This window comes from Gymnodraco acuticeps, unplaced genomic scaffold (assembly GCF_902827175.1).
Source record: "Gymnodraco acuticeps unplaced genomic scaffold, fGymAcu1.1, whole genome shotgun sequence".
Lineage (NCBI taxonomy): Eukaryota > Metazoa > Chordata > Actinopteri > Perciformes > Bathydraconidae > Gymnodraco > Gymnodraco acuticeps.
In genome coordinates, this window is record NW_022992130.1 from 1,030,925 (window position 1) to 1,092,549 (window position 61,625).

At 41.5% G+C, this 61,625-nt stretch overlaps 3 protein-coding genes across 6 annotated transcripts; 2 read left to right on the forward strand and 1 right to left on the reverse strand.

Annotated features, from left to right (window-relative positions):
* The first annotated feature begins 5,785 nt into the window (after positions 1 to 5,785).
* On the forward strand, positions 5,786 to 6,415 carry LOC117538158 (zinc finger protein 862-like). The gene is made up of 2 exons (XM_034203708.1): positions 5,786 to 5,935; positions 6,169 to 6,415. Exons 1-2 carry the CDS (start codon positions 5,804 to 5,806, stop codon positions 6,343 to 6,345), a joined length of 309 nt encoding a protein of 102 aa, XP_034059599.1. The 5' UTR covers positions 5,786 to 5,803; the 3' UTR covers positions 6,346 to 6,415.
* A 16,195-nt stretch (positions 6,416 to 22,610) lies between these two features.
* Positions 22,611 to 48,773, forward strand: stox1 (storkhead box 1). Its single transcript, XM_034203715.1, is given in 6 exon segments — positions 22,611 to 23,134; positions 43,730 to 43,882; positions 44,544 to 46,615; positions 46,617 to 46,845; positions 46,848 to 47,208; positions 48,166 to 48,773. Coding segments are annotated over 6 exon segments (3,300 nt in total). The 5' UTR covers positions 22,611 to 22,803; the 3' UTR covers positions 48,320 to 48,773.
* A 3,808-nt stretch (positions 48,774 to 52,581) lies between these two features.
* On the reverse strand, positions 52,582 to 59,027 carry si:ch211-198a12.6 (uncharacterized protein LOC563253 homolog). Of its 4 annotated transcripts, XM_034203775.1 has the most exons (3): positions 58,828 to 59,019; positions 58,012 to 58,054; positions 52,582 to 56,202 (listed from the first exon to the last, which is right to left on the reverse strand). In XM_034203775.1, exon 3 carries the CDS (start codon positions 56,075 to 56,077, stop codon positions 54,413 to 54,415), a length of 1,665 nt encoding a protein of 554 aa, XP_034059666.1. In that variant the 5' UTR covers positions 56,078 to 56,202; positions 58,012 to 58,054; positions 58,828 to 59,019; the 3' UTR covers positions 52,582 to 54,412. The 4 variants fall into 4 exon arrangements, with proteins under 4 accessions (XP_034059666.1, XP_034059665.1, XP_034059667.1 ...); XM_034203774.1 differs by lacking the exon at positions 58,012 to 58,054 and having other exon boundaries at positions 58,828 to 59,027; XM_034203776.1 differs by lacking the exons at positions 58,012 to 58,054; positions 58,828 to 59,019 and adding an exon at positions 57,805 to 57,999.
* Between the last annotated feature and the right edge of the window lie 2,598 nt (positions 59,028 to 61,625).

Sequence of the window (61,625 nt, forward strand, 5' to 3'; positions counted from 1 at the left end):
TGGCCAAACATGCTGGATGGAAAGCAGTGGTGTCTCACTTGCTTTGGCCCTGTATCTGCAGTCCCTAAATCAGTCATGTTACTCATTGACTCTTGTCTGTTCTGGTGTTCCTGTTCATTGTTGTCTCCATTGTCGTTCTTGTCTGTTGTATCTCCTTCTTGTGTGTCCCTTTCTCCTGTTCTCCTTTCTTCATCCTCTACTCTGTTTGGCTCATCTGTGATGACTGTAGGTAAACACAAACAAGTACGTATCAGTTTCCAGCTCTGTCAAATAAATGAATTTCAAGATACACACATTTGTCTTCATTAAAATGAGTGTCACAAAATGTAATACTAACCAATTGAAAATAGTTACATTTACATCTCTTGTAGATATCACTGTTATAGTAGTTATCTGCCAATAGGACAGAATCATTCCTATACAAATGCAGTTTGAGTAATTCACTTAATATATTTACTTAAAACTTTAATATAGTCATTTTCACTTAATACTCGAATATAGTCATCTTTCTGCATTCAACACTAAGGAAAGCTGTACAATTTGACATGATAATGAGGAAAAAAGGCCTCCGACAATGCAGATCATTTTTTGATCATATCAATTTTAAGATGCGGGTCAAGGCTTAATATTTGGGAGCATAGTGTCCCTTGCTCCCTTTCCCTTTGATCTGAAATATTTGTATAAAAAGCTTGTTAGCTGGCTGTCCATCTCATAATGTTCACATAGAAACTAGCTGTCAATAGGAAATATAAATCAGAAGAATTATATTTTCATGCAAAATCTGTCACAAAAAGAGGTTGCACATTTAAATGCAGGTGTTGTTATGGCAACGTCAGTGGCCAGACAGCCACATTTACTGCTGCAAATACGTTCAAACATGCTGTCGACACGTAAAGCAGTGGCAACTATGCCACCATTTCAGCTGACTTTTTCCCAGAAATACTGTCACATAACATCCATATATATATTTCAGTGCTAGGTTGATGCTTAGCTAAGCTAACTATGAAACACTTTAACTGACAGGACTCAGGAATCAGGATCAACTGTGTACTACTGTAAGGTAGCTTCTAGCTTCATGTCGAACACAGACAGTAAGTCAACATTTCCCAGAGAGCTTTCTTTGAAATCACCAAGTAACGCTAAAAAACACAACATTTAGATTGTATGACAAAGTGTTTATTTAATATATCTGGCTAGCTATAGCTACTTGCTAACGGTTTAGCTTACCCGCGCGATTCAAAGTAACGTCAACGTAGCTATAATGTATGCTTTGCTTACATGTTCGCATAACTTGTAAGTTTACTGACAGCTACATACCTTGTTCATCTGGCTCAGGTGGTGGCTCTGGGGTTGTTGTGTGAGCCACCACTTGAGAATTGCCGTCTTTTTTATTAAATAAATGTCTAATCTTCAGAATCTCCGCGTCCGGGGCTGACAGTTTAAAGTTTAAACATTGTCACAGAGGAGAGGTACGTACCTGTCAGCCAATAAAACACGTTTATTTCCATGCAACTCTCTGATTGGTCTGGTGGCGTCGTCTTGCCTCTGTGTTGCATTCACTGAACATGGGAAATTACATTCCTGCCGTCTGTCCTATAGGTAAAGTAGGTTAATGTATTATATTATTGAGGGAGAATTTGTCCGGGGCTAAAGAAAAAACATCCGGGGCTAAAGCCCCGGATGCCTACCCCAGGCGACGCCCCTGGTTAGCTCTATTATGGCATTGTGCATGTCGTGAGAGGCAGGCCCGGACTGGCCATCGGGAGGACCGGGAGGTTTCCCGATGGCTTGGCCTGTTAAGTGGCCTGCTCGCCTGAGATTTTTTTTAAAAATGTCTTTTGAACGCAACGCTGGCATAATATGATCTGGCCTGCTGCTGACATAGCCTGTAATAAACACACAAGACTAAAATAATACGTGTTTAATTAAGCCCAGATGCAGTGACTGCAGGCCAAATCCATGAATGCGGCAGGCAGGTGTCCAAAATAAAGTTGCACCGGTATGAGGCGCAGTGAGAACCACGCACCTGTCAGACTAGCGATTCGGCACATTTACATTTCAGGAGAATAATGAAGATGTGACGTTTCTCACGAGACCCGTGTGCGCTGCCATTTGATTTAGTGTGGACTGGAACGACTGAACTGACGCCGGTGGCAAGCTTAATTATTGTGGAAGGATGGACCCCCATCCTGCGAAAAAAAGGAGGAAAGGTGGTGCAGAGAGGGAAAGGGAGAAAAAGAAAAAAGCTCGCGAGGAGGAGGCAGCGAAATGTGCTAAAATCACAGATTTATTCAGAACCCCCCGTATGGTACAGAATGACGAAGCCGAAAGTAAGTTAGCCAACATTATGAGCAACATTTCTTTCTATATTGTAGCCTGATGTGCACATCGACTGACTGTCAACAAAACAGTTTCTCAGTCCAATGTCATGTTAGTGGCAGACCCTGTGTGACTGAGACTGTGAGGCTACAAAAAACCCAAACATGTCCTTAATGTTACTCAAGGCAAATATATAGGCTAATATAACCGTTAGACTGCAGCTAACTGGGGCTACATACCCCATACTGTGAGTGAATAACTGTGCAACAAAGGGGGAGACAATAAGTATGTTATTAGGCCATGCAAATACAGGGTCAACTAACTTGAACTAAGTGATACAAATAAGTGTTGTATAATTAATTATAGTACTGGATCTCCTTCAAAACCACCAACATTGGCATTGGCCTACGTGAAGTAAACTCGAATAGGCCATTATACAGTTATAATGTACTCTGACACGTGTGTCAATTGAAAATAAGTTGGGGTCCTCATTATTTTTCCTTTGCAAAGGTGGAGATAATAGCAGTGTCGGTCCTTCACAGGGAGAACCAAGCACCAGCACAGAGGAACTGGCAGGTACAGGGCAAACAGTCCACAGTGGAACATGTTAGATATTAGTGAGATTTAAACTACAGTATGAACAATTGAAAACAACATAAATGATGACAAAAATATTCCTGAAACATGTTCTTGAACAATGTTATTTCATAAATAATTGTTAATGTGATTACATGTTCTCCTTATTCAGTAACACGATCAGATGACGCTGATGGTGATGGCCTTGAGGGAGAGATGCAGGCAGAGCTCAGTGCTAGGACAGAACTGGCAGGTACAGAGGAAACTGTTTCAATAGGCTATGACTATGAAAACACTGAACAAAACCAAAGGAAATGTAATGACAACAGTATAAGCAAGCTATGTTCATGTTCTCTCAATAAGTTACTGTTACATATAGTTATTGATACAAGTTTAATCCTTATGCTGGCTCTTATTCAGTACCAGCAGACGCTGAGGAGGTCGAAAAGACAAGTGAAGATTCAGGGTCCAGCAGGGAAATTGCAACTGAGGAGAAAGACAGGGAACGACAGGAAGTACAGGAAGTTGACACAGAGAGGCCTTTCGATTATTTTGCTCGCCCTCAGCCAAAAGATTTTGACTTATTTTTTTCTTACCACCCACAACAAACTTCCAAGAAAGCCATTCCTAAAATAAACCACAGCAAGGATGAAACAAATAGGAAATGGTTAACTTACTGTGAATCATCGCACTCTCTGTATTGCTCGCTGTGTCTCATGTTTGCCAGGCCTGCCAGTGACAATGCTTTTGTGAAAGGAGGCATGCAGGCATGGAAGCACGTTCACCAGAGAATTGAAGAGCATGAAAGAAGCGGGTTGCATCGAGATAGTGCAAATGCATATTTCCTGAGAGCAAGCAGAGCTGATATCAGTAGCCTACTGAGAGACAAACAAATGTCAGCCCACCGAGAGGAAGTGAGGAAGAAAAGACAAGTTATGGAGCGTGTGGTTAATGTCATAAAATTAATTGGTAAGCGTGGACTCAGCTACAGGGGTGGTAGTCATGAAGCAGCGTATAGCCTTGAAAATGTGGCCTTGGATCATGGGAACTTCTTGGAAATGATTATGCTGCTGAGCAAATATGATACCACCCTTCAAGAACACGTCAATGACTGCATTAAGAAGAGCAAGAGGTTGCATGAGGCTGGAGGTGCAGGAAGGGGGTCGTTACTAACTCTGCTCTCAAAGCAAACAGTGAACAAAATCATTGATGTCATTCGTATTTTAATCCAACATACTGTTGCAAGTGAAGTTAAAAAGGCAAAGTGTTTTCGATCCAACTTGACACAACACAAGATCTGACATCCAAGGACCAGTGTGCAGTAGTCCTGAGGTATGTGACTGATGTCATCCATGAGAGGCTTATAGCTGTCATTGATTGTGAGTCTTCAACAGGAGCATTCTTTGTGGAGCTGGTGAAAACAACTCTGGAGAAAGTTGACATTGACATCAAGACATGTGTTGGTAACTCGACTGATGGAGCTGCTAACATGCAGGGGCAATACAAGGGATTCTCTACATTGATCACCAGAGTCTCCCAACCAAGTCCACATATGGTGTTATGCACATGTTTTGAACCTTGTTTTAACAGACACTACTGGAGTCGTCGTTTCAAGTGCATCCCTCTTCTCGTTGCTAAATGATTTAGCAGTTTTCATCAGGGAGTCTTACAAACGGATGAACCTGTGGGACGAAGTCAATAAGGACAGCAGACACAGACGGCTTGCTCCGATAGGAGAAACTCGCTGGTGGTCAAAGGACCAAGCCTTACACAAAGTATTTGGCTGTTTTGGAAATCCTGGCCATGCCCTTTATATCGACTTAGTGATCACCATGACAAGAATAGAGCTTGATGACACTATGAAGCCTACTGTGAGAGTCAAAGCCAGAGGATACATTGAGGCACTTCTGAGGTACGAAACCATACTTACAGCACAGGTTTTTCTCCGGATATTTGAACAGACTTCCCCCCTATCAAAATATCTGCAGACCAGTGGTATGGACATTCTTACTGCTCAACACTTGGTGAAGGGAACTGAAGACAGCCTGAGAAAGTGTTCCAGGGACTTTGATGGTGTTAAGAAAGCTGCAGATGAGTTTGTGGCATGGGCAAATGGCATTCTACAGGAACAGGATGAGTGTGATTTGGAAGTTCAGACTGCCCTCCCAGAGAAACGAGTTAGAAAAAAGAAATTCATGCCAGGTGAAGTGGCACAAGATGAGCCTGTTTCAGATGCTGAGAGAAACTACAAGATCAAAGCACATAATGTCATCCTCGACACTGTCGACATGTTAGAACTGTCCCATATGCTGCAGTGATTCCCACAGCATGTTAATACTTTGGGGGGCCCCCAAAGTATAATGGCTCCCCCCAAAGTATAATTTGTGTGTTTTTTTTACTCAGTGAGCACTCATTTGCATTTGCATTGGTGGCAATGAGTGCTCAGTGAGTAAAAAAAACTTAAAAAACCATAAATTATACTTTGGGGGGAGCCACCCATAAATTATACTTTGGGGGGAGCCATTATACTGGTAAACAGCCTCTATGGGCGCGAGTCCAGACCCACTTTTGGAATCAAATGATGACGTCAGTGGGATTATCTCCTTTATCAACTCCTAAGCATCCCCGGGACAACATCACTAGCCCCGCCCCTAAAAAGGTGTGAACTTGAGCCAATCAAGGACTACTACTACTAGGTCGTCCTTAGACGAGTTTGCCAACGGGTTCGCCAATCCTCACGGTCCTCCATACACCCGGCCAGCTCAAACCCCACCTCACAGGAGCTTTCAAGGTAAGTAAACTTGCCTGTTTTTGTTTACCAGAATTGATTCATCTTGTCTTGCGTATGGTTAATTTTATTGTATGCTCTTTTTCCAAACTTCTGAAGGACAACAGTCAAGCTGAGATCATGCAGATGCTGGCAAGCGAGAACGATGAGTGGGCCGAACTCTATCCTCTACTCGGCAAGCTTTCTGCGGCTGGGCTGGTGATCCCGGTCTCAAGTGTGAACTGTGAGCGAGACTTCTCGACGATGAACCGGGTACGGAAAATACATACATCCAAATTATTTCACAGGTGCAGCCTGGATATGAAAAAAAAACTTTGGAGTATAAAAGCTGTATAAAGAAAGCCCAAGTGTCTGATGGTGGCCTCTGCTGGCTACTTCTGAACTGCAGCTCAATGATTGTACAGTCATCTTTTTTATTTTCTAGCACTTGTTTTGATTTCTGCATGGTTATTTTAATGCTTGGTGCCTGTTTTCATGCTTTTCAGGTGAAAACTGACCTGCGAAATAGACTTCAGGGGGAGCACCTGGCAGCATGCCTCCGAATATCCATAGATGGACCGGAATCGGAACACTTTCCATACCAGAAAGCCCTGGAGAGGTTTTTTGACAAGCCGCGACGGATCCACTGCTCAAACAGGCTGTGCCGTCTGTGCAACCATTAAGATTGTTGCTCATTTCATTCACCAGTTTGTATATAGTTAAAATAAAGTTATCCGGTGATTGACGATCAGATACCAGTGTGGAGTTTTCTGTCTTAAATTTGATATAGATCATGTTCTTTGTTGGTTTGTGAGGATGTTCATACACACTTGGTAAGATGTGTGTGTGAAAGAAGACCACAAAAAACAGCAGTGACTGCTCTCAGCTGTTTAACACTTAAAGACCTAGACACCATCACCAGTTGTAGGTTGTCTGAAGTGCAGTGTTACTATGAAAATTCACTAGAATGCAGGAATTGAGAAAAAAAATCTCAACATTTTTCACGGGGACGACGACGACGACTTTTTTGCTGATGTCAACAGAGAAGGAAATCCTTATGGGACTTGACAGTGACAATGTCATTGACAAGGTCGCAGAGACCAGTGAGTTGATGTGCCGCCAGCTTACCTTCTAAGGTAAGACAGCATCTCCAAAGGTGCATTATGTAGTTTCAGGGGAGGGGGATTTGCAGATTTGCAGAGCCTGCAGTTAGTTTAAAAACATATTTGCTGGACATGTGATTCTTAGTATTGATTATTTGATCTTAAATAAAAACAAATATTTTAACATTTAAATCTGTTTGTTCAGATTTCAGAACTTTTATTTGTTTCTTATGCCTACTGTAGCAGTTTGGGATTGATTTTAGCAATGAAAGGTGCTTCATAAATACAATTTATTATTATTATTATTAGATGATAAAATACGTACAAAAAATGTTCACTGCTCTGATCAGAGAAAACCAGATTCAGACTTCTGTTAAGTTTAAGTTGCTGCTAACCTGAAGTAACTGAATTGTAATGTTGCTGCATTGAATAGATGGGCTGAAGCTGGCATCTAAATCATTTGCAGACAAATAATATAATCGTGTTTTTTAGGTAGCATAATATCATAGCATTCTTATATGAATCCTTTTGTGACTTGTATTGAGGGGCAAATGTTGATGAGAAGATTAAATGGTATGTAGGAAAGAGTGTTCAAATAGGACTGCATTGAGGGCTGTGGTTGTGTTTAACAAAGTGGTGCTGTGTGACTGTCAGTCAATATGGAATGAGCTTTGGTGATTATTTTGCCAATATGTGGAATACACTAGCGGATATGGATAGCTCCTGTTACCTTTTTCGTTGAATTGAGTGCTGTAGTTAACTAAATGGGATTTAATATTATTTCGTTTTTCAGAATGAACAAAAACAACACTGCAGCTTGAACAGATATCACTATAGGTAGATATTAATAAGAATGAAATTATACATTTACATTTCTTTAAATGTACAGTTCTGTTTCATATGGGTGTTTCCATAGATCTAGTCTCTTTATTTTCCCCTCAAAATGGACCAGATTGATGCATTTCACTCAAAATAAATTTAAATTGTTTCCCCGGGGGAGCATAACAGTAACCTATGTCCATATGTTTCTATTTGGGTGGTAGATTTAAGGGCTATCACTACGGGCAGCAACGCTGTAAATATTGATGATACATCCAGCAAAACGCCCCCAACAAAAACTGGTAGTGGCCTGGCTGGGTGTATAATTCCCGGCCTGACTTATTGTCCCAGTCCGGCCCTGGTGAGAGGTGTATGTTGCTGTGTGGGGAATGCTTTCCATTATTTTGGCCAACTCTGCATCTTTGTACTGCAGCGTATAGTCAAACAGCGATAGGAAGAGCCCACTGCCTGACTCGGACATGCTGTGGAGTGAACCGTGGTCACCTCTGAGAGGGAGTTGGTTGACAGCTAGAAAAGCTATAATATCAACGACAGCTGACACGTAATAACGGTTCCGTGCCAGCTGATCTGCACCAAAGTACTAATTTCCTTATTTGTTTCCTCGCTTATCTGTCTCTCTTTCCACACACTCTCACATGAAATGTGTTCTTTTGATGCGGCATGCCTTAGCAGTCCTTTATCAGTCTGTAATGCGTGTTTCCAGTCGCAAAAACCTTTGACAGTAAAAGCCGCATCAGATGAAGATGTATTGACTTTAAACTGTCTACAGGGGAAACAAAAGGCTGCGTCTGCTTTTAACGAATCTTCAAGCCATGGTCTGTTGTTGTACCATGCGCTTCTTTCCTGAAAACAATCTCCCTGGAAAACGATCCAGTTTCACCTGTTGGGTGTCTTTGAGCGGTTGCTGGCCCAATAGGCCTACCTGTTGATGTGCTGCAAGGTAGCGTCTGTAGTGGAGGCACCGGCACGGAGCAGGAGGAGGATGCTGGCGGGTGTGGTACAGGGTGGCAACGCAGGTGGTGATGGTAGGGGCACAAGGAGCTGTGCCTCGGAGGACAGCGTTGGTGGCGGCCGCCTTGATGAGTCAAGGCTTGGGCTCGCTAACTCAGCCCCGGGGTTTGCCGAGGTCAAGCTTGTGACATTAAGGCGTGCTGCTGCAATGGCAGGTGCAGGGTCGCCAGCAGCTGCATCGGCTGCAGCTCTTTCATCGCTATTTCGTTTTAATAAATCCTTAGACCTTTTGAGCCAATTTCTGATGTCCATTTTGTAATTCAAACAGATATGGGAGTCTACTGAATGCACAATAAACAAATCCAGAATAGGCGGCAGAGTGTGACGCTGTGATTGGTCTAAATGTGGACGAATCACAAATCACAACAGACACATGAATTTATTTGACGTAGCCTGCGATTTATTTATTTTAGTTACTATCTGACATCACATACGTCGTAGCATAAAAGTTCACAGTTTATTTATAACAAAAAAAATAAAAAAAGATTTATTTTTATTTTTATAAATAATAAAAATCGTGTTTATTGGGGGAGGGCAAGAATGTCAAATGGGAGCGCCTGGCCCTCCCTGGCCTTCCCACGGCGCCGGGCATAGCATAGCGGTCCGTCTCCGGCGTCTCCGGCGTAGCCAGCGCCAGCCAATCAAATCCCGTTTCTGAAAATAGTCCTCAAGCCCTAGCCAATCAAACCGCGTCTAAGCTGGGAGAGATATCCCGCCGTTCATTCTATATTTCCAAAAAAAGATGGAGGAGAAACTAATTATCGCCGTAGCAATCACCCGGTTTTGTATGACCAGACCCAGAGCCATATAATAGAAGACTATTCTATTATATGGCTCTGACCAGACCCTCTTCACCTACCGGGATACAAACCGGAAGAACCAGTCATGGAGGGAGGTGGCAGAGACAGTGGGTGAAACTGGTAGGTTTTCGCCTGTTTGGGGAGTGTATATATATATATATATTGCTCGCATAAAATCCCCGGGGTTTTTGGCTTTGTATGTCGGGGGCGGGAGATTCATGTGATTGGTTGTTGGTCGCGTTCAATTAAATTAAATTCAAAACCTTTATTTATCCAGGTAAAATCCCATTGAGATCAATGATCTCTTTTTCAAGGGAGACCTGCAGCAGTAGGTTCCACAAGAAGACATACAAACATAAACAACAGAACAACAAAAGGACATCATACAGCAAAATGTACAGGGATTACAATTTACATATTTAACCACATGTACAGGTACCAACAGCATCTGATTTTGTAGCATCCAACCGAGCTTTAAAAACATGTAGTGGTACTAGCTTGGTAATTTTCCATTCTTTTTGCAGACTGTTCCATGTTAGTGGAGCTGCACATCTAAAAGCTTTCTTCCCTAAGACAGTCCTAGCACTTGGCACATTTAATAAAACCACAGCATGCGATCTCAGGCAATAAGTACTTTCAATTCGCAGAGAGATCAGAGAGCAGAGATATAAGATGGTAGTTTATCCAACATGGCTTTGTAAATGAAAAAGTACCAGTGACTGAGCCTCCGTACAGTAGGCTAACGGCCCGTCTACACTACAGGCATAAACAAATCTTGAAGCTGGGCGTGTCTGAAGCTTGGCGATTTTTTGCGAGCAACGCGACCAACATCCAATCACATGAATCTCCCGCCCCCGACATACAAAGCAATAGCAATGTTAAAACGAAGTAAACTGGATATAAACTCCCCAAACAGGCGAAAACCTACCAGTTTCACCCACTGTCTCTGCCACCTCCCTCCATGCCTGGTTCCTGGTATCCCGGTAAATAGTTCTGGTTGTAAAGAACCGGGTGATTTGCTACCGTAATTTCTCGTTTGGAATATGAGGAAATGAACTACGGTCTGGCTCTCCCAGCTTGCACGCGGTTTGATTGGCTAGCGCTTGTACTGGCGGGATTTGCATACACAGGATTTGATTGGCTGATGCCAGCTTCGAAAGTATCGGGAGCATCAAAAGTTGAACATTGCTCAACTTTTGATGCTCACGATGCTTGCAAAGCCATGCTCCGCTCCCCACAATGCAGTTCGGTGAAGATTCAAAATCTTCTACGTCACCCCATTCAAATGAATGGGCGAAGCGTTGAAAGCATTTTTCGATGCCTGTAGTGTAGACGGGCCGTTAGTGATGGCATAACCGCCTTGGTATATACAGGGTACAGTGATGCGTAAGTGCTTTACAATTTGTCAAAAATCTCAGTGCACTGTGATACGCATTGCTCGAATACAGCGACGTGCAGTCAGGGGAGGCAGAGCCTCACCTGTCATACTCATAGACTGGCCATACTACAATGTAACGGAAAAACAACTAAAGAAAAACTAAATTGTAAATGTGATTTATGTATGATTCCAATCGCTTTTTATAGTCAAAATCAGCAAATTTGCCGAGCTCCGCTACAACTACATGGGAGCGATGAGGAGTGAGGCAGGGACGAGCTCTGCCTCACGTAAACCCACAGTAACTGGCTGGAGCGCGGGCACTAATTTAGCGCGGGCACTTATTTTGTGAGCGCGCTCAAGCCAGTACTGTGTGGTGAGGTGAGGCACAGATGAGCTCTGCCTCACCTCACAGAAACTGGCTGGAAAGCGGGCACTAAGCGCATGCCTGTTACCATCTCACTGTAGGTCACTAATGTAATGTTTGTAGATCCCTTTATTACATTTATCCTCGCCATCCATAGTCTCTAAATAACTTATTTCACGTATATATGATATTTAGGCTCGCCGTACAACGGCAATGAAAAAAGCACCAGGGGAGGCAGCCATAACCTCTGCCGCACTGAAGGGGGCGCACGTGAGCCCACAGGTCCTTGTTGCTACTGTTATTCTACGCAGAGACGGTATAGACGCGAACAACAAACTAGACTTTTGAAACTAGAGGAAGATAAGGAGGACTTTTACAAAAAAGTAATAGAGATTGTTGTCCAGAAGGATAGCATGGACTTCATCTTCAAGTCAAGGTAAGACCACATTGGTAATGAAAATTGGTTCTTACTTAGAAAGAACAATCCAATATTTAGATTGTGGGTATCCTTTTGTTGAACGGTCTGTTTAAAATGAATCGAAACATCAGACCAAAAAAGCTTTTTAAAATAACAGAATATTTCGATTAAGGTCAGAATATAATATTTGTAAATCTGACCCTGAAAGAGTCAGTGCCTCACCAGCCATGAACCTCACCGCACGTCACTGCTCGAATAAATCCCCAAGCTTCAGACACGCCCAGCTCCAAGCTTTTTTTGAAGCTGTAGTGTGGACGGGCCGTCAGCCCAAATGTAGCCAGGGTTAATTATGTATTATAAATATTTTTGTTGTTGTTGTTGTTGTATATAACCTCAGACTTCAAATGTATTTAACTGATGACTGTCCTTTATCTTCACAGCAGCACCAAATATTAGCTGAACTCTCTTTTACCTTAAAAACAACAAGATAATTATTATTCTTTGCATATTATTGTCTGGCCATATTTTGCAGCATAGAGTTGCATTTCCAAGCGGATTATTTCTGATAGAGTCATTCAGATGACAAATTACCCGGCTTCCCTCCCACATCCTCTGGGGTAAACACACTTTTTCTCTCTATTTGCACATCTCTGAGATTTGCCAGAAATCTTTCTGACCACCAAAGTCAAACAAACAAGTCAACCGCCCTCTTACGTGTTGTTTGATATTTCAGGTAATTGATACATGAGAGGCTCTATTGAGCATTTGTTTGTCTCCCCAGCAGCCTGCACAGGCCCCGGGTGGAGCAGACAGAGAGGGGGGGGGCTGTTCAGCTGGAGCTGCTTCCTCTGGAGAGGCGCAGCAAAGTGGTAGTTGTTGAGGAAACGATCCTCCTCTCAAAGGCCTTTCCCTGGGAATACTGGGTTACAGTGTGAGAAAGTTCCACGGTTGTTTTTGACAGCGTGTCTCTGGGGCGTCTCCAATGGGAACGCCCCAGCTCTGAGCAGAGTGGACCCTCACCCAAACACCATGAGGACCAGCAGAGCAACCACAGTCCACTACAGTATCCTCCTTAAGTGTAGAGTAGAATATTCCATTAGACATGGCTGCAAAATAATGTGGCCCTTTAATGCAACTTTACTCTGCTTCACATCAATTTGAAGCAAGTTTCACATTTCATCAGTTAACAATAGATACACAAAGCATGGCATTCATCCGGGCTTAGCATTTACACTTTAGGGGAAAAGCAGACCTTCCCTAATTGCCATTGCACGCTGCCCTAAAGGAAAGTATGTCACTCAATAAGATAATCATACAGTGGGAACCCCAGATTGCCAGTACCAGCTTGCTATTCAGAAATACACACACTTCCATTGTACAATTGCAAATCTGTCTCTGACACGGTGCAAACATGGGTCAAAATATCTACGGAGCAACAATGTGTGTGTGTGTGTGTGTGTGTGTGTGTGTGTGTGTGTGTGTGTGTGTGTGTGTGTGTGTGTGTGTGTGTGTGTGTGTGTGTGTGTGTGTGTGTGTGTGTGTGTGTGTGTGTGTGTGTGTGTGTATCGAACACAGGAAACATTTCCATTCAGGCCAGCTGGTACGCTAAGTAGCAGTCCGTGGAAAGGCTGCAGGTGTGCAGTCAGCAGGCCATGAACCAATTTAAATATCAGTAACAAATGTGAAATATCTGAATCTATGCTTGATTTGTATTTCAGTTGTTTCCCCTCTGTCTTAGATTAGTGGTAATTTGTCTGATTACAACATGCTCTGATCTGATTAAAAGCCTGATCTGAGATGTTTACAGTGTTCTCCTTAGATGAGAGGATTATTTGGAATAAAAAAAACTCTAGAGCATTTTTGTCTGATGAACATGCTAAAACCTACACATACAGTATGTTGAATACACATCTCTGCATATTGTGCAACTCTGAAATATCCTACTTGACTAACAGTAAACCGATCCTAAGCAAATCCTAATATATCTTATTGTTCTGTGCCTTAGACCTCTATTGTCCAGAATGAATCAATAACTAATCAATCCAATCCAATCCACTTTATTTATATAGCACAGTTTAAAAACAGAGGGTTTGCCAAAGTGCTTCACAATGAACATAACATTATAATAAAATATAATATTACACGAATAGATAAAAAGCACACATAAGAATAAATACAAAGCACATAAAGGCTATGGACAGACAGTAAAGGCATACAAATAGGTATGACATAGCTCAGACTGACTGGTAAGCGAGGGAAAAGAGGTGGGTCTTTAGGCGGGACTTAAAAGCTTCAAGAGTGGGCGACAATTTTACATGAGGGGGCAGGTCGTTCCAGAGCCTGGGGGCTACCGATGAGAACGCTCGGTCTCCCCTGGTCTTTTTCTTTGTTTTTGGGACTATCAGCAGCAGCTGATCAGCCGACCTCAAAGCCCTTGAGGGGGTGTACATCTGTAAGAGGTCGGAGATGTACTCTGGGGCCAGCCCATTAAGAGATTTAAAAACAAACAATAAAATCTTAAAATGGACTCTAAAATGGACAGGAAGCCAGTGGAGCGAAGCCAGAACTGGTGTGATGTGGTCAAACTTGCGGGTTCCTGTAAGCAGCCGCGCCGCAGCGTTTTGTACAAGCTGCAGGCGGGCCAGCAAAGTCTTATTTAGGCCGGCATAAAGTGCATTACAATAATCTAAACGAGTTGAAACAAAGGCATGAATTACACGCTCAAAGTTTAAAAAGGATAAAACCGGTTTAATTTTGGACAGGAGCCTCAAGTGATAAAAACTGGATTTAACCACAGAGTTTATCTGTTTATCTAATTTAAAAGCACTGTCGATTTTGACACCCAGATTTGTGACCATGGGTTTTGCATACTGTTGCAGGTCAATGGAAGGGACATCACCATTTGGTCCAAACACAATTACCTCCGTTTTGCTCTCATTTATATTTAAAAAGTTTAGCGCCATCTAGGCCTTTATGTCAACCAATCACTCAGCCACCCTGCTGTCCCTTCATCATGATGAACACAAACACTGTAATTCATTTTGTAGTCAACCCCAGCCACACACCGTTCTTCTGTAAATACTCACTAACATGCTACATGTGTGTTACTCTGCTTCTGAAAACTGACCCTGTTTAAGTAGAGTTTGCTAAAAACTACAGTGCCCAACACTTTAAACATTTCCTAGCCCCCTTTTTAATATGACGGAATATATTTTCAACCGGTGTTCATCTTCAGTAGGAACAGTTGGGCTTGGGGATGAGAGCCACAGAAAGGGTAGTGTGGTCTTTTCATGATTTGCTGAAGGTAAAACATTTAGTCTAATGGCAGCCTCGTTATTTAAGGTGGAATTCTAAAAGGTCTCTCTTTACAAATTGACCTAGAGATTTGCTGACGTCAACAAGTCAACAAGTAGTATACTTTATAAAAACTTCAATAACTAATTTTCCTTCCATGCAGGGGTGGCAGAAACATTTTGTGACAACCTGACAACGTCTTATATTCAGTCTTTTAACTCAGATGTTGGTCTCCACCATCTTCTGACATCTAGTACTTTAACGATCAAACAACATGTCCCAAGTTTTGAAAGCAAGTAACTGTCTTCGACATACCCCCTTTCCCTCCTTCCTGAACGTCTTCTTTTCTCAAAGCTCTAAAACAGGCCAGGAAGTCACCATGAGGCATTTCCTGCATGCTTTGCCTCACCTTTAGTAGAGGTCGCTGGGAACATAGAGGCGGGCTCTTAACAGTGTCCTCTGTGTGTTCCCGCATGTATGTTTATCTCTGTGTAAGAGCAGTAACAGCATGTGTTACTCAGTGTATCTTTCTCTGGCTCAACATTAATAGATATTTCTTGTTCCTCCTCTAACGAAGCTCATATGCTGCACACATTTGCTGTCTTTGATGTCACATTAGCGCTTTCAGGCTCTGCTTTTTTAGTTCAAAGCTCCGGTCATTTAGATCCTGGTCTAATGTAGCAGCCTGGATGTTAATTTGGTGACAGATGACACATCACAGACCGCAATAAGCCTTGAAGTCTGCCAATCAGAAGAAGTCGTCTGATGTGCATTTAGAGGATAGGTCCAAAGAACCTGCTGACCGTAAACTGAGTAAAAGACATTTTCTTTAAATTGGTACGCAGAATTAAATGAATTCATGGAAAAGCCAAATATATTAAACTAAATGTGAAATGTCAATAAACTGAATCAAGTTATTTATATTTGAAAAAACTATCTTTGACCTGGAAACAGTTTCAAAACTAGGTCCAGTAATCATTCAATAACCATTTTTTATAAAATGTCAGACAATAATTAAAAAAATGTAATTTCAAGGTCACCTCATCAAATTGCTTGGTTTACTGACAAACAGTCAATAACCTCATGAAATTCAATTTCCAATAATATATATATATATATATAAGAAAACTGCAAATACTCACATAAGGATACTCCAAGAGTCAAACCCGATACGTTTTAGCATTTAGGGAGCATTTCTTTGGACGACAAATTCCAGAAATATTGGTTCGATTGCCACATCCATGCACACACAGCACATCTTTATTCTTTGGTGATTCAAAACCTTTATTTATCCAGGTAAAATCCCATTGAGATCAATGATCTCTTTTTCAAGGGAGACCTGCAGCAGTAGGTTCCACAAGAAGACATAAAAACATAAACAACAGAACAACAAAAGGACATCATACAGCAAAATGTACAGGGATTACAATTTACATATTTAATCACATGTACAGGTACCAACAGCATCTGATTTTGTAGCATCCAACCGAGCTTTAAAAACATGTAGTGGTACTAGCTTGGTAATTTTCCATTCTTTTTGCAGACTGTTCCATGTTAGTGGAGCTGCACATCTAAAAGCTTTCTTCCCTAAGACAGTCCTAGCACTTGGCACATTTAATAAAACCACAGCATGCGATCTCAGGCAATAAGTACTTTCAATTCGCAGAGAGATCAGAGAGCAGAGATATAAGATGGTAGTTTATCCAACATGGCTTTGTAAATGAAAATGTACCAGTGACTGAGCCTCCGTACAGTAAGTGATGGCATAACCGCCTTGGTATACAGGGTACAGTGATGTGTAAGTGCTTTACAATTTGTCAAAAATCTCAGAGCACTGTGATACGCAGCATCTAACTTGCTCAGGCAATGGGCAGGTGCATTCATATATAACAAATCACCATAGTCCAGCACAGGTAAAAAGGTCACAGTGACTAGCCTTTTCCTGGCCTCAAGCGAGAAACAGGACTTATTTCTGTAAAAGAAACCTAGTCTAACCCTCAGCTTTTTAAGCAGGTTATTTACATGACATTTAAAAGTGAGACAATCATCAAGCCAGATACCCAAGTATTTGTAAAAGGTAACCACTTCAAGTTGTATTCCTTGCGTAGTTACAATATCCAAAGCAGTCTCTGGTGTATTTTTAGCTTTAGCTTTAGAAAAGAGCATCACCTTGGTTTTATCCACATTTAAAAGAAGCTTAAGCTCAGCAAGCTGAGTCTGAATAATGTTAAAAACAGCCTGTAATTTAACAACAGCCTCGTTAATCGAGGGACCTGCACAGTACATAACGGTATCATCCGCATAAAAATGTAAGGTTGCTCCTTCGACATTTTCACCTAAACTATTAATATAGATAGAGAATAATAGTGGACCTAAAACTGAACCTTGTGGTACACCATTAGTGATGTTTAACCACTCAGAAGACAGCCCATCAAACTGAACACTGATGATCATTTAACTTTCATATGATGCCACCATCAGGTTACAATTAGTCAAATACTTTGGTTTCAGACCAAAGACCTGCAGATAAATGACATTCCCATCAGCCTCAGCTGTACTTTGTGGTATCAACTGTTAGCATGCTGGCACCTGCTAACAAGGCGTGTTGAGTTGTGTAAGGACAACTTCTCCTTTTCCTACATTGTATCTGCTAAAATCAAACAAAACTGTTTTTTTTCAGAAGATTTAGAAAACAAACTTCTTATTTTGCCTGTTCGCCCACCACCTAATTCTGTGAGAAACTCCAATGGGAACACAAAAACACCCTGTTATGGCTTTACGGAGGTCAGTGTTTGATGAGAGTCGTTGCACCTGTGAACTTGGCTGGGCACAAACTGGAAGAAAGAGGAGATTAAATCACCCGACCCTCCTGACTCTCACACAACCTCAAAGTGCAGCTGCAGACATCTCTCACATGGCTGTGATCTGCAGCATATCCACAGGGGCTTTTGTGTGTGTGAGTGTGAGTGTGAGTGTGAGTGTGAGTGTGAGTGTGAGTGTGAGTGTGTGTGTGTGTGTGTGTGTGTGTGTGTGTGTGTGTGTGTGTGTGTGTGTGTGTGTGTGTGTGTGTGTGTGTGTGTGTGTGTGTGTGTGTGTGTGTGTGTGTGTGTGTGTGTGTGTGTGTGTGTGTGTGTGTGTGTCTGTGGGTGTCAACCATCACTCAGCACCTAATACACTACACAGTGCTCAAAGTAACTGTAAATCTCTTTCTTTTCTCTTTGGTAAAAATCTTTTAAAATGCTGAAAAGCAACCCCCCTCTGAGAACTAAGTGCTTTGCTGGATTCACTCTCAGCCCTAGACTTATTAAAACAACATGACTCAATTATAACCCAGACTTAAGTAATCATGTTTTATGGCAAAACCACTATCATTATGTTTGTCTGGCTCCCTTCTGACTCTAAAGTGGGTGGCTCCTGCAGGTTTCACTTAAGATGTGCATTGATTTGTGCTCTTAAGCGCTGGAGCGTGCATATACATTACTGTCTTAAATGTCAATACGCTCTGCAGAGGCTGAACGAAAACCAGCCTGGTCTCCCTTTGATCTCCCCCGTGGTGGCAAAGTGCTGAAATAATGAAACGGTAATAACAGAGTACCTGGACAGATGCCGGGGCATGTTCACTGACTTAAAGATTTTCAAAATCTCTGTCATTGATATAAAAAAAAAAGATCTTAACAAGCAGGGTGATGACAGAATTATATTTTGGATCCAAGAAAATATACATCAGATACCTTGGCTGTGTTTAACCGGTTTTTTGAAAGTCAACTCTTTGTTTCCTAAAGATAGGGTAACCCCCAAAATCAAATATCCTTCTAAACTCACAACAGCAATCCCTGATAGGCGTGTAGCCTCATTTGTCTTACAAAATGTAAATCCTTTTATACTTTCTGGAGATTTTGACAGGTTACTGAGCAAATGGCCAACACCTGACCCTCTAATGACCTCTGACCCCCGCCCTATGAGGCAGCACTGGCCTCTCTGTTAGACCTCAGATTTAAATTCCTCAGCGCCATCCTAAGCCTAACAAATAGGTGAAATGCTACTCCCTCTATAACACATGTACGTCTTGTAAAAGTGAAGGTTTTATTAAAGCATTTTATCCTGCTGGCTCTCGGGCAGGAACTCTGCTGAGGTTTAGGGATGATTCGGGTCATATTCTTGGCATGCAGGTGAAGAGGAAGCCTTCTGGGGGATGTTTTAGTCAGAAGGAGTCCCCAGGGCCAAGATCTTATAGCATGACCAGATGTTTTAGTTTGTATGTAGAGACTCAAAATTCAGGTTCAGGATTCATTGAAATTATCATTTTCAAAATATACACTGTGATCACGTCAAGGTCGTTGGCCCTTCAGAGACACCTGATACTACTCTGGAATTGCTTCATGCACAGCAAGAGGGAGAGATATATGGTAATTGGAAATAAGGGGCTGCAGTGCAGGATTTCATGTAATTATGGTGACTTGCTGAACTTGATAATCAGTCCCACCAGCAGACTAAACATTCTGAAGAAAGAGCTCTTAGATTTGGAATCCGGGTCGGACCACTGGGTCAAGTCCCATTGTCCGTGTTCAGATAAAACAAAAGTGTGTGCCAATATTTTTTATCGGGAGGAAGTTAACAGTATCAAACAATGAGAGCATTTCTGCAAACAGTGCTAAAAATGCCTTTGTGTGTTTGTCCGTGTGTTATATCACACATACCACAAGTTACTGTATGTTTTGAAAATAAATATTCAAAACCCTTCCCTAAGTCTATTTCTCTTATGCACAGGGACTTTTTTCTTTCCCCCTATTTCCTGCTAACTCTCTTCTAGCTACTCTCTTAAAACGCATGAAATACTACAAAAATAAATAATGTATTTGTTCAACTTTGAATCAGTAAGCATCTATATGGCCAGTGAACTCTAGGATCTTTGTCACAGCTATGCGCAAGAGTCAATTAGCTGAACAGGGAGAGAAACAGAGCCAATAAAACTGATGAATAATGAATGAGTGTGCTCATGGGCATGCAAGATAAACAAAATGAGGAAAATAGTTCACCTTAATTCAGACTGTCTAGTATCACTCTGTATCAGCTTGAATCTACTGTGTGTGTTCACAATGAATGATGATCATAGAGTTAAAAAATGTATTGAGGCATTGCACCATTCCACGAAACAGAAACAAATGTATACAAATGTCCCCAAATTAAGCTGCCAGATATATATCTTTGGAAGCGCCCTAAAAATTTAAAGTTACGTGTGTTTGAACAAAGTTTATATTCTGTTTGTAAAGGTTGGGAAGGTTTAAAATGATTATCAAAAGCTCCAAAAATATTATTCACAAAGAATCTCTTCAACTCAAAAGCCAGAAATCTAGGTGTAGTCATGGACTCTGACCTGAGTTTCAACAGTCACATTAAAACAGTTACTAAATCAGCCTACTATCACCTAAAGAATATATCTAGGATTAAAAGACTAATGTCACAGCATGATTTGGAAAAACGTGTCCATGCTTTTATCCTCAGTAGACTCGACTACTGTAATGGTGTCTTTACAGGTCTCACTAAAAAATCTATTAGGAAGCTGCAGCTAATTCAGAACGCTGCTGCTCGAGTCCTCACTAACACTAAGAAAGTGGATCACATCACTCCTGTTCTGAAGTCTTTACACTGGCTTCCTGTGTGTCAAAGAATAGATTTCAAAATACTGCTGCTGGTTTATAAAGCACTGAATGGTTTGGGCCCAAAATACATTTCTGACCTCCTGCTAAATTATGAACCATCCAGATCTCTCAGGTCTTCAGGGACTGGTCAGCTTTCTGTCCCCAGAGTCAGAACTAAACATGGAGAAGCAGCGTTCAGTTATTATGCTCCAAATATCTGGAACAAACTCCCAGAAACCTGCAGGTCCGCTGCAACTCTGACTACTTTTAAATCCAGGCTGAAGACTTTTGTCGCTGCTTTTAATTGAACTATTCATATCTTAGACTGCACTGTAACTTTTATCCATGTACTTTTTCTTTTAATGTTTAATTGAACTATTCATATCTTAGACTGCACTGTAACTTTTATCCATGTATTTTTTCTTTTAATGTTTATTTTATTAGCTTTTCTTTTTAATGACTGATTTTAAATGCCATTTTCTTAATGTCTTTCATTTTTTGTAAAGCACTTTGAATTGCCTTGTGTTGAAAAGTGCTATATAAATAAACTTGCCTTGCCTTGCCTTGAATATTTATTCGACACTGAAACTTTGCAAGTTCTCTCTTCTGCCCTCCAGCTTCATTCGGCTCTGCTTCTACCAGGACGAACTGCACATAATTCATCCTGTGTAGGCTGAGGTGATGTATTCTTTTCACGTACAGAGGAAACGCAATATCCTGTTCCCGCACCGCCTCTAATACCACACTGAGGCAGACTGGCCCCGGGCCTCCCAGGGGCCTGAGTGCTCCTGAAACTCAAGCCACAGGCTCTCAGACTGTGATATATGAGGTGTCTGTGCTTCAGACTGCCTGTTACAGTGTCCGTAAAAGCAGGGATTAATGGGGTCCCTCTTTTGAGAGCGCTGGGGGGGGGGGGGGGGCTGGTTCTCATTTGAATGTGGCATATATTTTCCCTGAGGATCAAGCACTTTTATCAACCAGCATTTTCGCTAGTCATTGTTTTGAAATGCAATATAGGCTTCCATGGGAATACATTTTTCCTGGTTACAACGCAGAACAATTGGCTCTGGCATCAAAATGTAATGATTTATGGCAGCGACTTTCCATGAGGAGAATAGTGAAGAAAACAATCAGATATTTATGAATTAACTCCCAATCACTCAACAAAAGTTACTTTAAATCTATGTTGGAATCTCATGTATCTTGGGTCTCCTTTGATGGTGATTCATGTATGTAACAATTTATGTGCAGGAAGTACTTCACAAGCCCTCCATGTTGCTGGTCCTAATTTGGACCTTTCCGTCTTTATGGACAAGATTTGTTGTTGTGTTGCAACTTGCAGGCCACTTACCTGGAGACTTTAATCCTTAAATTATCTTACACATCACCTTACATTTGTTAAAATGTAACTGAGATTTTAAATGAACAACTGCAACACTTTTTTCTTCACACTACTGTACATTTATATTTAATTTAATATGCCCTTCCTTGCACGCATATTAAATTATATCGTACTATAACAATCTTTTTAGCTGTTTTTTGCCCTTCTAGTGTTAATTTGAAAGTCTACAGATTTGTGTCTTTCACGATCAACTTGTATATATTTTACTTTTTAGTTTTGTTCGGCTTTTTAATTTTGAGATGTTTCTATTCTATGTTTGTTTATTGTATACTCTTATTTCCCCCTTATACAATGCCTTGTTTTAACATGCTGCTATGACGTAAAAAATGTCCAAGGCAATTTAGGATCAATAAAGTAAATCTTACCTTATCTTAGATTAAAACACTTAACAGATAGTAGAGCAAACAAAAAAACCCTAACCCTAACATAACAATAAATGTAATTACTACAATCAAAATCATGAGTGAACCAACACCTGTCCGGCAGATATCTACAGAAGAGAAGCAACACACACACACACACACACACACACACACACACACACACACACACACACACACACACACACACACACACACACACACACACACACACACACACACACACACACACACACTGGAAGCAACAGTCAGTGGGAGGTCTACCTGTGTGTAAGCCCTCCCCCTCCTCCCCTCTGCAGCGTCACTGGTTTCCCTGGGAGCCGACAGACAGCAGCCGGACGACGTCCAGAGTCTGCGCTTCACTCGCTCCAGGATTCAGACGCGGACTGGAGGAATGCGTGGCAAAACACGGCGTTTATTTTGATTTTTCAGACAGGAGATCTCTCTCCTAACAAGTGCATTGAGATTTCTAGCATGAAAGCTCCGTCCTGGAGCCAGTAGAGGCGTTAGAAATGTCTCAGCAGCCGCGGTTTGTGCAGCTCTCCGCCGCTTCGATTGCCGTAGTCTTCGGCCCGGACGAGGAGAGTTTGGGCGCCGGAGGAGTGAAACTTAATGGCAACACTACCAGCGGCCAGGAGATTTTTGCGGACTTTAAGGCGCAGAATTTGCGTAGTTCATGGAATAAGAGACTCGTCAAAGCTGTAGCTGAAGTGTACTTTCAGGGATGGATGGAAAACTTGGTGCTTTTCATTCAGGGGAACGCCAACAACTTGGAGGTGCTGAGAGAAGCGTGGATGCGCAGAGCTCTGAGGTCACCAAAGGGATTTATCATCAAAGCTGTCGGTATGTAACATCAATCCTCTTTTCATAGCTTTTCATATCTAAAGTCAAAGAACTTACCAAATACAACCATGTATTACAGTGTGTAAGCCTACAATGCATCCACATGCAGACAAAGTTATCACAGGTGTGAGAGATGGCACAAACAACATTTGTTTACCACTGAGAGAAAAGTGTGAAAGCAATACACTTTCAACACTGGGATGCCAGAGGTTAAAACCCTTCCTCCTCCTCTGAAGAAGAATGAGTACTAAATTCTGTTCCATGTGTTTTAAAATCTTTTCATCTTAAAGTTGTTGGGAACAGAAGTTTATTTTATTATGTTCTCCATATCTTTAACTCTAGATTTAGACAATTATGACCACTATGTTGTCACTCAGTCATTTTTTTGTGCAGAGGCATATAACACCTGTTCAAAACAAAAATTGAAAATGTGATCACTTTGGTTTTTCACCTGATTTTTCTTCTTATGTGAAACACCTTAAAGAAAGTGCTATCATTTGAAAAAAGAATACCTTTTTTTGCTATGATCATTTAAATGTTATCTCAAACTAACACTACAAGTGTTTGTTGCCTCAGACATAATGTTCCTTGAATCTCTGTTCCCATGTATAAGGTCTGGTGCATTATAGGACTACATCACCAATCAGCCTCCCATTGTTGTCGACACATTGATATGTTTACCCTAGCTTGTAAACAAAGCTCTGTATACCATGTAATTACCTTTTAATTACTCTCCTTCTCTGGCTCTGTTCTGATGTTTTAAAGCAGGATATATGTGCACGGAAACCGAATGGAAACCTTTATGTAGCTCACTATAGCATGATCTCATTGGCTGTAAATGCCCGACAGCACCGGCTGCTCGATAAAATGACAACCCTCTGTAAGGGTTTACACCTAATGACAGTATTCTTAAGAGATGCACCAGGTTATTCACATGTTTTGCCACTTCAGAAGGAAGATGCTGAACTCTAGGTGGTTGCAAATTGACACCTGCGGGAACTGTTTTTATGTTTTTGCCACAAAGCACCCCTTCCACTCCAAAAGGCACATCCCATGCAATTTGGAAGCGGCAGGATAGTAGTTTTAGGGGCAGGTTTCCAATTGTTGAGCTGCAGCAGGTCCCTTTTGGTTGTTGATAGTGATTTAGCAACACAAACATTGGCTTTGAGTCCCCATCTGCTCCAGCTGTGTGTCCTCTGTTTCAGGTTCTTTCCCATAATGTGTTTTTAGTCTGGATGCCGCCGTCTACCTGCTAACTTTGTATCAATCCATCAGCCAGGGCAAATTGAAAGGTGCACAGACAAGTAAAGGGAGGAATGTGATATGAAGGGGAGGACGAGACCACACAAGGGGAGTCCCGAGGGGGCGTGGAGCGACAGTGGAGGGGGGAGGTGGAGGCTGACATGCCATCCTGCTGAGAGACAGTTTCACAAACAAACACTGAAAGCCAAAGGTGACGTTGAGCTCTATTGCTATGCGCTGCGTCAGCACAAAGGTGCACACAGACACCATGAGCTCACAATCGAATGTGAGGCCTGTGCTGAAACCTCTACAGACTCCTCATGTTTGAGCTTCACACCAGACACTTGTAAGCAAACACGTCTCTGTGTGGATTTGTCACCTCCTTCTCCTCCTTAAAAAATCCTTCACCTCGCACCGCAGCAATTTGTATGGTAATCAGTGCTGGCAGACTGTCAAGAGTCCTGTTTACGGCCTCCTCACTGAGAATGGGTCAGCAGTGAATCACCCAGCGACTGGCTGCAGACCACCGCCGCTCCTCTGTTACCCAGGATTAATGTCCCCCCCATTTCATGGCCAGCGAGGGACTGTGAAAGTCAGACTCCTAGATTGATATCAGGCATGGACTTAAAGGCCTTGACATTGTCCTCATATAAATATGCCAGTTAGAAAACAGAAACGTTATTAGTTATGTGCTACAGTGAATACCAAACAGCCATATTTCCTTTCTCAGGTCAGAGCAAGGTTGAGACGTGACTTTACTGACGTGAGGAGGTAAAAGGGAAGTAAAGGTTAGAAGATGTTTGGCTGAAATAGACCAGATGTGGTTTAAGTTATTAATCAAATAGATGTAAAACAAAGCTTTTGGGGCACATAAGCTTTGATTAATTTGTGCTACTTCCTTATTGGTCCTGTCTGGTTATCAGTGCTAATCGCCTGAAGGAAGACAGATCGTTCTGTGTTTTTTTTTTTAGGGGAGAATACGCAGAAAGAGAGGTGTGTGGGAGGGTTGATGGAGGAAGGAGCTCGTGGTGGGGTTAGTCCGAGGTAAACAGGCAGGGTGAGGAGTTAGTATGAACAGGCTGCGTTGTGAGAATGGGCCCCCCTGGCACTGGGGTTGACCTCTCCTCTTAACTCATGAACGTGGTTCTCATTCCTCACTTTAAATTATCTCCTCAGCCATTTTCTTCCTTTTCAGCTGTTGTTTACAGAAAAATACTGAAATTCCATCGCAGACTCATTTAATTTACGATCATTATTGACAGTACTGTATGTTTACATTTACACTGTAACCTGAATACTCTGAATAATCCTGTTTGAGTTCAAATCTTTCCTTAATTAGCATATGGTAACCTGCAGGAAACACAAAATATGAAAAGGAGAACTAGAGAAAATTATGTGTTGGTGTTTTTTCACCATCATTAGTGGTCCAGTTGTTTACTCATGGACACAATACATTATATCTACCTCACAAAATACTTGTTTACCACATGTAGTGAGTGAAAACACCAACTTGAATCATGCTATGGTGATCTACCTGCCACATAAATACAAAAGGATTGAAGAGTAATCTACTTCAGCTTTATTGTATCAAGATGGTTTACGCGTTGCAATAATCTTTGTTCTGCCTTAAAATAATAGTTTTGCATTGTGGGAAATGTGCTTATTCACTTTCTTACTGAGAGTTAGATAAAGCGATTTATGAGTCTGAGGGTTCACTTTAGAGCCAGAGCTGGGATCATAAGCTAGCTAAGCGTAAGGACTGGGAACAGGAGGAAATTGATGGCTTTGTCCAGATTAAACTCACAAGATAAAACTAGCTACATAGAACGTAGAGACTTGAGAGTCGTATCAATCTTATTATCTAACTTTTACGAGGATAAGGGTAACTCTTAAAGTGTCAAACTATTCCTTTATTCAGATTGGTAATTCATTAATATTGTGTCTGAAGATGCAGTAATTATCTTGGCAGTGGGCTTTTATAAAATCCTAAATTCCTCGAACTAATTTCACAAAAATCCAGGCTTTTCGTGTTGAAACCAGAGGCTTCATTATGACTGTAAGCTCGTTCTGCATTATTCAGAGTCCTACTATTGTCCCTGCAGCAGGATGAGCGTAGATCCCAGAGCTGAAACATTTATAAGTAGTCAGCCAGTGGTGTAATGACATATCGTGTAACCTCACTACATAGAGCTCCTGCCATCTTTGAACGTGGATGTGAACGAGTCCTCACTTTGGCCATGGAAAACACTTTTCTAGCCGTTGCAGGACATACTGTAGGTCCCCCCCTGTGTATTATTTGGAGAACTAAGGCACTTTTCAGCCAAGTTTCCTTTATAAATGGTATATTTCATTTAACTTGCCATACCATGAAGGGGTGAAGCATTCCTTAAATGCTTCATTTACTCTTGAGATCATTTCCTGAGTGTGTCGGCTGAGAAAGCCTCGTTTCTGCTCTTTACTTTTCACTTGAAAGTGTTGTATTTTCACACAGCGTGGTGTCTCCTTTCATGAGGGTATTTTGTCAGAGTCTCAACGCGCTTCACTAATGGTCATAACTCTTCCAGATGTGCGCTTATTAATCATGACACCCCCTCACCAGCTTTAAATGGCCCACCCTGTCCTAACTAAGCAGCGCAGGTCAAAGGTTGCAACCTTCCTGCTAACAAGCTGCTGCAGGTCAGCTGGCTTCAGAGAGCAACACACATCAATACATTCTCCAGGTGTTCCACACTCTGGCTTCTGTTAGTCCAAACCTTATTTCTGTTTTCATCAATGGATTATATACTGGATGTTATTCAACTCATTACTAAGTATACTAAGGAACTTTCATTGTTTCGTTTTGTCAAATCCAAAACCAGAATGATTAATCCATTCATTACTTTGACTTAACTACTTTGATTGTTTATTCATTACTTTTAGCTAACTATTTCAACCTGTTTATTCATTAACTGGGTTAGTACAACGTTTGGAAAGAGCTTAGTTTTAACAGTTTGTTTCCCAAGGATTGGGAATATACCTGGAATAATGTCTTTGAAAGATGCTTTATGCTAATTTGTTTGAACTTCTCTACTCACTTGCCAACAGTTCTCATGAACTATTGTACTGTAGCTTTTAAACTAAGGATTAACATCACACCAAATATAGTCCTAATTAACTAAAACATACTGTATCTTCTAATCAAGTCCCAATTTCTTCGTTTTTTAAAGCCTTTTATCTACACTGACATTGCGGCATTAATCAGAAACATGATATACATGCTGCTGTTTCTCAACATTTAACAAAAAGTCCGTATTATGTGAGGGGTTGGAAGATCCTCAATCGGCTATAACTCAACAGAATCGAGGTTTTTATTATTGTTGGTTGGTAGATCAAAGAACATCCAATTCATTCATTTAGACGAAATAAACAATTGACTGGATAAATGAAATTGTTAAAGGTCCCATGTCATGGCCATTTCTACTGATCATAATTCCATTGTTGAGTTCTACTAGAATAGATTTACATTGTGCAATTTTCCAAACTCACATTGGTTTCTCACAGCATCTCTGTATAGTATGTGTATTCACTGAATGTCACTCTCTGTCCTAAACGGCTTGTTGGAGCTCCTGCCCCCCCCCCCCTCCCTGTGAGCCCACTGTGCTCTGATTGGTCAGCTCGCCCACTCTGTTCTGATGAGTCTACCACTATGGTCTGCCACCGTTACAGAGGAACATCAGTGATTATTTATGTGTTACAATGGCGTTAGCAACCAAACAATGACACCAGTAAGGACAAACAGATGAGAATGCTGCGTGGGGTCTGGGTGCGGACAGTGCGAGCTGGGTTCATTTCCTGCTTGCTGCGTGGGGTCTGCGAGACAGCGAGACATCGCGAATGGACGCGGGAAGGGGGGGGATGCTGAGGGGGTCCATTTGGGTATGGGCACGTCACCATACCCAGGAAGAAAACAATGGAAAAAGATAAATCTCCAACGAGGCGTTCTGGGGCAGCATAGACAGGTATTTTCTGTGTTAGAGTTTTACTCGCTACAGGGTGTACTTTGAAGGTTTGTGACTCTGCAGACCGTTTACATGCATAAAAAGCTACATAACACACAAGGGGACGGGTAATAACCGGAAAAGCATGACATGGGACCTTTAAAGGGCAAGAAAAGCAGCCGCTGTGACTTGTGAAGCTTTTTTGAACTTTTAGATTGTTTTCCAAATTGCATTGTTGGTGTAAGTTAATTATGCTGCAGTTTAATACCAGCATCAGTCCTATTGTCTTTGACTATGCCAGAGCCAAGGATATATGTCTGCATCTAGAATGTCTTTCTGTTTCCTGTGCTTGTAAAAGATGGTTCAGTAAGCGGGTCAGATATAAGGAAACCTTGACCTCTATTCTCAGGCGTGACCCTCGGACATGCCTTCACATGTGAGAGACTTTCCGTGTTGCGTGCCTGCCTCTCAGCACATCATTTGTTTGCGACATCCTTTCCCATTGAGCAGGAAGCTAACCCCTGGTGCAAATCAGGCATGTCGGCCTCTTTATCGACCCACATTTGGGCTGTACAGTAGAGTTGGATGGAGCGGTGCCAACAACAACAGTCTAGGAGTTTCCTCTTTATTCCTCAGCTTACACAAACTGTCAGCGGCCGCTTGGGTTTCCCTCATGGGATTTATCTTCATTCACTCTCTGGTCAGACAAATGGGTCACCACAGAATTGAGGCTCTATTGCATTAAGTTTGGTATTGCTATTACTCTTCAGTTTCCTGACAGGATGTTTTCTTTGCCTTATTTAGCATTGATAAATGTAATGGTATGCTAACATAGGTTCTGTGATAGAAAAGTGCTGTGTTATTGTATTTCTGGAGTAAAATACACTTTCAAGGATCTGGGTGCTGACTATGTATCAGGATATTAAGAAGCTATGTATCATATGGCAGACACTGGACAGGAGCGCTGCTCTTAATGCTGGGATAACAAACACAGGAATCTGCTTTACTTCGAGCTTGGTTAAGAGGAAATGGGTTTCATCTGCAACCAATGACTGCCATCACTCTTGATTAAGGGGTGTGGACCTGCTGGAGAAACTCTTAGATTGTGTGTATATGTTTTGGTGGTGGGGTGTCAGTTGAGTGAAAAAATACTTCAATCTTTGAATAAGATGAAACTTGAGATACTCAAGACTTTAGCTCTACTGGTAAGTTTGAGAGGGATCTGTCAGAGCAGAATTTACCTTTTATCATCACTGAAACCATGCAAAAACCAAGCTAGGAGTTTAAATAGTGAACAAAACAGGGCCTTACATTTCTACCTTTGGCTACACCGACTGTTACATCAACAAAAAAGGATTCGAAACACGTTCATTTTCATACCTCCACGGTCGCGGCAAGCAGTGGTGGGAGGCATTATGCTTTAGGATCGTCTGTCCATCCTTTTGTATGCGTGCTGTCCATCGAGTGTCTGTCTGTCCCGTCTCAGGAACATCTTGTGGTCATTTATTCAGTCTGGTATTAACTTCCACTTGGACTCAAGTATTAACTGATTAGACTTTAGGGGTCAAAGGTCAATGCCACTGAGACATCGCAAAGCACAATTTTGGCCAAAACTGAAGAATGAATATGCCTTTTATTACAATATTTCACAATGTCAAATGTAATGATAAAATGATGAAATGAGGATGTTCTCTTTCACTGTACAGTGACTGGTTGTCGAGGACTAAGACTATTGTTAGTAAACGATCAGCAAACATTAGGTATTGAAATGCAATATTGCTTTTTTTCAGTGTTTGCAGGAATACTGAATTGCATTTATGATTAAGCATTTTTCATGCAGAAAATTACTTTGGAAGTAAACCAGTCAAAAGGGTCATCAGCCAGAGCCCAGGCTTTTTTAAATCAAATTAAATTGCTTGTACTGGATCTTTTATCTTAATTTCCTGTGATCTACCACATCATTTAAAGTTATTTAAGTTTTGTTTTTGTTTTTCCTTTTTCTTCTTTACGACAACATTCCCCTTTTGGACTCATTATTTGATCAAATTCAGGCTGTAGTATAATTACCATTAATGCTACGGTGAAATTAGTTCAAAGTCTTTCAGTATGCTCCTTTTAAGGTTGTTTAATTCTCCGTTATCATCTGTAGCAAGTTAAGATATTTTGCTAAGACAGTCTGAAGTAATCAGTGATAACTAATCAAGATAACAATAACCCGCAATTATGAGTTTTTTAAGAGGCAACAAAAAGTTCAGGCAGAATATCAGGAGAACCAAGAACATCTGAGTGTGTATAAAAAATGGTAAAACTTGACTAACAACACAAATATCTGAATCTGACTCATTTCTATGGACCTTCGAGAAAAGGACTGTTGAAAAAGTAACCCTGGTACGTCATGTAGAGTTTTTTATAGAGGCACTAAAAGTCAGAATATCACAACCTCTGTGGAAATACTTTTGACCATTTGTTTTGAATCTTTCTTCAAGTCCCACATCACTGATCTCTGGGATATCCAGAACGTCTGGTATTAAGATGAAAATTAGAGATGTCCCAATCCGATCACGTGATCGGGGATCAGAGCCGATCACGTGATTTTCAAAAGATCGGAATCGGGAGAAAAAAATCGGGGATCGGGAATTTTTTTTTAATTATTATTTGTTTTTAATAAAATATTTGTATTATTTTATTTAATGTTACAAAACAAAAATGACCATGTTCACGTCTTAAAGTCATCCTGGTTTAAAATTACACAACATCATGTATGTGTTGCTTCTTTTGGGCTTGTTTTCATAGACCTGAGACCTGTACTACGAAGCAGGATTTTCGCTTAGCCGACTAACTTCAGGGAAAACTCCAGCTTTCCAGTCCTACGACGCTGGTTCTCTTTTTAGCGGGCTAGATCTCCATAGTAATTTATGCTGTGCGGCTAACCTGGGGGGTATACTACGAATCTAGTTCAACCTATCCTGGATATGTTTTGAGTTATCCGGTTGACTTAATCCAAAACAAAGCCGCTCTCGCTAAACTGTCCTACAACGCTGGCTATCAACTCGTTCGCTCAAGCCAGCCGTGTTAGGTGCGCGTTCACATAAAAGGGGTGGTATCTGGAGCATTCGACCAATCACAAACATGAAGAAGCGTACTGACAGCGCAGCGTCATACTTCCTGAATGAAAAGTCAACTATAATATATTAGACATATGAAGAAGTTAAACTTTAAACATCCATGACTTAAACACTTTATCCAGGATAAAAGCCACATAGCTGCACCTGCAAGGTGAATACAGCTGGTAAAAGAAAAAGTGTTTGAATGCGTACATTAACAGGTTTATGATATCACTGCCCCGTCCAAGACACGAGTGGATCTGACTTTAATTACATTTCACTCGAGTGTTTCGTCAACTTAATGTGTTGCTTAAAATAATACTTATGCATACAGTATGTGACACTGTGAGTGTTGCACAGCCAGATACGGCTCAGCTGACTCAGATAAGGAAATATATGATACATTATGATGTGATATGATGTGATATGAATGATAATGAGACACATCGACGTCTGCACTCACAGTGCCGCTGACTGTAGGCTACGTAATGTTACTTTGATCCGGTTACTTATGTTGTGGCAGATATTTAATTAAGCTTTCTTAACATAGCCTAATAGTATAATAGTTATAATAGTCAGATTGCTCTGAAGATGGGAGGTGATGTTCTATTCATTTTCACGTTCACACAGTCGGTGATTTTGGCCGGCTGTCTTTCCTGCAACGGCAGTTTAAACTGTATTTCCTCTGCACACTGAGCTCTGATTGGTCAGCAGGCGTGGTGCTTTCGCTGAGTTGATCTCTTATCCTGGAACCTATCCTGCTTCGGAGCACAGACTAGGTTCCAGGATAAGTCACCATGGAGATCTAGCCCACTAAAAAGTGAACCAGCTTCGTAGTACCGGAAATCCCAGAAGTTATCTTGCTAAACGAAAATCCTGCTTCGTAGTATACCCCCCTGCTCCGGAGCAGGTTAGGTTGCAGGCTAAGAGATCAACTCAGTGAAAGCACCACCTGCTGACCAATCAGAGCTCAGTGTGCGGAGTTTAAAGCGATCAAGTCATATTACTAGAGATGTCCCGATCTGATCACGTGATCGGGGATCGGAGCCGATCACGTGATTTTCAAAAGATCGGAATCGGGAGAAAAAAATCGGGGATCGCGATTTCTTTTATAAAATATTTTTATTATTTTATTTAATGTTACAAAACAAAAATGACCATGTTCACGTCTTAAAGTCATCCTGAGGCCTTAGTTTTGGTTTAAAATTACACAACATCATGTGTTGCTTTTTTTGGGCTTGTTTTCAGACCTGGTTGCTTATTTCTCTCAAATCTGGCAACAGAGTGGGCGCAGTGTCTAATAGTAGCAGTAAGCTAACGAGAGGCTACGTTCAGCTGGTGACTCGGGAGTCGGGACGGAGAAAATGTCAGGAGTTTGGAAGTATTATAAAATTGAAAGCGAAGGCAGTGTAACAGCCAGATGCAATGTTTGCAAGGCGGAGGTTCTGCGTGGTGGAAAGAACAGAGCTACGTTCAACACGACCAATCTAACACGCCACCTGAGAAACAAACACTAACAACAACACGACGAGTACACAGCGGCCACTCAGGTAACGGCACTGAAACAACCAACACTTTCAGAGACTTTTAAAAGGAAAGAGAAACTGCCCCAGAACAGTGAAAAGGCCAAAAAAAATAACAGCCAAGATATCTGAATTCATCGCGTTGGATGACCAGCCGTTATCTGTTACCTTTTTTTCTCTTAATGCATTGCATAAAGATCGGATCGGGAAAAATCGGTGTCGGCAGATTGTCAAAATCAAATGATCGGAATCGGATCGGGGGCAAAAAAAGGTGATCGGGACATCCCTACATATTACAGGAGAAAGGAAATACAGAAAAACTGCCGTTGCAGGAAAGACGGCCGGCAAAAATCACCGACTGTGTGAACGTGAACATTAATAGAATATCACCTCCCATCTTCAGAGCAATCTGACTATTATAACATTAGCGTTAAGAAAGCTTACTTAAATATCTGCCACAACATAAGTACACTGAGTGCAGACGTCGATGTGTCCCATTATCATTCATATCACATCATATCACATCATAATGTATCATGTATCTCCTTATCTGAGTCAGCTTCTTGAGCCGTATCTGGCCGTGCAACACTTACAGTGTCACATACTGTATGCAGAAGTGCAACTATGTGGCTTTTATCCTGGATAAAGTGTTTAAGTCATGGATGTTTAAAGTTTAACTACTTCATATTTGACTAGTATTAAAGTTCACTTTTCATTCAGGAATTATGACGCTGCGCTGTCAGTGCGCTTCTCCATGTTTGTGATTGGTCGAATGCTCCAAATACCACCCCTTTCATGTGAACGCACACCTAACCAGATAGGACACGGCTGGCTTGAGCGATCCACTTGATAACCAGCGTCGTAGTACAGTTTAGCGACAGCGCGTATGTTTTGGATTAGGCCAACCGGCTAACTCAAACATATCCAGGTTAGGAAAATCCAGCTTCGTAGTACAGGCCTCTGGTTGCTTATTTCTCTCAAATCTGGCAACAGAGTGGGCAGGGCGCAGTGTCTAATAGTAGCAGTAAGCTAACAAGAGGCTACGTTCAGCTCGTGACTCGGGAGTCGGGACAGAAAAAATGTCAGGAGTTTGCTGGAAGTATTATAAAATTGAAAGCGAAGGCAGTGTAACAGCCAGATGCAATTTTGCAAGGCGGAGGTTCCGCATGGTGGAAAGAACAGAGCTACGTTCAACACGACCAATCTAATACGCCACCTGAGAAACAAACACTAACAACAACATGACGAGTACACAGCGGCCACTCAGGTAACGGCACTGAAACAACCAACACTTTCAGAGACTTTTAAAAGGAAAGAGAAACTGCCCCAGAACAGTGAAAAGGCCCAAAAAATAACAGCCAAGATAGCTGAATTCATCGCGTTGGATGACCAGCCGTTATCTGTTACCTTTTTTCTCTCTTAATGCATTGCATAAAGATCGGATCGGGAAAAATCGGTATCGGCAGATTGTCAAAATCAAATGATCGGAATCGGATCGGGACATCCCTAGATGAAATACAAGGTTCATTAGATCTGGGCTGGATTCGAGCGGAGATGAAGTGGTTACTCTGGAGATGTGAAAAATCTGGCCTGAGAGGACGCAGAGGACTTGGACATAGTTTCTATACAGAAATGTGAAAAACATGTACCATTAAAGAACATAGGAAAGGTACTTTGGTCCAAATTTTAATATCTTGGTCTTCCAAGCGTCTGGCAGAAACAGCCCTGGCAGACTTTGGACTAATGTTCATGAAAGCAGACGAGAGCCAGATATCTCAGGGTGTGGCCATTAGGTCTGAGAGGTATGAGGTAAAAAGATGGGAAAGTAAAGTGCCAGTGTCATGTTACACAGAGCACTTTGGGCTGTGCTATTAAATACAGGCCTGTCTACCTGCACATTGTCTTCTTTTAAACACCTGCTCAGGTGCATTTCCTACTCCACAAGAACATGACTTTAGGGTTTTTCTAACATTAGTAAAGCACTTTGTCATTTGTTTCTTGTGGCATGGGCTGCTATTCAAATTGTTCTTACTGTGAATCAGATGGTAAGAATATTATTTAATGGCTTTACAGCTACAGCCAAGATCTGCGGTGACCAACTATGTGAGCGTAAATGTTCCAAGTTCTGTGAATTTCAATTTCAGAAGCTTAGTCATAGCCTGTGTATGCCCTCCTGCCAACATATGTTAAATGTCAAAGGGTTGGTTTGGCAAAGTGATCCCCAAGGCTTGAGCTGGATTATAGACACCCTTATTATATTTCTGCTGCTGGTTCTTCTTTTTATTTGGCTTTGTATTGCATGCGGCAGGTCGCTGCCTCAGTATAGGTTTCTATAGTGACGGGAGTCAACACAAAGCCTGCCTGTGTTTCTCCTCATTTCTAAAAGTTTTAGCTCATGAATTCTCTTAAGTTTGACTTTTCTTCCTAACTGTTCACCTTTTAGATGTAAAATTCAGTGTTCATATCCAGTCAATATCTCTAGATGAAACTAGTAAACTGGAAGGGCAATCAGAGAGCACAGACTGAAGGCCAAAATGCCCATGCGGAAATGCATGTTTTATTGTTGAGAATCAATCAATAAAGCTGTAAAATGTTCAGACTTTGCGTTTCACTGGTTATTGGTGTGTTTTAAGTGGGACTGTGGCAGCAGTGTTGATGACATTGACAAGAAAAGCAGATGTTTGCTGCAAGCACTTTGATCAAATGGGCCATACAGTGTTTCTCCAAGTGCTTTCGGAGTGGACGCACAGGAAGGGCCAGTGTTGTTAGACTGGGCGAGGTTTGGTTTTGGGGACATTTGGCCTGTGATGGCTCTCTGAAGGGATCTTTTCACTCAATTTATTGGGCCATTTAACTGCAACGCCCACGTCTGTGTGTTGTATGGGAGTGAAAGACACACACTCGTAAAGCACTTTTAAAAAGTGTGATGCGTTGCACATACGCACATAAGAAGGGGAGGGTGGGTTCACGAAGGCCTGCTAGACCAAGAAACCCAAAACAAAGGGAAGTGGTGGTGGGACTGGGAGGAAGTCATGACATAAATTACTGTTGGCATCTATTCCCATTACACTAAATCTGAGTGTATGAATGTTTGACATTGTCTCACCAGAGACTTAACTGGAAACTCACTGAAGCGTGTTCTTCTCAAGGTCTCAGGCGATGGGAGACAGGAGGGGGATTTTCAGTTTGGGCAGGCCTCAAGTTCATGTTGAATGCCTTGCAGTGTGTCCTTAATGAGGGAGAGAGAAGATTAGCCTGTTTGCTCACTGGGGCCTCAAGATTATACGATAGGATGATAAGATATGTGTCTGAGAGAGTGGGCTTCCAGAGAGGACATGGAGCGAAGGGTTTTCGCAACAAGCCTGATGTTTCAGTTAGATTTTTACCAGAGATAGCATGAAGGGGAAAGGTCAAAGACGAGATTCAGTCACAAGTTGTGCTATCGTCTGCCTTACTTTGGTTTCTGGTCTTTCATCAAGGCGAGAATATAGATTAAATCCTTTCTGAAAATCAGTAGGTGCATGGATTGATCTTCGTACTGAGAGCAGCAGGGTGGGTGCAGCTATTTGGTCTACAGTACGCGCTGCATTGTATGGCATGTGAGTGTTTTCTCACAAGAGTCTGGAGGTAATGTAATCACGTATGAAATGAGACTCATGTGGCCAGCTAAAGACACAGCCATGTGAATACATGTGTCATTGATCAGTGTCAGCAGCCAAAAAGATCTCATTGGGGATAGAAGACAGAAGGTCTCAGTCAATGCTCTGCACAATCACTTGTATCCCCCAGGCGTGAGAAGTTATTCTCACATGGAAAGTACATGACATGGGAAGAAATACATGTTTTAATTCTGCATGGAGCAGAAAGCATGGTGTGAGGTTTGTCACTTTTTTCATGTTATGGTCATTATCATTATCAAGTCTTTTTGATTCATTCTGATAGTGAGAGAGAGACAGGCAGAGGAATTACCTGGTGAGGTACAAAGGTGCCCAGCAATGATCTCTTGTAATAAAACGTAGAATACACAACATTTAAAGTATGCATTATGATAGTGGTTCTCAATGTGGAGGTCATTGGATGATTTCATGGGATATTCAAAACAATATTTATTGAGTTAAGGTTGGCAGAGGTTTTGTCTTACAATTCATAATTATAATTTCATGTCTCACACTCACTGTTGTCTATTTGTGTTTTTCACTTAACCTCTTCTTCTGCTGCATGGACAATAGTTTGTAGGAACTGTTTCTTGTGTTTATTTGTGATGTTTCAAAAACACTGGATCATCTCTTAAGCCCCACGGACCCGGTTCCGGGGCCGAAATCGCGTCATTTGCAGGAAACAACGTCTAAGGAACCTTAATATTTAATAAACTATGAATATTTTGATATCCATATAACGGGAAAAAACTCATTTAACTGATCTTTTTCATTTTTTTCTCCAAAAAACACACAATGCTAACAGTGAGCCTCTGAATTAGCCGCGAGCGAAAAATGCTAACCTATTACTGCACCGAAAATCACTCCTAGCTCCCTTATTACTTATCCTAGCTGCACATCCAACACATCGTTTATGATCGTAAAGACACAGAATCTAACGGTGCCCACCTCAACACTGAAAGATACAAACTCGCGACGTTATCAACAAAAACGTACATCAAAACATGTGGCGCTAGGTAGCCTACAACGCTAACATGGCTTACCATGGTTTTGTCTGGTCAAAACTGGTCTTCAATGGCATTAAAACGATAACAACGATGCTGTAGTTAATCCATAGGTTAATATCCAATGTGTCTGTGTCCCCTTTGAAATGTTCTGATAATCTATAAGCAATAAAACTGCAATTCCGTTTTAAAATATCAGAGCAGGCCATTCCTACGCTCTGTAGCAAGATTGAATGCTCAAATACACCACCTTGTTTTAACATGAGTGTGTGCGGGACAATTTCCTTTCGATTCTATTGGCCCTAACGGTCGGAAAGAGATGTCACATGTCAAAATCGAAGAAGGGGGGCCAGAGATAAGGAAAATCCACCCAAATGGCCCCAGAAGAGGTTTTTTTTGCTAAATCTGTCTAAAAAGGTCAAATATCACTTGTTTTGCATCAATCTTGATACAGGGTACTTATTATATGTTGTACTTTGGATTCCTAAAACGTTTAGTCTACTAACCCATCATCCAAGCTTAGTTTTCACTATAAGTACAAAATATATTTTGGGCGGACACTATAATTTACAGTTTTTTACCATGTTCAATCTGAATTTTCTTTAAAATAAAAAACATCTATATTGATTCTGATTCTACATCCAACTCACAGGTTTATTATTACTTTGAGAAAAAAGATTATTAATTTAACCCTTTTAGAAGGGAAGATATGGTCATTTGTTCTGGGAATGTCATTTTCGAGCCTGAAACCTGAAAAACAGGCTTTTTAACGGGGACTGTCGTATAGTTTGGGGGGGCACATTTATAAAGAAATAAGATAAAAGCGCTTATTCTCCTGGACTCACTATTACGGCTCACTTTGACATGTAAAATGTGTGGAATTTCCCCTAAACTACATTAAACTGCTTCTCCTTTGAACTGAAGGCTCGTCTCCTGTTTGGGTCCCGAGCTTCCCTCCCTTTTCGTTGTGGCACAGGGTTCGGTTGCCATGGCATCCAGCAGGGTATTCATGCAGTGTATGACAATGAGTGTAATGTCGGTGGCCCGGTCTAAGATTACAGGAACACAGAGGCCTGTTCCCCCCGGAGAGAAGATGGTTACAACCATGAACCCCCCCGAAGGTCACGCCTGCTAATGTTAGACTCAATATACAATAATCCCCTGACTATATTACACCATCTTTTTCCCACAAACAATCTGCTGTAGGTGTATTTTTTTCCTTCTGTCTCATCTACATTGTCAGCCTCACTTTTCTGTTGAATTTTTCAGTACAGCTTGAAGAAATCATGTGAGCAGGTGTTCAGGATATTCTACTTTAAACCGGGACATAGTCAGAGAGCATGACAAAGACATCTGGGAACTCAATTTGAGGAGGCGGTGATTTCAGATAACTTTATTGATTTCTTGTGATTCAAACATTAGTTATCTGGCTCCCCCTCCGGCCTATCCCTGCTGACCTTTTGACTGTTGTCTGTGGTTATAGGCGGTTGCTATGTGGACAGCCTGGCGGACATTCCTATAGGAAGTTGACAACAATGACTAGCTAAGTCAGCAGCAGTAATTCACTGCCCAGGGAGACTGCTATTGAGATATCCGCTCTGAGGTTTTGTCAGATTAGCGTCTTCTGTCATAGCCGAAAAAGGCAGATGGCTTTTTTTCTTTTTCTTTTAAATCCCACCATGTGCCATAGGATCAGTTATATAAAGAAAGACCCCTGTCTGTGAGCTTATGAGCCTTAAGTGAGCTCACTGTGACGATAATTGTTTTTTACTGACTTTGCTTGATTTAGTTCGTTCTGAGGAGACAACTCTGCAAGAAAGGCTTTACATTGAATAAATAACGTTTTTAAAACATTCTACTAATTTAACAACAGCGTAAGTAGCAGCTTGATTAAACAATTTACTGAGGAAAAAGCAGCTCAGATTATGCAGTTTTCAACACCAATACTCCAGTACTTTATTGGGTGGGTAAAAAAGTTTTCTGTGAAAATGTGGGCTACTTTTTTTCCATTTGGGGAGTTTTCACTAATGATAAGTTAGGCTTTATTCCAGTAAAACTGCCCCCTGTTTTTTCTCTTATTAGTATTATGGTGATTTTCTAAAGCATATCAGTATTGGCTTGACATGCAATACCTGATCATCAAAAACAAATGTAATTTCAATTTATCAGAAGTAGGATTTTTTCCTCTTCACATATTATCCAGTCTATTATTATGCTGGTTTGAGGCTATTTATTGGGATACTTTTCATAAATAAAATCTTGCAACACTGTCTTTGATGCTTCATGGTAGTAATAATCCATATGTGCACACCAGAGAAGTGGTACATGTGCTTGGTATGTGTGTGTTCTGTCATGCTTCAACATGGCAGATATTTGATTAGTTGTTTATTTGCCCTTCCTTGGACATAAGTGGTTCAAGTGTGAGGGTTGTAAATGTTTAGTTTACATCAAGTGTGAGCTTGGCAGTGTTTTCATTGAATGCCCTGGGGTTGATGGGAGAATCGGTCACATTCACAAACGCCACATGTTTGAGCTTTATTCCCACATTCATACACAAAGTGTTGTGGTCAGCACAGCTGGACATTTGGGGAAAATGTCCCAGTCAATAACAGAAAGAAGTCCTGACTGGCTATATAGTATATAGTAGGGATGTAACGATACCAAAAACTCACGGTATGATAATATCGCGATAACAAGTACACGGTACGGTATTTATCGCGATATTGAATAATAAAGGGAAGAAAAAAAATAGAATTTTTATTTTTCAAACAAAAAATGTTTTACTCGGAAAATGTTTCTTTATTACATAATAAATCTGATTTGTACATCATTTTAGTAGGATAGCAGTATTTTAAAGTGTCAAAAACAAAGTGACAGTAACAGACTGGAACAAGAAAACCAGTGTTTTTGTATAGTACTACCAAACAAAGTAGGCATTTTCTTTGTGCCACTGCATCTCACAAATAAACAAGGACATTTAATAATCAGACCCTGCAATAAAATAAATCAAGTTTCACTTTAGTTTTTCAAGTAACTCAACTCAAACTCACTAGTCACTCACTCAGCATCATCAGACAGGTTTTTAGGAATATGAGAATGTCCACATTTCCAGGTATTTATAAGCTGGGATGTTTGGGCATTTACAATATCACCTGCTCTGGAAAAAACTCTCTCGCTTGGTAGGCCTACTGATGTTGCTGGGACAGCAGTGGTCGCGTTAACCGAATATTTTATTTAACAATGACGGAAAAATCTGAAAGCAGTCTGTCATTTTGACAGATTAGAACAAACTTGGAACAGCGCCAACGTTTCCCCGCAGCGAGGCTCTGGTGTTATGCCGTGTTATGCATGCCCTCCAAAAGGAAATTATATAGTTTCCAAACCGTACTTTGCCGTACAGATCAATACATGTCTGGGAGGTTTTGCTTTACGCTGTGCGCTTTGCTTTACGCTGCGCGCTCCCGCGAGGTGCATGCACACACGGCATAACACCGCTCCGTGGGCTGGCAGTATATGGTCCGTTGTTATTGTGCATCCATGGGTAAAGAGAAACATGAACGTGCCGGGCGGCGCGGTCCCGTGGGTTAGATGCGCGTTCATAATGCCGAGGGAAATAACTCAGAATAACGTTATTAGCACATTTTTACAACTTGAGGACCGAATGTTTTTAATAAGGGCTATACAAACGTTCATACTGGGTAGTTTATTTAGTTTTAAAAAAATTATCCAACGAGTTACAGACCACTCTTTCCCCATGTAAGTCAATGGGGAAAAGTGTTTCCGGGCCCAGCAACCTAAAGGAAGTGTAGTACCGCCGTTTGACCAGCACGAATATTCTCATCAGACTCCGGCGCACTTCCTGGGGGCTTGGTTCAGACCCGACGGGTAATAAAGGATTATGACGGATATTGACGGGGGGGGCGCCAGCTAAAATCTTGCCTAGGGCAGCAAATTGGTCAGGGCCGGCCCTGTCTCCACCACTTCAAAAACAATACAGTTTTTGCCAAGAAGGTGAGGCTTATTGACAGGGCGAGATATAAATATACTGTTGTATGGTACATGTCAATGTCTCTAGGTGTGTACATGTAGCCCTGTAAATACGATGTCCTTTTGTGTTCTGTTGTTTTATGTTCATGTTGTAACCTACTTGCTGCCATGTTGGACAGGTCTCTCTTGAAAAAGAGATCGATGATCTCAATGGGACCCCTGGTTAAATAAAGGTTTAAAACAAAAAAAAGTGTTTACAAGTGTTTGTCAGTCTCACGACGGTATTGGGACGTTTATTTACCGCGATATTCGGTATATCGTTACATCCCTAGTATATAGCAATCATTAATTGCATGTATGGCATTTCTTACACTCGCATTGCATTGTGAGGGTACTGGAAATACTATATCAGATCTAGCAGGTAGATCACTGCACACATCTTGTGTCTTGTGTCAAGATTTACCCGCAAGTGCCCATTAAGGAGGTGTAGCTGATTAACTTAAACCAATGTTCCAGTCCTGTGCGTAAGGTTATGGTAATGCCCTTGTGTCTGCTCTTCGTATGAAGGGAGTTTGTGTTAACTCAGGCCAGATGCTAATCATTCATCAGCAGTGGGATCTGGTTTGTTTTGGTGCTCTCACTTAGCTCACTTGTCTTTAGTAGACATTACTCTTTGTGCTCTATATATATATATTTTTAAATAAGTCACAGTCAAAATGTGTGCAACTGTTTTAATCAAAATGAGCTTTGTAAAATAAATAACATTTTCATAAAGGCAAACCTTTCTCAGCTGGCCTTTTATATTATCCCTCAAGGGTTGGTAATGCTTTTCTTGGGGTTACTGCTCAAGGTATGCACAGCAACAAGCCCTCATTCACATTCTTATTCTAACCATAACCTCAATATCTAAGCTTAACCTAAACATAAATATTACAACTAAAACTTGCCACCTTAAAGTTTAATTTGACAACAAACATTTCTAATATTTTGCCTAAACACAATCTTCCAGATTGTGAAGAGAGTAACAGCATTTCTGCCAATTACCTGAGTGGGATCAGAGGTTTTGTATTGGCAATTGACAATGGTGCTATCTTTATTACCTTTTTGGAAATGTTCCTTTCTTCCTTTTACTAATTGAGTTTGAACAGAAGTCAGATATTACTTTTTAGTTGCCTCACATTGTGGTAAATAGGGAACTCAATTAAAAAAACAAGATATGCTTATTACCTGTGTTTTGTCTAAAACATAGATAAGAGACATTCATGTTTTCAATCATAACCAATTACTTAGACACAACCGTGTCAATGTCACGTTTAGTTTTGATGTCTGAGTCTTTGTGGCTCTAGTATCTTAACCCCTCCTCTCTCTCTCTCTTCAATTTGGCTTTACACAACATTTTTTTCCCTGAAGCAACTTAACCACTGCATGTTGCTTGAATTACGTTACTCAATGTGTTAATCCTGTGAAGCTCTGCGATTGTTTTTGAAACTAATAATACATCTTTAAAATGTCTGGTTGTCTTTAGAAGCAGCTTAGTTTTATGATTAAAACGCCTTGTGACTTCTGCCTAATAGGCTCCCACAGTCTGCTTGTCACACTGTCAGCCTGCTATTGTACAGATTCTTATGTGGGGTATACATTTAGAGAACAAGTTTTATCCTATTATTATAACTATGAGACACATGTTTTCTAAAACTGTCGGTGTTTTTTTCTTAGTCTCTCTCACTTTCGGATACATGTTTGTCTAAGGGCACCTCCTAGACATGTCGGGCCGTATGATATGGAGGGCAGGATATCTGATCTGCCCACCAGGCAGACCTGTGGTCATTTCTCTGGGGGTAATGGAATTTCGTGGTCTGTCCCAGTACTGATGGAATTTCAAAAGCAGTCAGGCATGGTTCATATAACTCACATAAATAGACCACATCGGTCATGATTTAGAAGGTGGTTAGGAAAGGAATGTCAACTTTAGCACTCTGAGTTGTTTTCACTGGCAGCACAAGTCGGAGAGAGACCTCTCTTACCCAGGTGTGTTTGTGTGTACTGCAGCAGGCCCACCTGTTTCACTCAATAATATGGTGGTGTGTGTGTTTGTGTTTCAGGTGATCTGTCCCCGGTGCAGATGTCCCCTGTCCCCCAGTCCCAGTTCATTCCCTTGGCCGAGGTGTTGTGCTCAGTCATCTCCGATATGAACTCCTCTCAAATCATCGTCAACCAGGAAGCACTTATCAATTACATGAGCAAAGCCCACCCAGGTAATCCATATGAACTGCTTTCTTGTTAAAGGGATGGTTTTAAATATTTGGTACATGTGTTTGAAGTGTATCCGTTCTTGTATCTTCGGTTAATAAGTAAATATGAAGCTTACGCCATCAGCCCGTGAGCTTAGGTTAGCAAAAAGACTGGAAACATTTGCCCTGTCTGAAAATGAACAAAATCCAACTACCAGCACCTCTTAATCTTAATTATTGTTACATCAAACACTTATCTTTTGTTTTTTTGTTTAATCTGCACAAAAAAACAAAGTGTAAAGATGACATTTTGCTGTTTTACAAGGGGAACTATTTATTTGGTCCTGCTGTAACCCCTGTTGTAATTTTCTCTGCAACATATTTGTTCTGTATTGTTTTAATTAGTGATTTTAGAGGTGCTTGTTGAATGGTTCTACCATATGACAGAGCTAAATGAGCTGTTTCCAGATTTTCACTCTTTATGCTAAGCTATGCTAATTGACTGTCAGCTTAGCTTTAGGTTCTTATTAACTGAGATGTGAGTGGTATCTATTTTCTCATCTTGTACTCAGTCAGAAAGCAATTTGTCAACCTTTTGCTTGAAGATATTGTATGCTTTCAAATCTTATTAATTTGCCCCCCCCTGCTTGTCCTTTTAACACTATTTTCTCTTTCTATGTCCCAGGGATAACCATCCCTACTCAGGACATCCTCTACAATGCTCTAGGAACTCTGATCAAAGAGCGCAAAATTTACCATACAGGCGAGGGCTACTTCATCGTCACGCCTCAGACCTATTTCATCACCAACACCATGGTCCGAGAGAAGAACTGGTGGACTTCTGGTTCAGCGGATGACCCTCCCTCTCCACCTCCCATTACGTACCTGTTGAGCAATGACGCCTGTATTGAGAACACTCAAACGCTGGCAGTGGCTCACTGCAAGTCTTGCAGTTGCTTCAGCCCTGTCCAAACACCCGCTAATATTGCCTCCACCGCTGTAACAGCTACTATCCCTCCCTCTACTGTCCCAGACCAACATTCAGTTTCTTTTTCAATCAGTGAATGTACAGGCAAGAGCTTAAAGTGGCCCAGACAATTAGATCACAAACCTACAGTGCAGCATCAGTCCACCTCCACAGCGGCAGATTGTCAGGCGAGTGAAATCAGCAAAACGACGGCCACAAGTAACGCCACTAGCCGCAAAGAAAAAGACACCAAGCCAGGGAGGAAGTTTGGTCTCAGTTTGTTTCGGAGGAATGGAGGTAAAAAAGAGAAACCAAAGAAGGAGTATGCATCGTTTTCAGCCCAGTTCCCTCCAGAGGAGTGGCCAGTAAGAGACGAGGAGGACCTAAATAACTTGCCCCGTGATCTGGAGCATGCAATCATCAAACGCATCAACCCTGAACTGACTGTGGACAACTTGACGCGCCACACGGTCCTAATGAAGAAGCTGGAGGAGAGGAGGGAGAGAGGGATAGAGAGGGTGTTGGACAGGGTTATTGATAAAGATGATAAGGGAGTAGATAAGGGAATGTCTACTGAGATCCTTGCCTTCTCAAAACCCAGGCATCATCACTCCTCTAAGTCCGGGAAAAGGTCTGCTCAGAAGGCCTCTCGCAGCAAGAGGAGGGCACATTCCTCCAGAGACAAGCAGAAGGAAAGAGAGAAGGAGCGGGCGAAGAGTAAGGCTCCCATGTGTACGGAAGATTATCTAGAGGGGGAGGATTTGATCCCTGCACGGCTCAGAAGGGAAATCCCTGTTGATGAACCAGATCAAGTGGAAGAAGGTGGAGCTGTTGAGGGGAAATCTCTTTATAAGAAGCGCATCGAAAACCCTTTCCAGGCTCATCCAATCAAGGAACCTGAGCCTATTATTCATGTAACCACAAACAAAGAGCCAAGGAGACGAGAGGTAAAAGAAAGCAAGGTTTCTGTACCAGGGAAGAAGGATCGCTCAAATCATCGCTCAAAATCGTGGGACCCACATCGAGCCAAAAAGATCACATTAGATGTAGAGCATGCAGTAACATCCCCAACGTCTAAGGACAGGTACAACGTTAATGCTGATCATGTGCTCCAAGCAGACATAAAACTCAACATTGAGCTGCCACTGCAGTACAGTTCAGTTTACCCACAGAGCAGTACGCTCCGGATAGAAGACAAGGTCCGACATCAGAGGGACGAAAACAGCAAGGAGAGCTGGGAGAGAGAAGGAACCAATTTACACGAGCCAGAATACAACTGTGCACCAGACCACAGCCAAACTAAAGATGACATCCTCTCTAACATCCAACAATACTCCAATACCAATGCCATTCCCCCTACTCATCCCTATGAGCCTGTTGTAAATCCCTCACATGACCCAACCCTGCTCTGGCCAAAGCCCTCTTTACAGCGGAAACACTCCCTCAGACTGTCCAACCCACAAAGGGAAGATGTTCAGAGGCCAGAGCTCTCTTCACATCAGCCGGCCTGTGAATCTACAACCACACTGGAACAACAGGAGATAAGAACCCTCACTATCAGTAATAGAGAGCAAAGGACCATGGGAGAAAGGCCAGAACTGATTGCTGACAGCGCAATAACAGACACTGATGGCTTTGCAGAAGACGACTTCAGACTCTACCAGAGAGCAGAGGAGGATGATGATGATGATGATGCCTGCAGCTCCTTGTGTCTGAATGAAGACGAGATTATTGACTCTGCAAATGTGTTCCCGACAGGTCTAGCTGACTACCAAGGCCATAAGGTGGTTGACCAGAACAATGAGTATGATTTTCAATACCAAAGACCCCATCGTCACTTTTATAATTCCAACTTTCACCAAACACAAGTTGACTCCAAACAAGATTCAAGGGAAAGCACATTTAAAGATTTATTTCCCCAAGCAACTCAGAGGAATTCTTCCCTCAACCCCACCAGATCTGAAGAGACCATCTGGAGGGTCCATCATCGCCATCAGAGGACTCGATCACCAGGGTCCCAAAGGGAATCTAGCCCCAGACTAGGTGCATCGGTCCAGGGGGAGAGACGACAGGAGGTCAACCTTGATTTGGATTGTCCCGAACAGCCTGAAGTTGCAGACAGTAGCATCTTTGACTACTGCCAGACCAGTGAGATAGAATCCGACAGCGAGACGGTCCGTAAGTCGGGTGATGAGGGCGATGGAGAATCTGCTGACTGGGCGGCTGAGGTGCAGGAGGACGATAATGATGAGACGGATGTTCCTCAGACCCGCAGAGCTGTTCAGAGTCAGCCCAGTGGAGCCAGAGGGGTGGAGATCGGGGAAGCGTTGGAAATTGGGGAGAACCAGAGCATCACGGGAGACAGTGGGATAGATTCTCCTCGGTGAGTTCCTCTCTTGTTCATATCAGCTGCAATAAGATGGTGTGATATCATGTTTGCATTTCATTGTGACCTACTTTGAGTCTGGGGGTATCTTTTCCAAGGCATTGAACTGACCGATAGGTATATGAAGAGAAAAAAGGATAAAAACCAGTAAGAAAATGCTCCTTACCCCTTAGCCCAGACACACTTGTTTTTCTAGTTTTCACAGCTTAGCCTAAAGACTTACCTCGCTAACAGCCCGTCCACACAGCGGCATTCGTTGAAGCTTGCCGGCGGGCGTGTCTGAAACTCGACCAACAACCAATCACATGAATCTCCCGCCCCTGACACACAAGCAGCGGTTTGATTGGCTAGAGCTTGTACTGGCATATGATTCAATTGGCTGACACTTCTGCCGAGGCTTCAAAAGTTGAACATTGCTCAACTTTTGCAGCGAGCCACGCCAGCAAAGCTCCGCTTCGCTTCCCACAATGCAGTTCGGCGAAAAGTGACGTCACCCCATTCAAAGTGAATGGTGAAGCTTTCAACGCACGCCGCTTTGTGGACGGGCCGTAACTGTGAGCCCACACCAGACTTTCCCACGGCATACTGGAGGAGCTTTAGTGACAGGCAAAATAAACACTGTACTGAGGTTAGTTAACCTCTGGGTTACATGTCTGTGGTTGGCCTTTCTCACAATTTGTGTTTTTTCCTTTAAAGTAAGCTGAACAAACACCTTGTGTCCAATTAGAGTGTGCAGTATTTGGACAGGAGGGAGTATTTTTTTATAATAGAGTGTAATTGCAGTAAGGCACTTAAAATTCGTATGTTATAAATCAAAGAGGAACTTCTCGACATTGAACTCACTGTGCACCCCGGTGTGTGGGTGGACAGATGGGGGGCATGAACACGTTAACTTGTTCAAATGGTATATTTATAGAAAATCTCAACCTCATGCCTTTCTTTTCCCCCCTGCAGGACCCGTGTCAGTTTGTCCTCCAGCAACACTGTCATTCTGGAGGGTCTGAAGAGAAGAGGCTTTTTACAAAACTTGGAGAAACTCCATTCCAAGAGCAGCGCCATTCGCCCGCAGAGCTCACTGCTGCAGCTGACTCCTGTCATGAACGTATAGCAGACCTGAGTCCTCTGTCGTAGTTTTGTGTGGGAGCTGATGGATTTCTTGGCTCAGTATGAAAAGGCCTAAACCAAGCTTGACTCTCCAGTTCTATGCAGCTGCTTGGTCAGAAAACATTTCCAAAAAGGAAGGTTTGTACTTTGTTGCCTACCTTCACATATAAATACCTTCTAAAACAGGGCTCTGTGTACAAATGTAAGTATATATATTTCTTTTTGTAAATAATTTTAAAGGTAATATGCTATGATTTATTCATTTACAAACTACCTTGTGTATGTTCGGTTAATTTTATGGTTTATGATAGCCTTTTCTTGTGATACAAATGTACAGTTTCCATTCTCTACATGCTTAATTGGTTAAAATGTCTATAACAGAAATAGCATTTTCTAGCATTTACTTATTTCTTTTATCATGTAGCAAGTTACTACAAATAAAAATGTATGTCAACCAAGGTGTCTTTTTGTCCTATTAGTGTTTGTAAAACAACATGTTCTATTAATAGAAGAATAAAATGAGAGATGTATACCTTGGGCCTGAGAACTGCACTGCAAGAAATAATAAAACATATTATGCAAATAGACTGAGCAAAAACCAATAGATAACACATTCACAGCAATAAGAAAAAGTAATGCAAAAGGCTCAAAACACAATGGAAACTGTCGGGTATCTTGGACATGCTGCAATGTATGTAGCATAAGTTAGTGAAGATGGGAAATCACGTCCCGTACATGATCATAATCATGATTCTGATATTATTGCTGATATCTGCTGTTAGCCCAGCATTTCATTCTGTCTCATTATTAAGCGAGAACAGGGTTGGTTTGAATCCGACCTCGCTCCCTAGAGGGTGCTGTTAAAAATATGTTGTACTGAAATGGTCTAAATTGTGGTCAGAGTTCACCTACAGGCAGATTTCAGGAGCATGACACGTAAAGTGAGAGGGTTTTTAAGTGATTTTATATATATATTTTATGGTCAACATTAACTACAGAAAGCATTATTGTTGTTACAGCTCTGGAAAATATTAAGAGACCACTGCAGCATTATCAGTTTCTCTGGTTTGACTATTTATAGGAATGTGTAAAATGAATGTATTTTTATTTTATTCTATAAACTACTGACTACATTTATCTGTGTTGGAATGCAGACACATAAATGGAATGGCTGCCATACATGTATAGATTGAGATTTAATAAATATTTAGAGTGGTCTCTTAATTTTGTTCAGAGCTGTATACTTTAACACATTTTTAAAGCATTTGTTTTGTTTTACCCAGTTCAAGAACGTTCTGATTAACAACTCTTAATAACATCAATTTATTATAATATATTTGTTGGTAGGAGATCTTTGAAGATTTGCATAGCTTCAGACATATCAAGGTGCTATCTCTAGTGTAAATATTCAGTGATGGTGACCAGACATGGTTCTGCCCCCAGAGGTCTGATTGGCTCTTCTTTCTGAAGGTTATTATGATGGTGGATCTTAACCCTGTGTCTCCCTCAACGGGCAACTTAAGTCTGTCCTCCAGCTGTGAAGGAATGTAAACCATTGTGGTGTACGGGAAGGCAGTAAGCTTCCTGACATTATGTTGATGTTTTCACACTATTCCCAAGAGCATCCACACACAGATCAATGCACACCTTCGGCTGCACTGATTGGTTCAGTGTTGGTAAAATTCCCATTGAGGAGTTGGGGAATGTTCAGGGTCCTAAAACATTAAAAATAAACACACTGCTGCCTGCTCCAAGTCTGGAGTTTCCCAATTGAACAATTCTTACTGGTCTTGGTCTTACAAAACATTTGAGACGGTGGTGACACCAAGTGGACCAATTTAGGTAGTGCATTAACCCTCCGGTATCATTCGATTGGACGCCGCAAATTAGTCATTCGAGACAAAAATGTCCACTGCAAAAGACTTTGATAAAAATATTATATTAAAAGGTTTTTTTCACAACTTTTTTGGGTTCAATCTTTAAAGCAACTTCCGCCCTAATAGAAAATACCAAACATGTAATCATTTTCAGGATTTTAACCTTTTAAATGCCATTTTGAATACATGAAACTGCTGTTTTTTTTCATGATGAAAACAGAGAAAATTTGTTATTTTCCAAAAAATACATATCTAGAGACTGGCTCTTTTTTTTTATAACAGTCTTGGATATGTCAAAGATTAGCAACAAAATGGATTTTTTTGCATTATTAGTTTTTGCACAAAATCAGATTGAACAAAAAAGTTACAAATTAGTCATTCGGGACAAAAATGTCCACTTCCAAAAACTGCTCTAAAATGACAACAGATTAATATTTTAAAAAACTTTTTGGGGTTAAATCTTTCAATCAACTTCGGTCCTGATCAAAAATACCAAATGTTAAATTATGTTCAGGATTTTAACCCTTGAACTGCCAGTTTGAAAACATGAATTTGCGTTTTCTATGAAAAACATGCACAAAAAGGCAGATATTTTCCATATAATAAATGTTGGGGGGGTCGGCTTTTTTTTATCACAGTCTTGGATATGTCAAAGATTAGCAACAACATTGATTTTGGTTGATTATTAGTTTTTGCACAAAATCAGATTGAACAAAAAAGTTACAAATTAGTCATTCGGGACAACAATGTCCACTTCCAAAAACTGCTCTAAAATGACAACAGATTAATATTTGTAAAAACTTTTTGGGGTTAAATCTTTCAATCAACTTCAGTCCTGATCAAAAATACCAAATGTTAAATTATGTTCAGGATTTTAACCCTTGAACTGCCAGTTTCAAAGAAAGATATGAGGCGAAAACTGCGACTTGCTGTAAACCAAATCTACTGTATATTGTTGTCTCTGTACACACACACTGTACATCCAGACACACACATTTCTCAGCTGATACCACTCTTCCACATCCATACCAACACACCTACATCATATTAGTTGCATACATGTATTCCAATGGCTCTCAGGGCCCCATTATACAACAGGCAAAGAAACCAAGAAATGACAAGCATGTAATTCAATGATAAAATCTCACATCTGGTTTTTACAGTAAAAAGGACACATTTAACTATTTTCCTCCAATATAAAACCCTGACATTACAAAATGCATGATTTTATACCGGTATGGCGGAGAGATCAAAAGATGTGGTTATAATGGGAGTGGATGGGACATTTTTGTCCGTGAGTGGCTAATGTGTGACTTTTATGTTTAATCTGATTCTGTGCAAAAACTAATAATCAACCAAAATCAATGTTGTTGCTAATCTTTGACATATCCAAGACTGTGATAAAAAAAAGCCGACCCCCCCAACATTTATTATATGGAAAATAACTGCCTTTTTGTGCATGTTTTTCATAGAAAACGCAAATTCATGTTTTCAAACTGGCAGTTCAAGGGTTCAAATCCTGAACATAATTTAACATGTGGTATTTTTGATCAGGACCGAAGTTGATTGAAAGATTTAACCCCAAAAAGTTTTTTAAAATATTAATCTGTTGTCATTTTAGAGCAGTTTTTGGAAGTGGACATTTTTGTCCCGAATGACTAATTTGTAACTTTTTTGTTCAATCTGATTTTGTGCAAAACTAATAATGCAAAAAAATCTATTTTGTTGCTAATCTTTGACATTTCAAAGACTGTTATAAAAAAAAAAGAGCCAGTCCCCAGATATGTATTTTTTGGAAAATAACTAATTTTCTGTTTTCATCATGAAAAAAAACAGCGGTTTCATGTATTCAAAATGGCATTTAAAGGGTTAAAATCCTGAAAATGATTACATTTTTGGTATGTTCTATTAGGGCGGAAGTTGCTTTAAAGATTGAACCCAAAAAAGTTGTGAAAAAAACCTTTTAATATAATGTTTTTATCAAAGTATTTTGCAGTGGACATTTTTGTCTCGAATGACTCATTTGCGTAGTCGATTTGTTACACAGTGAAGTGAAAAATTCCGAATTGAAATTGGAATTCCAAGATAGATCGAGAAAATAGCCGTGTTACAAAAAATCAGGCCATTTGCACCAACATAACCAAAGTTATTGCAAAATGAAAAGTGAAAAATGACCCATATGGACAAAAACGTCCACAGTGATACCGGAGGGTTAAGAGTAAATGACTTACTTTAGCCATCTCTAGGCTGGGTCAAATGCTGTCTAAATTCACTGTGTGCTGTGCAACATTAGAGACTGATTTGAAAGTAAAATAACCCACACAGTATTACCACTGGTCGTATTTTCTTGTTTTGTGTGCATGATTATAAAAATGAAACATGACCCTAATGATTTAAGAATGACTTTTATTTAGCCATGAGGTTAAATACATCTCCCAATTCCAAACTGTACTCCATTGATTAAAGCCACAAGAGTCAACAACCTTTATTTATCCATATATGTGCCACTCAGAAATTGGGAAGAGATGTTACAGATTTGCCCTTAGGAGAAGCCTATATGGATAATTTACAATTTTTCTCTCTACAAAGAGGCCATTGACAAAAATAAAGGGGAAACAAAAGACAATATGGTCATAACAGTGTAAACACATGGTAATATACATGAAAGCAAAACAAAAGCAATAGGTATCAGTGACATCAAATTAAAATGTAGGGTAAGTTAGTATGAATAAGAACAAAAGACCCCTGAAAACCCTGAAACTTTTTTCAAATAACAGCTCGGCACACATTTCTACATAGCATGCAATAAGGCACCTATCTAACACAAGGAAGAAATCTATGCTACAGTGTGAAGCACAAATGTTAACCGAAAAAGGAAAAGGAAATATTGCTCGCTGTAATGTTCACTCCCATAAAAACTGTATATCTCTCATTCCCTTTCATATAACCCAAGCCATTTCTAAAAAAATACATCAGTTTGTAAAAGATATCTTACACAGAAATAAGAGCACAACCCATTTGAATTTGGAAAAACCATTGAAGTCTTGTAAAAGTGAGATTTCCTCCTGTAGTATACACAATCTTTTCTTAGATCAAATTGTGAGTTTGCAGAAAGTAAGAGGTACCTATATTCTATACATATTGATTTAGTCTCCAAAGCAATAGACAAAGTGTGATATTGCATTTCATGTACATTTGGTGCAAGGGGTACAGCGGAAACTGCACAGTAAATAATTAGGACACAGGTCTTGTTGTAATATGCTACCCAGTAGGTTTTTTATTTTCTATTATGCATTTCCTAATAACTAAATTGCATGTCATTATAGAATCAGGGTGTCCGCCGGTATTGCTCTCTGTACAGTCGATGCAGCAGCACTAACCCATCGTAGACATACAAGAATACAACCGTATAAATATACAAGATGGCTCATGTCTGATGGGGCCCAAATTCCAGAACAAAGCCGCATGAGAACGCCTTCAACATGTTGCTCTCCAACACTTAAAACAAATTAAATTCCTAAAAGAAAAAAAAAATGGTGGAGACAAAGTTGATCAAAGTGGATCTTACTATCAAAAATGTAATCTTTTGGAACAGCACACTAGTCACCTATACACATATATAAAAGAAAATCAGTATTTACATTGGATTTTGCATGTTGGTTACACATGGGTTATGGTGGTGAAAAAGAAATAACAATTGAAATTGAGAAATGTTTTTTGTTCGCCAAATTCTGTTGGTAGCCTTGGATAAAGATGCAGCTGAAAAGCACACGTGCCCACCTGAAGGTACATAAACCCAATTATCATCAAAAAGACCAACAGAGGGAGAGGCATATTTCCCCCAGGTAACAATTATTTTAGATCACCAAATCACATTAATTTTTTTATTTTAAAAGTGTTCAAAAGAGGTCCTGAAGTGAAGCACAATCACTAACAAGAATAGAGGCTCCTTCACAATCTATTATTATACCCTTTGCATACTAAGCGCAAAGTCCCGGGTTCTGCTCTGAATTACAGGCTACACGGTCCATTTTACACCTGAAGACTTGTGTTACTGTCCATTTATTTGCAGCCACTCCAAAGCGGACATGACCACTGTTGTCTCTATAAGTTGGCCTGACATTTGGTGTGGTGATGTCAATGATGGGACCATTAGTAGAACAGAAACAGAGGGGGGAGATGGGGTTTTTACTCTCGCATGGGACAGCTTGTGAGGGTGCTCACTGGTCTACATGGATCCTATGATGTCTGGAAAGGGAAGATGAATGGTTAAAGCCTTTTCCACAGTGGGAGCACCTGTATGGTTTTTCAACGGACAGGCTGCGCTGTTTTGGGAAGGCGTTGTTGGGGAATCCCTTCCCTGTGGGGATGGTGTTGTACTGCTGCGGCGGCGATTGTGGTGGCTGGGGCTGCTGCTGCTGCTGCTGTTGTTGTTTGCTCTCCAAGTGAACTCTCTGGTGCCTGGCGAGGGAGGAGGAGTGATTGAATCTTTTGCCACAGTGAGCGCAGGTGTAACTCTTTCCCTCCGAGTGGACTCTTTGGTGCCGGGACAGGGAAGAGGAATGATTGAAGCCCTTATCACAGTGATGGCACATGTAGGGCTTGTCTCCCTGCTGATGCACCCTCTGCTTTGGGGGAGTGCCGTAGGACAGGGTTTTCCCAGGCTGAGGTGGAGAAAACACTGGATTCTGCAGATGGGTCTTGTGGTGGCGAGAGAGAGAGGAGGAATGATTGAAGCCTTTGTTGCAATGTCTGCAGGTGTAGGGCTTCCCTCCGGCATGGACTTGCTGGTGCTTCTTCAGATGGCGTTTGCGGACAAAACTCTTCCTGCACATGTTGCATTTGTACGGCTTCTCGCCCGAGTGGATCCTCTGGTGCTCTCTCAGAGTGGCAGCAGCCGCAAAACACTTTCCGCACTGTGCGCATCGGTGGGGTTTGTCTCCGAGAACGACTGCAGCGTGGGTCTTCTGGTGCTGCTTTAGGTTGGAAGTCGTGGCAAAGCCTTTGCCACACTGGCCACAGGTATATGGCTTCTCTCGTGCATGGACCTCTTGATGCTTTTTCAGATGCCTTCTGCGGACAAAGCTCTTCCTACACTGAGTGCACTTGTAGGGCTTGTCCTCTGAATGCATCTTCATGTGTTCTCTCAGGGTGATGGCAGCGGCAAAGCTCTTACCGCACTCAGAGCATCTGTGGGGCTTGTCTGGCAAATGAATCATCTGATGAGACTTGAGACTGAAGGCATCGATAACATCTTTGCCCATAATCTCAACTCCAGGAGGGACGTAGGGCTTTTCTTTCATGTGAATCTTCATGTGTTGTTTGAGGCTGGCCTCCACAGCAAAGCTTTCACCACAGTGGACACAGATGTAAGGGTTCAGATCCTTATGGATCTCAAAGTGTTGGTGAAGATCAGCTATGCTTCCAAAAATCTCTCCGCACTCGTTGCACTGCAGTCCATGGGCTTCATGTATGATTACACCATTCTCAGACTCGACTGTCAACTCCCCGCCATGGTCAGACTCCACTTTCACCACATGCTCGCTGTCCCCCTTAAGCAGCACCTCTCCCAGCAGAGTCTCGCCTCCCGATGTCTTGATTTCCGCAGCTGTGAAACAGTGCATCTCTCCATGTTCCACCTTGATGTAATCATGGTCTGACTCCGCTACAATTGCCTCCACACAGGCTACAGCTCCCAGATCTGAACCCAGTCCCTGTATCTTTAAGTCTGAGCCGTGGATCTCCAGCTCTAGTCCACGCTTTTCTTCAGTCATGATCTCCGTTTCTGCTCCATAGTGAAGGTCAACATGGCTGTGGGCTATGACACACTCCGACCCAAGCGTGTCAAGGCCGGGTGTGTCACATTCAGTCTCTGACTCGGCCATGAGAACACACTCCAGCCCCACGACCTCCGTTTTTCAGCCGGACAGGGGACACACTAAAAAGAATCGGGTGATATGGATCTTTGTTTTGGGCCACGTCACGCTGGTGCTCTAGTCAGTGTGCAGACCTGCAGAAAAGACAAAACATAAATTAGAAGATTGTCCTCATTTATATGACTATGCTACTAACAAAAACCGGTATATGTGTATCAGTTACATAGGAACTTAACTATATTGCGTCAACATCCCATTACCAACAACCAATAACTACTAATTTATTGGATTTGAATGAAAAAAACTTCAGATAAGTAATCAGAGTGTAATATTGTTGAAATAGAAAAGACCCTAGTGGTGGTGTTTCAGCTGATTTGTAAACTGGCTTTAGAACTTTGGTCCTAATTTTGCTGTCGACAACAAACCATATACTACATTTAAAGCCAGACTTTCTAAAAGAAAAGTCAACTTTAAGATTATTATCCATAATACATTAATTATTTGTCTATGTTTTTTGCAGTTTGTTGTTTTAATTTACTCTTTTTACAGAACTCTTAGGTACAGTTTAATTATCATAAGTGTTGCTGTTATGATTATGCTGCCGTATTTATTGTACATCTTATATCTTTAATATTAATAATTTGATCTTAAAAAGCTGAGTAAAGCACATATGCAATATGCGTTTAAAGTAGCACCCATTCCCTGTGCTCTCCGAGGACAGACATGCACTTCTACCTCCAACACATAATATAGCTCTTGGTTGGTGTCAACAGCAAAGACGAGGGTTGGTGAGTGTTTGGTTAACACAATAGGTTTATCAAAAGTGTAACAAAGGGGAAGCCCTTCACACAAGATATGTGTAACTAGTTTGTAGCTTGAGTACCCATTGGTCTATGTTTGTTCTCTAAAACAGTATTGGTTGCATTTCAATTCAGAAAGCTTAATAAGTAGTTTAAAATGTAGCCATGCATCGGCTCATATTTTATTATATGGGTTTCCATATCAGCGTGCATCATATCAAATTAACGGCCAGATGCAATACTTATCATATAAAGTTGTCAATTTGGTAGCCAAACTATCACTAGCTAACACAAATGATAAAATCAAGTTGTCGTGATCAACCCCCTAATTCGTACTTAATCCGCAAGCCAAACCCTGCGCGGCCTACATATTTCCATTGTCTCCGCAGTTTGCGTGCATTACTTCTAAAAACGACTTGAAATATGTGGAGGCATCAAAAGAACAACGCATTGTTGTTAAACATTGAACTGTTGGTGGCTAGCCTTCAATAACAGCTACAAAATAGCCTTCATAGCAGCTAGTTAGCTGGCTATGGTCGAGGGGCGACTGGTTAACGAGAGCATTGTGTTAGCTGCTAATGTGATCGCAATTTAGCCAGCTAACTAGCTTCATAGCAAAAGCAACTCGCGAGTACATAGTAAAGACACCGAAAACAGCCACATACTCACATTAACACATTATTCGAAATGGGTAATATGGTGTTATTTATGAATCTTCGATCGACGCGAAAAATCTCCTTGTGCGAGTATTAACAGGCCATCTTGTTGTGCCACACCAGCACTTCCAGCTAGCCAAGATTACATGCTCGCCTAAGATGGCTGCCGCTAGCTAGTTAGCAGCGTTAGCTTCCGCCCTCCATAACATATTGAATTAGAGCTGGCTCAGAAGCGCTGTCGCAGTAAGTCAAAAACACACACACAGCTGGTAAAACTCACGTTTGACAGTATGTCGTTCGTATTAAATCCTCGTAAAATAGGCAGTAGCGACGAATAGCAACGTCGTAGGCTAATGGTAAGTAGGTTAGCACGCTAAGAGCCACACGGCACTTCCAACCAGGAGTTGGCTAGCTGAAACAAAGATGGCTAACCGTGAGGGCGATGAATGCTGCGCGAAAAGCCCGGGAAAGGATGCGCCCTACTTACACAGCAATCCAGGCAAGACACACGTCCCACGGCAGAAACAGCTCTAAAGAAGGGCAACCGAACAGAAAAAGACAAGAGAACTAATTAAACTGCTGCTTGAGGCGGCAATGTACATCTTGGCTAAGACCCTAAAGCCCTCCTCTACTGCGGCAGCACCAACCCGCACACACGACTTTAATGGCGGCCTTGCTGGTGTTAGCAGCTACCCAGCCGAGACAATATTAGCGTGCTGGCTACATAGCCATGATGCAAAGCTAACAAGCCAGCTAATCCAGTTTGCTAGCAACGCTAAAGGCTGCTCTCCTGTTTAGTAGCAGCCTGTAGATTGTAAAACATTGGAGCGGAAGCTCTGCTTTACCGCCCATCAGACCATGTTAAGTATGGTTTCGCATGCAAAGGCGAAGAAAGGCGCCTAGGCCGAGTCTATAAAGAACAAGTATCAGAAATAACCTAGATGAGACTCAAATCTGAAATAGATCCATACCGTTATATTAATATTTCCCTGTGCGTTTCCAACATAACTAAATGCATCAACCAAAGCCAGCCATGCCCTGTGTTTTTCCATTACAAAGTTCGTTACTATCATAACTGGACACACAAAATAAACAACACAAACGTTGACTACCAAAGTTAATCATAACAAAGACAAAAACATCCCCCCCCCCCCCGTTAAACAGAGCAACCCTCTACTTTAACGCTGCTACTGTTAATAACATTAAGTAGAGTTTAAACCATTAACAATCGCCAGGAGTCCGGATCAAAACGGTTTGAATTAATACAAATACATGTTTAAAAAAAGCTTGCATGCACACCCACCTTATGTCCTTTTACTTTTTAATTGCTGAAGAACGAGAGAAAAAAATAGTCGTTTATATGCTTCAAACTCAGGGTTGAGAAAGGGCTTTGCAGGCTGTTGTGAGGCTAGTCAAACTGCTATGTGTCTTCCTCTCTCTCTGCCTCTGTGTATTGCTGGCGCCACAGCTCATCTGGCGCCAACGTTGGACGACCGACGCACTTTAGCGTCGTTTCAATACAGCAAGCAGACCACTATCACCCCCTGCAGGCCTGGAGACAAACAGGGGCTTATGCAGAAACACTTCTGTAATTCAATTTACAAAAATACGTCTGAAATTGCCGAAAGTAAAGCATGGCAATGCAAGTCCATTATTGATGCATTAATTTATATTTGTAGTGTTTAATGGCTGGTATAGAACTGTTACAGGGTGTGTATTTTTGTAAAATGTGTAACATTTAAATTATCTTTTTTGTATGCATGCTTAGGTAACATTAAGCTGTGTTTGGCTCTTTTTTACGGTGGCCCTGAAGTGCAGGACACCACAGCATTTCACAAAACGCCACAGCATTTCACAAAACACAACAGCATTTCAGAAAACGCCGCAGCATTTCACAAAACGCCACAGCATTTCACAAAATGCCACAGCATTTCACAAAACACAACAGCATTTCACAAAACGCCGCAGCATTTCACAAAACGCCGCAGCATTTCACAAAATGCCCCAGCATTACACACAACGCCACAGCATTTCACAAAACGCCACAGCATTTCACAAAACACAACAGCATTTCACAAAACGCCGCAGCATTTCACAAAACACCACAGCATTTCACAAAACGCCACAGCATTTCACAAAACGCCACAGCATTTCACAAAATGCCACAGCATTTCACAAAACACAACAGCATTTCACAAAACGCCGCAGCATTTCACAAAACGCCGCAGCATTACACACAACGCCACAGCATTTCACAAAACACAACAGCATTTCACAAAACACAACAGCATTTCACAAAACACCACAGCATTTCAGAAAAACACCACAGCATTTCACATTGGACGGAAAGGGTATTCCTTTAGGGAGAACACTTCTTGTTTGTGATTGGACAGAGCCAGCCAGAGAAGCACTGCTGTGATTGCTTGTTTTTGCTGCCAGTCAAGAAATGACGCTTCGTGATTGGCCCAACACATCAGCCGTTAGCCGTTAGCACACACTCAGAGCTCACAGCTCCTCATATCTGTTCAGAAACTGGACAAAAGTTAAACATATACAAAACACAGACTGTCTATGTCATGGCGAATACAGTCGCTGCTTTATTTATGTATGTATGACGTTGTTGTGAGCGTGGACGGAGCAGCTACAGGTTAGTTTAGCCTGATCGATCCGATTCCAATAGGATTTACATGGAGATACGGCCCGCCCCCTCTCCATCGTCTTGTTTGAATGACAGGAGTAAACACAGAATTAATGCTTTATTAATTCATGGTTTTTAAGGGGCTTATCTCCATGTAAATACTATGGTAGACCACCCAATATTCGCATCGCTCTAATCGCTCGAGTTTCACCGCGGCTGTCAGCTGTGTTTGCTCCTGTCATTCAAACAAGAGGCGCTGGAGAGGGGGCGGGGCGTATCCATGTAAATTATACAACAAAATGAACATATTTGACCGTCATTTAATTGTAATACACGTTTCAAAGTGATGCCGAAGTAACTACATACTGATAACAGTTAGTAAAAACCATGAATTAATGCTTTGACAAGTCTGCAGACAAGACGGCAGGCGAAAAGCTTTTAAAATGCGTGTTTTCTGAATGGAATCGGATCCATCAGGCTAAACTAACCTGTTGCTGCTCCGTCCACACTCACAACAACGTCATACAGACATAAATAAAGCAGCGACTGTATTCGCCATTGAAGAGTTTATCGCCGGCCACTAGAGGGCAGCGTCACTGCTGTCGCTGTCCGGGTATGCCGTGCTTTGACCCGGAAGTGCCGAGCGACCATTTTAGTTCACATGTTGTTCATTCACTCCGCCTCGAGTTGAGACGTTCATCCACTCACTCATGTAAGACTGTTTCCACTATTGTTTGGTGTGTCTTTACTCTATGTAATTGAATATATGTGTATTGGTCATGACATGCATGTATGTAGTACTTTGTCAGCTTATCCTGCGGCATTGCTCTGTTTCAGGGTGTCGTCATCCTTGTCATTAAAGTACCGAAACTGACATTGAGGAGTGTGTTTCTTCATGACGACACCATGGTCGTTGTTGGATGCCCCGTCCCCGGCTGCGAGTTCGAATCCGAAGACTTGTCTGAAGCACTCGTCATTATTATATTGACGATTCATGGATTTAGCCACCAGTACGCAGCGCCTGTCATGGCCGCGCCAGCCCAGGCCCCAGCCCCTCACGGCCCGAGACTCGATCCGCCCAAAGTTGATGTGGGCGTGTCGATAGAGGAATGGAACGTGTTCATCCGCCGTTGGGACGTATTCCGCGCCGGCTCAGGCATAGGGGATGCCCAGGCCCCCTTCCAGCTGTTTCAATGCGCTGGGCCTGTACTTGGAGACAGCCTGTTGAAAGCCGCCCCCGACGCCGCTTCCGGACCCTTGCCACACCTAATCACCGTCATGCGTTCCCTAGCTGTCATCCCAGTCGCTACATGCGTCCTGCGCACCGAGCTACTTCAGTTCCGCCAGGAACGCGATGAGACATTCCGTGTATTCGCTGCCAGAGTGCGGGGTAAAGCAGAGACATGCGCATATAATGCGGTATGCGAGTGTGGTAAGGACGTGGACTATACCGACCACATCAT

Excerpts from the sequence above, each read along its gene's own strand:
- LOC117538158 (XM_034203708.1), top strand. The coding sequence starts at position 5,804 with ATGCAGATGCTGGCAAGCGAGAACGATGAGTGGGCCGAACTCTATCCT. Across the intron at positions 5,936-6,168 it reads ACTTCTCGACGATGAACCGG|GTGAAAACTGACCTGCGAAA; the intron begins GTACGGAAAATA and ends CATGCTTTTCAG.
- si:ch211-198a12.6 (XM_034203774.1), bottom strand. The coding sequence starts at position 56,077 with ATGGCCGAGTCAGAGACTGAATGTGACACACCCGGCCTTGACACGCTT.